The following is a 55182-nucleotide window of genomic DNA, read 5'->3' as shown; positions in this document are numbered from 1 at the left end:
ATCTTTTTATGCTAAATATTTAATTTAACTGGAATGTGTTTTGACCTTACATGTAGGCCTGTACCATGTATACATATCTATTTCCTGAAGCTTCTTAAAGCGATGGTGGCAGGTGCTCATATGGGAACTTCCCTGCCTTGTACAACAAATATATAAATGATTTAGTCCTTTGGGCAGTGATATTTGGATGACACTTATATGTTTGGTTTTTGGTATGTCACATCAAATTGTTGACACATTCAAACATATAAAAATAAGAAAGTAGTTTATTTCAATATATACACATTTGTACAGATAATTTGTTATGTACATGCTGTTAATACATATATACTACTCAAAAGAAGTTAAAGAACACCTGATTTTTTTCATATGGCCCCTGATTATTTACATACATGTGCTCGTGGTAAACATCTGAGATGTGCAGCACTTTCCTCCCACATTAAACTAAAACGCAGGGATATAACTGGAATACTGTTCAGAGCGACATTAACCCCATCTCACTCACTCATATAACTAGTTAATCTGTCATGGCTGGGAGGTATTGCAACACACAGCCTTCCAATTGTAGTCGGTCTTAACTTGTTTTGAGTAGCACACATCCAATTTACACAATGTTCTACACCATAACATTTTCACATGTGATGGTGTTAGGGTTGTTAGATATGATACACAGGTCAGAGGTCAGGATCCCTGAATGGAAAACAGGAAGCCTCTTAGATGCTGTACAATACCTCAGCGTTGAAAACTGGCACTAGTCACATAGTCCTTGCCAAACTGCCCAATAGTAAGGTATCCTAAGGACCAGTAGAAATTTGGTCTTTTTAAGGGTTTTGCTGTATGTTATCATCAAGGACTACTGGTAGTGGGCTACAACTGTTAGTCTCCGGGGTGTACCTATACATGATAACACCAAATGCATGACATGGACAAGTGGAACATGGTTCAAAGTACAATCAGCTCATGTTGAACAAAGAGGGATACATATGGCAAGAAGGAACCGACGTTAGACCTTTGGACAATCAAACTTTACATCTTCCATGTCAGAAGAATTAAAATGTAAGGCTTAAAAAAAATAAAAGAATTGGTTCTCAGGCAATGCCTTTGGAAAATATAGTGTGGGCGGGCAGTGTTTTTTTTGTTTTTTAACAACATAAACAGCTTTGTACAATCAACCTTGGAAAGGGCCTCCCTACATAAATGTATTTCTTCGTGATTATATACTGGAATACAGTATTTGACTTCAGTTAGACTTGGAATATTTATGGATTTTTTTTTTCTTTCTTAAAATGGAAATAAAAAGGAAACGTGTGGCTAACTTTATGATGATGCGGGCGGTGCCTAAGAACCAAGACTATAATTTTGCTTTAGCCGAACAAAACATCTATGTTGCCTTTGCTGTTCTTTAATCCAGGGTATTTTAATTGTAAGACCAGAGATATTGTGGAAGATCTGGTACTTGTAAGTTTCACATGGCACTAGTAATTCAATCTCTCCTGTGTTAGATGAGACAGCCAAGATGTTTCTCAGTGAACATCTCAATGTGATTATTTACACAATGTGCCAGCGTGAAAGTCTAGATAAACATCCAGTACAGTTAGTTGCCAGGAAAGCATCATCCTAACACTGTCAGACATTACGAGAACATCCTTCACTGATGCCATCCCCTCACTTCTTCTTGCTTCCCTTCTTAGCTGGTGATGGGGAACTGTCTTCAGCTTCTGTCTCTGTGGCGACCGGTGGAGGGGGTAGTTCTATACGAGGGTACAGATGAGCATCATGATATCCCAGGATGCCTTGCTCCTCTAGCTCTGCCTCTATCTGCAGCAGACGGTTCAACTTGGATATCCTCTCCCCTCGACATGGTGCTCCAAGCTTGAGAAAACGTGCATTCAGACCCACAGCCTGAAGAAATGAAATTATAGAGAAAATAGTCATCATCATATTCATCCTTCACATACAAGACAAAACTTACTCTCCAGTGAAGAAGGCGACTAGTTTATTTACAAATGATCAACATTGATAGTATACAACCTAACCTCCCAACAGTTCTTAAGACTATAATGTATATGAATGTGTAGAATTTTATGCCACCAGGTTCTCGCTGCCGCTAAACAAAGATCTGAGGACACCCCATTTCGGGTCACGTCAGAACGACCTTGTGCAAACTTTGACCAACCAATGGAACGACTGACAAGAAGTCGACATTAGCCAATCATGAGGCAGCTTTCTCGTGCTCTACGGCACTAATTTCAAAATGGCGACTACGCTTTGAAACATATTTTGACAAATTCTCGATTAAAAATTTGAATCATGAACAAAAGAACATTCTGGAATGGCTAATAGATGGTCTAGATTGTATGGATTCAGTCATTAACCCCGTAACTATCGTTAGGAATACCCAGTGTTAAAGGCTTCGAGGTTGCATGATTAGAAATCACATTCCGACTGTCACTTTCATGATCTGGTAAGCGACGCTTTGATGGGTCGAATGAAAGGTCGTTCTGACGTGACCCGTAATGGGATGTCCTCAGATCTTTGTTTAGCGGTAGCGAGAACTAAGATCTGATTTTAATGAGATTGGCATGTTCAGCAATATTCCAGCAATTTCACACCAGGGGACACCAGAAGTTGGCTTCACACATTGTACCCATGTGGGGAAATTGAACATGAACCTTGGCATGATGTGTCAAAGTTTTATCCACTAGGCTGCCCCACTCAAGATAAATGGTAGCAAAAACACAGAACAACTTTGAAGAATATAGTGCTTAATTATATTAACTTGATAAACAAGATCAGTGAATAAAGCGTTAATGTATATTGTGTATTACCAAAGCATCTCTGGTTAATTTCAGGCTATATATGAAATGGCATAACGAAATTCAGGTTTGTAGAGACAAAAGTTCTTGGAACAGACTAGCATTCCCTTACAAACAAGTATTAAAGAAAAAACTAAAACGGGAATTTCCACTTGATTGCATGTTTCTTGTTTAGTGCTACACTAGGCAATATTCCAGCTATGACAGTGGTTTGTATAAAGTCGAGTTTGGACCAGACAAACGAATTGTGAGCAATGTCCTACGCTGTCGAGGTACGATGACGTGCAATCAACCAAGTCACAGACAAGCATAACTTGGAATCCTAACAGAGCCGCACTTACCCCCAGGACAGGCTGAACCTAATCAAACAGGGCAAACTGTCATGGGCCATTTAGCCCAGATCCATTACCCTGATTGACTACCACATGGTCATATTGACTACCATGTGGTCTGATTGACTACCACATGGTCTGATTGACTGCCATGTCATCTGACTGATTGACTGCCATGTGGTCTGACTGACTGGATGCCATGTGACCTGATTGACTGTCAAGTGACATGATTTACTGCCATGTGGTCTGACTGACTGCCATGTAACCTGATTGACTGCCTGGAGGTCTGATTGACTGCCATGTGGTCTGACTGTCTGCCATGTGGTCTGATTGACTGCCATGTGGTCTGACTGACTGCCATGTAACCTGATCTACTGCCTGCTGGCCTGATTGACTGCCATGTGGTCTGACTGACTGAATGCCATGTGACCTGATTGACTGTCAAGTGACATGATTTACTGCCATGTGGTCTGACTGACTGCCATGTAACCTGATTGACTGCCTGGAGGTCTGATTGACTGCCATGTGGTCTGATTGACTGCCATGTGGTCTGACTGACTGCCATGTGGTCTGACTGACTGCCATGTGGTCTGACTGACTGCCATGTGGTCTGACTGACTGAATGCCATGTGGCCTGATTTGCTGTCATGTTACATGATTGACTGCCATGAGGGCTGGTTGACTGCAACATGGCTTGATTTACAGCCATGTGGCCTGACTGACTGCCATGTAGCCTGATTGACAGCCTGGTGTTGCACACAACATTTGCGTACCAAGTCAGCAAGGATGTCCTGGCTTGTCTCCCCAGGACCAGCTGTCACAAAGATCTCATTCTGGGCTTCTGAAAAACAAAACAATACAGCTAAGAGAATAATGATAATAATAATGATAAATGTACACTTATATTGCCCTGTATCCACGCCCTAATGCATGCTCGTGACATTACACAACTATTACCCTGGTCAACAGATCAGTGTGCACTCAAACTGTCTGATAGGTGCAAGAAGGTTGCAGCCACATAGACATCTCATCCTACTTGAAAGTCATTCTCTGCTTGAAGAACAGAGGCATTTGCCAAAGGTGATACCACATAGGACCATGTGCCAAACAGGCATATCCTGCGCAAAATATACAGAACATATGATATAAGTTGTCCACCGATCTCAAGGGGGACCGGTAGACAACACTAATTATATTGCAGGTATGTCTTATTCATGCATGCTTTGGTGCAAATGGGTAAGAATACCACAGTTAGGCATATATCTATTTTGTTCAATAGCAGACAAGAACAAAAACAAACTTAAACTATTATTCTCCCGCGATCTATTTCAATCGGAAAATATCATAAATATCCGGCAAATGGCATCTTACATACTTAATTTGAGATACAAGATTGCAAATATAATGCCAACAGTTCGGCAACGTAGAAAATGTCCCTTGCATGCGGGGTACAATGAAAATAATAGAATCGGTCTCAGCTAATTAGAATCCACCATTTATGTGTAAGGTAAGATATGTGGTTGTATTCAATGATGCCTGTAAGGAATTATTTCCAGTTGAATCTACCCATAAATATGCAAAGAAACTTGCGGAAAATGAATGCAAAATGCATGTTAGTTGTTGGTTGGTTGTTTTCAGCAATGTTCCAGCTATATGACAGCAGTCTTTAAATAATCGAGTCTGGACCAGGCAATCCAGTGATTGACTTCATGAGCATTGATCCACACAATTGGGATCGATGACATGCTTCAACCAAGTCAGCGAGTTTCATTTGTCAGTGATTTGTCAACATCCCGTCATGTCCAGTGCTGCATGAGTGTCAACTCACCCTCCATCTTGTTGGCCACAGCGATAATGTCTGACAGCGTGTTCATCTGCTCCCATCTGAGGAGGATTCCACTGGTCTGATAGTCCTCATCCAGCTCCTCATGCTTCAGCAGACCTGGGCGGTGGTAGCCGTAGTCACCGACGATGTAACCAGCCACTGAGATACGGTCACACAGTCGTATCCACTGCTCACGATCCTGGACATAGGCAAGGAATAACATCAGATGTTGATGGCCAAAGAAATAGGCCAACAATATGTTGGAAATCACTTTTTAACCATCCTGTCTCCATGAATATAGTTGCTGACAGGGCATTTCATGATGTGTAGGCGTCCCTATGTCTGTCAACTTTCGAAATAAACTACCACAAAGAAATAAACGACTCGTGGTCGTTGTTAATCGTACAATAAAACACTGCAGGGAGAATAAACCACTTCTTATATGATAAGTGCCCTTGGCAGCCAAACTAGAAAGAAATCATTATTGTGTTCAAATTAGGGAGTTTTTTTTAAGTTCTTATTTTCTTCAATTAAGAGGTATTTTACAATGTATTTTAACAGTGCATTCAAGAATGTGAAACAAGGCATTAAATCATATTCCACTTTACTGGTCCTGTCATCAGTGAAATACATATCGTCTGAACAGCACGTACAAAGCCATAACATTATTAACATGAATTTGCAAACTTAGAGCTCAATACTCATAGCCTCTGGGGGGCACGGGTGGCCCAGTTGTCTAAGGCGCCGCGATTTGCTGTGCAGAGTTGCGTCCCTTGGGCAAGCCAGAAACCTATGATTGTGGATTCGAATTCGATTATGGTTCTAGGTTTGTCAGCACCATACCCGTATCACTTTGGGCTTTCCTCCCACATTAAGCTGACATGCCGCGATATAACTGGAATACTGTTAAAAGCGGCATTATACCCAACTCACTCACTCACTCACTCATAGCCTCTGACTAGGTCCAGATAAAGTCCTAGCAAGATATATACAAACAAGGACGGTGTGTATTGTGATAAGTTGCCATATTCAAATGTTTGCAGCAGATATTTATTTCTTACTGGCCTGTGAAGAGATCAACATTGTGTAATACCAAAGTATGTGCTTATGTAATGAGGGAACAAGTTTCACGAACAAATATTGTAAACTCCCAACATCTCTTGGCCTATTCAACATCATTGCATGCAGAGATGATAGATTACTGAGAGAAGCATATGCACACTCGATGACCCCAGCAACCTGGTTCTTTCGCAGGTAGATCTTGCAACAAAATTCCACAAATCACATCATTGGGTATTGTGACGTGATTGTAAACTTTGTTTTGTAGAACCCTGTTCCACAAAGCGATTTTAGCGCAATGACAGTGGTAAGTCTATGTTAAAGTATGGGAGTTACGATAACGTTAGAGCTACGATAGCTTTGAGGAACAGACCCTAAATTCTAAAGGCAGGCCGTTGTATGGTATTAATTAATACGTGTAAACTTAATTGGATTAAGCTGTGGATCGCGTAATTGTCTAGCTATATACACACAACAGTGAAAATTTTAAAATTTATAAACAGCAAGTAATAAATAAAATACTAAACTCTCTACCGTGTAATACCAATTTTATGAAACTCGTGAATCGTTCTAGTTTACGACAAGCAAAAGCAAGTCAGATACCAGAACTATTCACACATTTCATAAAATTGGTATTACACGGGTGCTTGTTTAGTATTCTATAACACAAGATATGGCTACGAGTAATATACCTATAGGGCCAGTAATGCTAACTATTAACATTCTGCACAAATTGAACTGTATGGTGTCTTCACAAGGAATAAACAGTAGGTGATGTGTATAGTGCTAGGGTTGCAGGGCTCTTTTCAGTTTAATAAACAGGAAAACTTGACCTGCAAAATATGCAGGTATATTTACATTTTCCTTGTGTGATATATGCTTTACACATGTCACATGAACTATTTTCATCCCTTTTTATAGAAAATCCTCTGCAGCTATCACATTAGTTTACAAATGATTTGGACAAGGAAAGTGATTTGCAAATGTCACTGTATAAATATTGGATCAGTGACAAACTGTCTGTATTTAGTGTCACTTCTGTTTTCGGTGATGTTTATGTTATGCATTAGTTGACAATGACGCTACCTGTTTCCTGAGTGGGTCGATGACAGCGTTGATGGCAGGGTAGCGGCCGATTAGTTCCACCAGGAACTCAACGTAATCCTCGGTGGTCTTCAGCTGACCGGTCACCACCTCGTACTTGCCCTTGTCCTGGACAGTTACCATACACACTCAAATAAACACACACATACAGGGTAACGGACTATCGCTCACCCAAATAGTGATATCATATAGGCAAACTTTCCACAACAAGTGACTTCTACTTACCCCAAGAATTATCTTAACATGGGGTTGAGTCAGTTTACTTTTTGAGGTTGTACATAGACATAGAGAGGAGGGGAAGCAGGGAGTAACACCCACTTTTTTAAAAACATTTTTACATTTTGAAATATAGGTGATTAGTTGGACCAAAAGTAAACTTATACCAAGACTATAACTATCTCATTTGTTGAAGATATTCAACAAAATTACATGATTACAGAATGTAAAATGCAAATCACAAAATGCAGTACCCATTTATAAAAAAAGCTGTATCCACCTTGATGTTTAATGCCCTTCCTGCATCAATTCAGGTTGTTAGCACATTTCCACATTTAGTTATGTTAAGGCCATTATAGATTCATTATTAGATTTCATCCACGCTAATCACATCCGTCTGCTGTTTATCTTTCCATATGATTTAGACACTTTGTTTGATAAAATATTACATATTATATAATGTCCCCCGCTTCACAGTTTTAAAACTCTTCGATGGTACTCTCTATATTATTTTATTATGCCATAATATAGAGATTACAACCCAAGTCGTCTAATTTTTAGAGCTTCACTATGCCTGGGTTGTCTAACCATGCATGAGTGGTTTCTCCATGGCTCAGCGTGATCTGTGCAGTCACTGACTCATATAATCTGTTTGGGAGAGACTATCAATGGGCATCGGGGTGTTTGGGTTGGGACAACATAAGATAGTGCTACAATATAGAGAGTAGTAGCAGTGTATTTATCCAAATACTTAGTTATGGCATAAGATTAATTTAAGTTCTTTATTTTTAAAATAAGAAATGTATGTGAAATTATTGATTGTGATTGATGATTGATTGGCAACCCTACATATAAGCAATCATAAACTGTAAGTTACATCCATTAGGGTAAGAGAAAAGTGTTACCAGATATATAATATCAAATGTTCCTACAAAACAACAGTCCATTCACCAACCCCATGCCCAGTAATTTCATGTAGTTCTTATTACAGAGGGGGCACGAGTGGCCCAGTCGTCTAAGGCGCCGCGATTCGCTGTGCAGAGTTGCGTCCCTTGGGCACGCCAGAAACCTATGATTGTGGGTTCGAATCCCAGTTCGCCCCGATTATGTTTCTAGGTTTGTCAGCACCATACCCGTGCTCGTGGGTTTCACCGAAGAGAGACTCGCATCACTTCGGGCTTTCCTCCCACATTAAGCTGACATGCTGTGATATAACTGTAATAATGTTAAAAGCAGCGTTAAACCCAACTCACTCACTCACTCTTATTACCGAACATTAACTTTGTATCATTTCATTAGAAACAGACCATCATGATGCAGCTACTGTAAATCAATGTTTACCCCAATATTTACCCCCTATTGACGAGTAGGTGTGCATTACAACTAATGTGCACATGATGCTGCACTGCCTGTCTACCTGCACATGCACACATGTACTTACACCATCACATGATTTGATCAACTTTTTAACAAGATTTCTATAAGGAAGAGAATTTATGAATGTCAACTTCTTCATTATGAGGAACACAACGTTAAGGAGTATATGCTTACTCCTTCATCATGTACATATATATGTTTCACGTTTCAGTTTTCCACTTAAAGTAAAATAAGCGATTTCAATAAATTTTCTTTCAAACAAATTACACTGAAATACTAGAAGATTAGAAGATTGAAAGTTTTGCAAAAACAGTATCATTTCAGCAATACTGAAAACAATTATGTACAATATGGCACATGAAACAATCCAATTACTGCATAAGAATTTGACACATGGAGTCCACCCTTTGTTTTTTTACATATGATGTGTAAATAATATATCGTATTGACGTAATAAGCACCCACGGTGCTCTCAAAATTAGGAATAGTGGGCTCTTATTAGAATATTATTTTGCTGAAAAAAATAGAGAGTTTATGCTGACAGCCTGAAATGTTTATATACACCAGACATATTCTTCCAGAACTTAATTGCCCATAATTAAGGGTGCATATAACACACGAGTGCGTATTATACACCAATAAATAAGTCTTGTGTACATTGATCTATCGGAAGGGGTGCTAATTAGGATTGTTCACTAGCCAATATATTAGCAAATATCGCTGTGGGCGCTTATAAGAGCGGGGCGCTTATTACGTCGAATACGGTACACTGAAAAAACTAGCTCAGGCTGTTCAGACTTGTTATGTCTGCATTTGTGTGAATGAAGATCACTAATCACTATCCCCAGTGACAGATCATTCAGAGTGAAACAGGGTACTACTACGATCTCCCTGATAACATACATGTACATATATGCTAGATATAATCTATTCTACCACACACTAGTGTATACATATGTACTGGCATACCTTTATCCCTGTGCACTAGTTGGTTACATGCTTCAGACGATGTGGACAACAAGCATACAGGACTAACATTACCCAACTTACACAGTCCTCAGCTTCAGTCTGTGTCCATAGAAGACACACATTATCCTTTGTACCAACAATTTCCCAAACAACTGAGTACATGACAAGACAGTAACAAAGGCATGATGACCCTATGTGAGTGTTGTTGTTCATTGTTTAACGCTGCACTCAGCAATTATTCCAGCCATATGACAGCAATCTGGAAATAATCAAGTTTGGGCCAGACAATCCAGTGATTGACATCATGAGCATCAATCAATGTGACTGGGATACACTGACATGCATCAACCAAGTGACGCAGCATGACAGCACATTGATGCTTTTCGTCACCTCTTACAGCCAGAATAGGTTGCTAGTGACCTACCGGTATATGTTTGACTGATATCCCCATGGTGTTATGTGAGCGACACTGACCTTCATTATCACATGACAACACAGTGCACAGCTTGACACATAATTACTGTTGTCCTTATTGAACTGACACATGGTTACACCCATCTTTTCCTTCCTATAAGAGTCCAGTTTTCACCTAGGCAGAACTAGCCTGGATTTTCCAGGCTTGATTGTAGCACAACCAGTGGCTATTATGAGTTATGTCCCTTCTATGTACCTCCTATTGACCAATCAGATTCCATCTCTCATCATATGACTTGCATTTATTTGCAACAAAATGGCGACACCCAGTCAAGACAATCTGATCAATAATCAAGATCTATATTGTAATAAAACAGGTCTTACCCAGCAAAATTAATGCATCAAATCACTTGCACACCTTGATTAAAAACATGAAAAGATTTGCAAAATATCTGTCGACGCCCAGATGACAGTACACATGCTTTGCAAATCCTGCAGTCGACCAAACTCTGCACATTAAAATCCATGTTGTTTACAAATCTGATGGCTAGTTCTTTATGTAAATTTGATTGGACTATACATAGATTTGTTAGTCTAGCAAACATGTAACTCTGGAATACCAGCCTAGTTCGGCAAGGATGGAAACTAGACTTTTATAGTCAGATACTGCCCTTGCCTAGGGAAGATGGGTTACCTCATATACTTGTGTCTTGAAAATATTTTTGATATTTCTCTTGAATATATCATTATAAGTTCATGGCTTAACACAGGTTTTGGTTTGATGATATCTGTCAAAGCATAATTGAAAGGAGGCAATAAGTATGTGAACAAAATTTTAAGTGAAAAAGTTGATAATCATACCATCTTCTCATTGACAATTGACAACTGTCAACTCATAGTTAAGACATGTTTTTTCACTCGTGTATTTGAATGACTCCTTAAACTTCTCCCTAACTTCCCAGAAACAAACACGGGAAGCTAGTGCAATCCTTGAGTAACTGGGTGTGTAATCTGTAGGGCCGTTACAATTCACTCGCATATTCAGTGAATCGAACCGTATCCATTCATGAATTGAATTCGTTATTTGTGGCCACTAGAATCGAATATTTATGAATATGCAGTCATGTGCATTTACATACCCTGTACCTAAAAACATCCATAAGAACATATGATATGCATAGATTTCTTTAAAGACAACACTCTTATAATATTTAATTTGACAGGAATTTGGTCACTGGCCATTGTAGCATTTGAGCAGATACTAAGACTAAGTACCTGGACAAGTGCAGTATATAAATGTATAACATAGATAATTAACAAACCATGTCAAATAATTTATGTTGTTAATGTTTCACTGAATGTAACAAATAATACATCAACTACTGACTTATTATTGTATTCGTGAATAAATATCCGTAAGTATTACCCTATATTCGTGATACGAATCGTATTCACCTCATAGGTTATTCGTTGCAGCCCTAGTAATCTACTCATCACAGCACAATCTAATCACTCATGTTACCTCCTTACTATACTGCTTCCCTGGCTACAACAGAAGCACTCTGCATGAAATATGGACATGTCCATCTTAAACACAACCTGAACTGACGCAAACCCTGAACAATATTCTTTTTCAATTTCCATGGCAACGACTTTGAGTTACACCGAAAATGGTGGTAGTGCTTGTTTCCAGAGCAGATCTTGAAAACCTTCAATGTTTCTTCACCAAACATGGCACATAGATAGGTCTAGTGATAAACTGGTGTCTTTTGATAGTTTGGGATTTTTGAAAAATCTATTTCTTAGTTTCTTTACCTGGCTGTGACCAGTTGTGCCACACTTACAGAACTTCTGCAGATCGGATGAAGATTCCAAACAATATATCTCAACATTCATTGAGAGCCCCACTAAGTCCAAAATTCATGAACATAAAAAAAGATAATAAGTTAGTAGATATTCTATCAAAAAAATGTCAGTTAGAAGATATGAGGACATGACAGTCTACTCACAAAGTCGAACATCTCGTGTGCTGCTATGTTGAGGGCGATGCTGACATCCTCGCCGGGGGTGAGAGACAGAGCAGTCATGGCTTCCTGGATCAGGTCCAGGCCCTGCTCAGGCTTGTCGAACACAGGGCACAGGGCACCCAGGTCATTGACATTCCTTGCATTCCCCTGCAACAAACACAGGCATTACCAGACGCTGCTCATAGTTCTATGAATACTATCATAAATAAACTGCAAGTGATTCCAGGACTGGCTAAACAACATGGATAATATTGACACTGTGCGCACCCCGGTTTAAATTCTTATTCCTCCATAAACCTAAAAATATTAAACTCAATATTTTAATAACCAACATCTGTTTATGACATGCATGAATGATAGCATTGATCACTTTCTCTGGTGACATATTTTTGGCCTTGTGCTCATATTGACCATCTTGTTGCTGCATCTACATGTAACTTTATTATTATACCCCGGAATCCCCACAGGGTGGGAGAGTTGTTGATATGGCAGTAGAAAAACTCACCCCTCCCTTAACAGACACGGCTTTACTGACATGGTTGGAGAAAAGTTCACACCTCCTTTAACAGACAATGCTTTTCTGACATGGTTGGAGAAAAACTCACCCATCCTTTAATGGACAGTGCTTTACTGATGTGGTTGTAGAAAAACTCACTCTTTCCTTAACAGACAGAGCTTAACTGATATGGTGTAGAAAAACTCACCCTTCCTTTAACACAGTGCTTTACTGATATGGTTGTAGAAAAACTCACACTTCCTTTCACATAGTGCCTTACTGACATGGTTGTAGAAAAACTCACCCTTCCTTTCAAACACAGTGCTTTACTGACGTGGTTGTAGAAATACTCACCCCTCCTTTCACACACAGTGCTTTACTGACGTGGTTGTAGATTCCTAGGATGTTCTTCATACTCTGTCAACACAAAAAGGAGGATTCTTTTTTGGTTATTAACTTGAAAACAATTTGTGAAACAAGTTGAAGATGTTCAGTCACATTATCTTTCCCTTTCTTAAGGACTAGCAGTCACTGTGCATCCGACTGTCAAGGCTGACACTAAAAATCAATCCTTTTCAAGGCTGACACTAAAATTCAAGACCTTTCAAGTCTGTGTGAACCTTGTAACACAGTATGATCTTCCTGTGACAACAGAAGCTGCATGTGATTGCAATATGATGATGATGATGATGATGATGATGATGATGATGTCAATTTTGGCAGGATGGCAGGTCAGTACCTTTCCATCTAATCTGCCCATACTGACCTCTCGGAGGGGGACACCAGGTTTGGGGATGACCATGTACTCCTTGATACAGTTCATCTTCCCTGCAGCTCCCTTCCCACCCTGTATGATGGTGACCATGGGCAGAGGAAGCTGTAGTGTGCTGGGCATCTGTAAAACAATTTCACATTACTTATAAAACAGCTAGCTACTGTTTGGCCAGTCACCATCTTGTAAAACCCATACACTTTGTCTGGCCAGTCTGTACTGACATCATGATGTTTAATGACTATTCTACCAAGATTTTGGAAATTACTTGATTCTGATTGATCAATCAGAGGCTATTCAATCACAATAAACCCCCTCTGATTGAAACAGCTGGTTTGAAGGCCGCATCACCACAGAAGGTAATATTCACAGCATAGTACTTTTTTTCAGTCATTGTCGGTAGACATATTTAAATAATTATATTTACAATTACAGGTTACAAAATGAAAAGTTGCGGTTACTACAATATTCAAAGGATGTGTGGCAATACACAAAATAGATCCTTTTGTCACACAAAATTATTTCACTGATGTATTTCGAAAAAAATTGTTTTTGCATTAGTGGAGGTATAAACTATAATACAGTGATCCCTCGCTACAACGCTACCTTCGGGGTCCAAATAATTGATGAGTGTTATAGATGATCAGTGGTTTAACAAATTTCAGGTTGTAGGTGGTAGATGCTCTACCAACCTAGCACGATCTAAGTTGCACGTTTCAGAGTTTAAAAAAAGATTAGAATAGAAGTTGTTTATGATTCAATGTGTAAAAAAGGAATTATTGAGTACCAATATGAGCTTTCAAAAAAACACATCATATCACTTTAGCAAATTCAGGTGAATAAACAGGTATAACAAACTTGGTCAATAAAACTATGAAATTTGATAGAAATCATCACTACATATGACGATTTACAATTTGAGTGTGTATTTCCTGCTCTCCAAAGCATTGTTTTATATGCAGATAATAAGATTAACGTGTGTATTTTCTCATAAACTAAGCCAGAAATAGTAAACGTAAAACACATATTGAAGTCAAATCTCATAAATATCTTTGTCAACAGAGTGCTTATTCAGTCATTAACAGTTAAACACACACAAAAATGTAGACATCAGTATGATATCAGTGACATCGTTCTCCACAGTTATGGAACACAAGCCAATAGGGAAACAGTGGTCTGTTACTTGGTACGTCCTACCGTATTCGACGTAATAAGCGCCTGGCTATAATAAGTGCCCACGGCGATATTTGCCAGTATATTGTCTTGTGAACAATCCCAATTAGCACCCCTTCCAATTGATAATACATACCCGGTACTCAAATGTTATAACACCCTTAATCATGTGCAATGAAATTCTGGTAAAAAAATATCTGTCGTATATAAACATTTCAGGCTGTCAGCATAAATCTTTCAACGCAAAAAATAATATTCTAATAACAGCCCCCTATTTCTACTTTCGAGAGCGCCCTGGGCGCTTATTAATACAGAATTCATATTTTGTTATTTTAAACATAATCTTCCCCGTGGGAATTCTAGGTTAGAATTAGTACCCAACAACCTATGCTGGTCATAAGAGGTGACCAAATGGATCGGATGGTCAGACTCAGTGACTTGGTTGATTGCATGTCATCATACCCTGACAATATGGACTGTTGCTCACAATATCGATCACTGGATTGCCTGGTCCAGACTTGTTTATTTCCTTTATATAGCTAGAATATTTTTGAGTGTATCATTAAACAACAAACAAACAAACAAAATCTGGAAATGATATCTACGCTTACTTCTTTGTGTTTGAGAGCGGCAATATAGTGGTAGAGTGGGACGTCCTTGATGGCGGCTCCAGCTGTACACACAGCCTGACTGAGAGCGCTCACGAGACAGCTGCCGTCAAGGAACTCTTCCCGTGCTTCATCAGGGATGATAATGATCTGACTGGCTTTGCCCTTGCTGCCTCTGAAGAAATATGATTGATACATGTGGGACCTATGTAAGAGTTATGTAGATTTGTGGGAATACTTCATAAACATTACAGTCATCATCCACCCAAGTGGTTACTGCAGACATGAATTCTTCATCAAGTAAAATAACATCACACAATCATCTCATTTCAGGGGTATTTCACATTTACCGTATTTGCCGTATTAAACGCCCTGCTCCAATAAGTGCCCCCCAACCAATTTCTGTAAATAATCTCTAAAAGCCTGTCCTACTTATGTAATTATGTGACAGTCCATATTTTCATGTCCATATTACAGATTTCTTTTACAGAAAACAGAAGCTTAGAAGGGTATATAATTGCCTAGTAACTGTAATCAAAAGGACTTAGTTTCATCTTTGTTTGAACTGTTTGTTCATGTACCGCTTGATCTCTAAAATACATTTAACTCGTTTCTTTATGGTTTCAATAAATTCCCCCTTACGTCAGTTGTCTAAGAACCGTCTGCCCGGAGAGCGGAAGGTCTGGGGCTCGATCCCCGACCGCGTCATACCAAAAAACGTTGAAAGATGGTACTTGTTGTTACCCTGTCTGGCGCTCGGCATTGAAGGTCCATAACAAGGACTGGTCGGCTCGGAGTCAGTATACTGTGTCTGACTTGGGTATTCATGTTAAACTGCGGCATGGTATCTCAGTGAGCTAGCACTATAAATCGGCATCAGTCCAGACTTGTACAAGCAGCCACACACATACATACACGTGCATGCACGTCGCTATTTTAGTGCAATAATCTTGGACGTGATGTTAAACCCCATTTCACCTCACCTCACCAGTTGTCTAAGAGCCCAGAGTGCTTATTACGGCGATTATGGTACATTTTTTTGCAAGCAAATTTATCACTGACAAACATGACTTAAGAAACTCTTCATAATCATATCTTGCAGTTATACTCATGACCTTTTCAGGATACATATGGATATTTTTTCTAGTTCAAACAAGATTAATATTTGAAAATGAATATAAACAATTTCAAGTAGTTGTTCTAACAATGAAAAAATATATTTTTAACATTAACAATACATAGAGTACAGTAAAGCACATAACAGATCTGTAATAGCATGTCAGTCATGGAAAACATTTACCAAAGAGCTCTGCAACAGAGTTCATCTGTATTTATCCACTAAATATATAACTGCTTACACACTGCAGCTAGGTCCTGATCTGGTGACCTGCTGCTTTTGACCAGTACTACTATGGGTGACCACTAATAACACATGCCACACACCATCTACAGGATCTCTTCATGCTCATCATCTATGCATATAGCAAATCCTTACAACCGTCCATCTCTTGTAAATATCATTTTAAACTTCTCACCATTCATATCCATATGTAAACCTCACAATGCTTATACATATACTCAACAACAAAAGTTCCTGTGACACCAATATTTTAGTGTATTTTTCAAACTGTAAAACAAATAAAGTTTGGTTTTCGATAGTGTGGTACATGTATGGAATCAAGTCACAAAAACGCAACTGCTACAGAAAAGCATGCATTCCATGCAAAAGTTGACTTTCATGCAAGCCCCATTCACTTCACTACCCAAGAATGGGTGTAATAACATGTGTGTTAACGGGATTCCATATGCATTGTTTAGCGTCATGCTGACAATGAGATCATCGGCCCGCTTGTTCAACCGTTTTTGCGTCGTCATGGCCCAGGCATTACCTCTCAACATGACAACGCCCGGCCTCATATTGCTCGACTTGTTCAGGATTCTCTTCAACAAAACAACGTGAATGTCATCTCATGGCCGGCTCGCTCCCCTGATCTCTCACCAATTGAGCACATGTGGGATGATGAGATGGATCGGCGCCTTCGACGTCAACCATGTGTTCCACAGACACAGACATGCTCCAGCAGATATGGACAGATATCAAATAGGACTGTGTGCGATGCCTGGTCCATTCCATGAGACGAAGATGTAATGCTTGCATTGCAACCAGAGGTGGACACACATGCTATTGATTTGTAAATTGACATTTTGGCATGTTCATGGTTTTTTGTGAAATCACGCTTATTCTGAAGTCAGTATGGCAAATTAAACCATTTAAACACTTACAGGAGTCTTTTACCTGTTGCAAACCGAAATTGTTTCCGATTTGGTAAAAAACATAACTTTGCATTAAATCTTATTCAATGTCACAGGAACTTTTGTGGTTCAGTATATGTAAACCTCACCATCCATATCCATCTCTAAACCTCACCATTCATATCCATCTGTAAACCTCACGATCCATATCCACATGTAAACCTAACCATGCTTATACATATGTAAACCTCACCATCCATTTAATCTGTAAACATCACCATTCATATCCATCTCTAAACCTCACCCTCCAAATCCATCTCTACACATCACCATCCATATGTAAACCTCACTATCCATATCCATCGCTAAACCTCACCCTCCAAATCCATCTCTAAACCTCACCCTCCAAATCCATCTCTAAACCTCACCCTCCAAATCCATCTCTAAACCTCACCCTCCAAATCCATCTGTAAACCTCACCATCCATATCCATCTGTAAACCTCACCATCCATATCCATCTGTAAACCTCACCATCCAAATCGATCTGGAAACCTCACCCTCCAAATCCATTTGGAAACCTCAGCATCTGTATCGATCTGGAAACCTCAGCATCCATATCCATCTGGAAAACCTCACCATCCAAATCGATCTGGAAACCTCACCTTCCAAAACGATTTGGAAACCTCAGGATCCATATCCATCTGGAAACCTCAGCATCCATATCCATGTGAAAACCTCACCATCCATACCTATCCAAATATTTTTTCAGCCTTAAATCCCATTACCAATAATCATTTGTCCCTGTAAATCTCATTCATTTCCAACTTCAAAATCAGATCATGCCTTTTTCCATCCAAAATCTTAGTTCATTTCCATCCTTGAACTCCTGCATCATCCCCACACATCACTGCCCATTTCCTTCTTTAATTCTCACTGTGGCTGGTTGATGAAGGCATAACATGTTTCCATCTACTCCTAACATTCCATTAACGACACAATGCTAAAAAAATGTTATGCTGTCTACTGTGCACTGACTGAAAGGACATATCATACGTTTCAGTCAGCCATTCATATATAACATTGTCAAACACAAGAAACTATTATGGTGCTTAAGTATTAGGCCAACATTCAAATCTAACACTAGACACAATCTATGATTGTTGTATGAGCAATGTCAGATGTAGAGAGTGTGTCATGTCAGATGTACAGAGAGTGCATCAATGTAAAGACTGTTAATTCAGGATGTTATATCCAAGCACACCACACAAGCAAGGTTAATGCAACATAACTTAGAGGAGGTGATATATACACTGACAAAAGAACTAAAGTGCATTGACAGTTGTCACAGCAACAAGACCACTTACTTCTGGTCCCCCTCAACCTCACTAAAACAATCATAATCTTTGTAAAACATGTTTCTTAAAACCAATTGATGATTGTAAAATTTCACAACATAGAATCTTGAAATACATAAGTATAAGTTCAGAGATATGGAAGATTGTCAATTCATTATCACTGTTGTCTATAATATGTAAGAAATTTTACATCTATTCCGACAGAATTTTAAAGGCAAATAATAATTATTTGCAGTCCTTGCAACATTATATACTATTATTCAATCAATCATCTCTTCATTAGTACTCCTTCCTAAAGCCACATATAGATTTAGTTAATTGCAGTCAAGGCTATAAACTATCATCGGCAAAGCTTATCTTGCTATCTAGACTGAAAGAATATGACTAAACTTTGTCTATAGTTAAAGATGACAGCTGCATTTGTATGAGCAGTTAACTAAAAATGTAAAAGCTCTTATGACATTCATAAAAGTTTCATGGATCACACTTGTTTCTTTGTTGTTTAACCCCACATTCAGCAATATTCCAGCTATATGACGGTGGTCTGTGAATAATCGGGTCTGGACCAGACAATCCAGTGATTGGACAAGCATGGGTTGCTAAAGACCAATTCGAACAAAGATTTTCACAGGGTTGGATTATAAGTCAACTCGTATTCCATTTGACAGCTGTGTCAGATATTTCTTCTGGATTCTTTTGACAATTAAGTTTTGAACTTTTCTCCTGGTGTACAGTACTTTTAAACGATACCCAGTAGTAAGAAACACATTAATTGTATGCTATTGTATCAAGCATTTTATGCACTATCGAGCTGTAGTTAGTCTGCCTTGGTTCTAACATTCCAAGACTAATATTCTCTACTGTTAAGACTATCAACATATCAACCTGGCAATTATCACATCTGTTCCCATTTACCAATGCAAAATGTCACCAGGGGTCATTCTTACAAAAGACTATGTACAACATATTTTACCAAGATATTACTATACCATATTGCAATACAGGTATTGTCATCTCATACACAATTCTTGTGCAGATGTCTGGCAGACTAAACTTACTTTCCAGTAGGAGATTTGGCCTTCTTAGCGTTATTAGACTCGTTGATCTCCTGAGTGGGTGCCTCTTCTGCATTTTCTGCAGCTGCTGCTGCTGCCTCCGCAGCCTTCTGGGCTTCCATTTCATCTTTCATCTGCTGGATGAAGTTGCTGAAACATGACGAGTTAGTGTTGGACATGGTCATTAATTTTGATGCATCCCTTATGTGTTTTATGTGTCCAACTGACAAATCACTGATATTCACTACATATCATTATGTGCATTCCACGGAAACTCATAATGTTTATTTTATGTTTGTGAGAGATGAAAACAGGTTTTTCAACTACAGAATGACATCATATGATAAAGAGGTTATCATGCTCACCAAGGCTTGTTAAATACAATGTTTATTCCTAATCCAGGATATTTACCATCCCAAAACACACTCACAGGATAACCTCTATGGACCCATTCGCTACATTAGCTTTGTTTAGGAAGTGTCATCACCATCTCCATCTGTCCCACCATCAGTAACTTCCAACATAATTCTTCTCACACATGAGCTCACATGAGCTATTTCTACAACTGTGTCATACCAATCACTTAAAATGAGGATACTGTAATGGACTGGTCCAGATTATAGTCGAGCTTGGTCAAACTGATGACAATACAAATTTCAAATACTCTGAAGACAAAATCTACTAACTACACAACATCGTCTGCCTCCGTCTGTTGTGTTGGGTCTAGACCCTCCAGTTTGTTACAGATGTCGGTGTTGATGTAGTTGATGGCTGCTGTTACAGACGCCTGTCTCTCTGAATCCTCAGTGTCTTTCTCTTCTGGCTTTGCAGTGTCCAGCAGCATTGAAGTCACACTTGGGGCAACACAGGAACTGATGAGCTAAATTAACAGTAGTATTAAAGATGAGCACTAACAAAAGTCCCAATTTCTAAATGTTTACATCTTTTAAGGTTTTCATGATTGTAGTTGAAACAAATTAGGTATAAAGATTCAGATCAGGTTATTTTCTAGGATACTGACTGATTCTCATCCAAAATGAACTAATCATATTTTTAAAAGTTGGTAATGATATCCTATAAATTTGTGAAAATGTGCCCAAGTCATTTGTCTCCAGCAAAATCACTGCAGGTACATTCAAACATGATATTCCAATTAATAGCAACCCTATATATGCTTAAGAAATTGAAAACAACCAAACAAAAACTAAATCAAAAGTATATCTTACTTTTTCATGGTTCTTTACCATGCAGTAAACTTCAGTTTGCACAGTTGACTGTCCTTTGCTGTCATACCCTTGTCGACCTTTTACCTGCATCATGTTTTTCAGTGTTTGAATCATTTATTAATAGAAATCAATCAGAGACAAAAACATTTATCCCCAACATGTGTTTCAGCAATCATTAGAGTTGATTTAGTGAACTTGATGGATCAACAGAAATTTTAGATGATTTGGACTTTGAAATGGTGACCAAAGTCACAGGCACCTTGAAATTCATGGCATATGCTTAGCAGCTACTGCTATGTGAATCATTAAAGGCAGCATGTGATATCATTTTGCTGTCCATTTTGCAACATTTTGTTTAGAAATATTTATTACCATTAACAGATTTGCCTGGTCCAAATTGCATTTGATAATATTTACAAATTGCTAACTGTGGCATCAAATAACATGCACTCACTGACTACATTTGGCATGATGATGAACATGAAGTATGTAAAGTTTTACCTTTGTGATTACTGGGACTTTGGCAAATTCAGCAAAATAATTTGCCTGTGAGAATGAAGTATGAAATATTGATTAGATTCAGCAATATCTGGTTCATACATTGTAAAAATATATATAACATACAAGACCTATTAATGAAATTTTATTTAACAATTGATTATTGATCCAACATGATGAGTGAGGCGAATGGCTATAACTTAGTATGAGGGATCAATTGTAGGTGCGAATTATGGAGTTATTCATGTGTAAAAAGTAAAACATTAGTGTCATTGATAATCATGGTTCAGATGTTCCGTAGAACACAAGTACCGTATTCGACGTAATAAGCGCCCCGCTCTAATAAGCGTCCACGGCAATATTTGCTAATATATTGGCACGTGAACAATCCCAATTAGCACCCCTTCCGATTGATCAATGTAAACAAGACTTATTCATTTGTGTATAATACGAACTCCTGTGTTATATGCATCATTAATTATGGGCAAATAATTCTGGAAAAATATATCTGCCGTACATAAACATTTCAGGCTGTCAGCATAAACCACAAAATTTATCTTTCAACTCTGTTTTTCACCAAAATAATATTTTAATAGGAGCCTCCTATTTCTAATTTTGAGAGCGCCCTGGGCGCTTATTACGTCGAATACGGTAATTAATGGGGATATATAACTTAGGAAGATGTGTAGCTCACACAGCCAATAAACCAATTTAGTGTCAAGAATCTTAAAGTGACACTGTTTTCCTCCATTCAATCGAAATAATGCATTGTCGTGTAGCTTATGTAGGTTGATGGAACAAATTTAAAACTTGTCAGTAAAATATTTGTTGTAATTACTTACAACATGGCCATACACATCTGCTGGGTTGTCATGAAACATTGAGTTCAGGATCTCCTCCATCTTCTTAGGGACGCCATTATCTGTGTAAAATCGTATTGCCCTTTCCTTCATTTCGTACAGCTCTCGAGCATCTTTTGCACTTGATTTAACGCCAGCTGCTGCAGCCATCTTGTCACTTTGATCTGGCTACGTGCCTTTGCAAGTATCCAATAAGTAGGCCTATCAGTCAAGATGCGTCGTCTGCTACAAAACAGATATGTCCGAAATAATATTAATTCAGGTACAGATTAGTGATCTATACCTAATGATTGATTCCTAAGAACTAGGGTAAGGTAGAGATGGAATCATAAACAAGATGCAAGTGGAATAAGAGACAAAATCTCGTGGAAAGTAGTGGAAACGTTCTCAATGTGATGGTTTAGGCGTCCATATTGGTATGTTGTTAGGGAAGTGGAATTGTGGGAACGAATTCGCATTTCGACATTCAATATTCAACTTCTTTTGTATTATAATAGATTATTTCTTTTCCCCAATGCATCTGTAACACTATTTTCATGACAAATAACCAAATTTATATTTCTTCTTCCCATTAATTTACTAAATATATTTTTACGACAGCCGGAAGTCATATGACAGGTGCGCGATTTACGACCGCTTCATTGGTAAGATCTAACGTTAGGCCTAGGGTAACGAAAGTGCGAGGATTATCTGGGGAGTACTTTTATTTTACTTTTGGGGCCATTGGCCGCGATTAAATAATGTAGATAGGTATACTACTTGATGACAATATGGCGAGTTCTGAGGGCGGAGGAACGTCAAAAACGATCACTGCTGGGTCTCAAACAGCAGGGTCGGGATCGGCTAAAGGAGCACCAGCTCTCCGGAGAAGACGCACCCGCATCGCCAGCGAGAAGAAGATTGCCGACGATGAATACATGGCCGCAGCGATTGGAGATGTGGAATGGTTGAAACAAAGTCTCAGAGAGATTGGTGGACATATCAATTACGATAAGAATGTAAGATTTGTTTTGGAAAGTTTCAGGATGCGACAGCCGCCATGATAGGAAGTTGACATCGTTGCTAGGTTACAGCGAGGGCGTCCATCTTTGTGGCAAATTCTCACAATTATATTCATCTGAATAATGTCTAAAGGTTTGGTATAGCATGCACATGTTTGTTTTGTTTTAAACTGAATTACTGCAAAGACGAAATATTCCTGAAAAACAAAATTGTGCCAATAACTTTGATTTTTGGAGAAAATAGAACATTTTTAATAGATCTAGATCTAGGGGTATTTCTGTCTGGAAGAAGTTTCAGTCGATTTCTGTTATAACGCGACGATAGGGACTCAAAACAGTGGACACGGTCTAAAAAGCATGTGCTATGTGATTACATACACCACTTCAGGTATACAAATTACATTTTTGTATTCTCTCTGGTATCTCTCTCTCTCTTTGTTTATATTCATTAATTTTAATAAGGAATGTGTTTTTTTATCAATTTGTTGTCTGCAAACTGACATAAACCAATATTCCCCACAATTCTATTTACACATGCTTATCCATAACCCTCTGTACTAAGGATTTCGCGATGTATACAGGTAGCGGAATGCATTTTTGGAAAAATTACTCTATCAGGTCTTTTGGGGAAGAAATGACATTAGTCATGTGACACCGCTCACATGTCTTTTCTGAAGTTGTATTTGAGCAAAGTATTATGTGGTGTTTCTTTCAATATTTCACCACAAGAGTCAGTTTTGGTCACCATCTTTGCATAGACCTAAGCATTTCTCTCTTCTAATGAAAACGAGAAAAGCTGGTAAAACGAGATGCGATCATGTTTGCGTTATCACAAGGAGTTAGCGATAAATGGTCCTTGGCGATAACTGGTCGCTAGCGGGTAGAGCTTTTTGAGCAGATAATATGGAGAAAAACAGTTATTCATGATATCACACAAATCAGTATTTATTAGAAAATCGAATATATCACACTCGTGATGGCCAAATTTTATATTTTTAGGATGTCAGTATCCATAAACTTTTGCAAGACAAGAGGTCATCATGACCCTATGTGTAACTTTCTACAGAGAGTCATGTCTTTGCCATGTATTCACACATTAATGCCCGGGAGTATGCACGCTCGTGTGCATGCCAAACACAACAGAACATGGAAGGAAGCCATCATAGTTTACTCAGACATCGCATCCCTACATGATGTCATCATATGACGTAACGAGATAATGTGTACTTTGGATATTGCGGGAAACTGTATCACACAAGATGTAAACAACTATAAGGAGAATACACTACATTGTTCCTTTTGGAAAGGGCAGAAAATAGCTTAAACTTAATTGTTTTTAAGCATTAAAGAGAGTATTTATTATGAGGATAACCTTGTTATAAATCATTCATGTACATATCTCAACCTTTTTCAACTGTTGACCATGAAATGAATAAAAGACATTACTAAGAGAATACTTCTTCCAGACATGTAGACATTACTAAGAGAATCATTTATGAGTTTGATTAACAGAATATTTGATTATCTGTCACAATCATATAAATTGTGTTACAAGCCTTGTTCAATATCTTCAAAATGAAATTCCTAAGGGATAAAAAAATCTGTAATCCTAAATCAGGGAAAAATATTCTACATATTACTCATAATCTGTGTTTTAAAAGAAATATTGAAATTAACAAGTCTGCTGTTAGCATTGATGGACATTTGTTCAAACATGACCAAACAAGCCTGCTCGGATCACAAATTGAATGTAATGTTGTGTTACAGGGTCTCACAGCTCTCCATCTTGCTGCGATTCATGGTCGCCTGGAGTGTCTGAAGCTCTGCATTGACAAGTTCAAGTTCGACCTGAACCTACCGAGCACAACTGGATGGCGAGCAGTCCACCTGGCCATCAGCAATCAGACAGGGAAGCGCTCCTTGATCTGCCTCACGTACCTGCTTGACAAGGGAGCCGACTCCTCCATGTATGTACGGTTTGTTTGTTTGTTTGTTTGTTTGTTGTTAAATGCAGCACCCAGCTACATGACAGTGGCCTATAAATAATTGTATCAGAAATTCCATTGACTGAACCCGTGAAGATTCCTGGGTAGAGTAGGTCTTCAGCAACCCATGCTTGCAGTAAAAGGCGACTATGCTTGTCGTAAAAGGCGACTAACGGGATCGGATGGTGAGGCTCGCTGACTTGGTTTGATGCATGTCATCGATCCCAATTGCGTGGATCGATGCTCATGACATTTATCACTGGATTGTCTGGTCCAGACTCGATTATTTACAGACCGCCGTCATATAGCTGGAATATTGCAGAGTGCGGCGTAAAACAACAAACCAACCAAAAAAACAACCACTGACTGATATGAGTAACGATTCATGCTGTCGGGGTGCGATGACGTGCAAGCAGCCGAGTCACAGAGTTTGACCATCCAACCCATAAAGTCACCACTTACAACTGGCATAGGTTGCTGAGGACCTCTGTATGATAAATGTGATGCTTATTGCTGTCATACATCCTCTATATGAAACTTTTGAAATTATTAGATAATAATTGTTTTGCCACTTATATACCAGACATTACACTTGTTTTCTCAAATTACATGATATATTATTACCCTCTTCAATGAAATCAAGTGCATCACTATTGCGATTTCAATGTTAGATTGAAGAAAATCATTCACAGACACGCGGAATATTGAGTGTATTTCTTACTAGAAGAGAAATGTCGGTTATGATTTCTACAATTTTAATGAATTTGATGATTCAAACAGCCATAATGATACTTTTTTGTGTGTCCCATATAACTCGCTATGTGAATTGTTTACATCCATTCTCAATTTGTATGGGGTGGTCGGGTAGCCTAGTGGTTAAAGAGTTCGCTCGTCATGCCGAAGACCCGGGTTTGATTCCCGACATGGGTACAATGTGTGAAGCCCATTTCTGGTGTCCCCTGCCGTGATGTTGCTGGAATATTGCTTAAAGCGGCGTAAAACCATACTCACTCACTCAATTTGTATGGCACTCAGCATTCAGTGTCCAGTAAAACCTGGAATACTGACAAAACAAGGAATTAATTCTCTGTCTGTTTCCATGGCAGCTGCAATGATGATGGTATCAGCCCTGTCCACCAGGCGGCCAGTGAGGGACATGTACAATGTCTTAAGCTGCTCATTGAGAGGGGAGCAAAGGTTGATGGGAAGGATTGCCGTGGCAACACACCACTTGACCTTGCTAAACTCTGGGGACACAGGAAGTGTGCAAGGTGAGCCTATATTATGACAGATTAAATTTGACCTTATTTATGGGTCTTAAAGCAATTTTCCTTCTTTGTTGGATCTCAGAATTTGTCTGCTAAAGTCTGAAATTTGAGGGGGGAAGAAACATATGAAATTAACATTGGCCTCAACCTAAGTACCATTGATTTCTTAATTCTATTCAACTTTTCTTGTTAGATTAATGGAGTTAATTTAGGCAAAGTATGTTTATCAAGGACAAGGGACACAACTCTAGATTTGTCATGCACAGAATCAGCAAAATATAAATGTCAGTGGGAGTATAGTGTGTGTGTTGTTGATATTTCATAAACACAGAGTACCAGTCACAAACGTTTTTGCATGTGTAATGTGTCAAGAGGAAAGTAGAGGTATGTCCCTTGTAAGGCAAAAACTAGTTGGTAGACCCAACACAGGCACAACATGGGCAGTGTAGGTGGATGTCAGATTTGTTATTTAAATGAAGACAAGCCAAGGCATAGGGACATACTTAGTCTGGACCTGACAACCTAGTGGTTGATAGCATGAGCAAATATACATGCTGTGATGGTGACAATTGAAGATGTCATATCACACATTGTAACAATCCCAATTTTTGTCTCATCTCAGTGACTTGGTGGATGATGTGTCCTTGTTCTTTCCCCTTAATGCTGAGTGCCAGGCAGTGTAACTACAAGTTCCATCCCAATTTTTGTCTCATCTTATGTCAAGTGTGAAATCTGTGCAAAGACGACTACAGTGTGCAAAATGAACGTTAGACCTTTGGCCCATGGCTGTCAAAATTCTGATCAGTCTATGATGTGAGAAACTAAGCTGGACTGATTGTCTCTGACGATTAAATTGATGGATCAGGTAGGGCCACGAAGTGATAAGTTTGCTTTCACATTTTATCATCTTTCAGACTTTGTTCATCTTGTCGATGTGACAACATCTATTCATTTATCCAGCTTAAAATCAACAAGATATGTTTGAAAAAGGTCTTTATTGTTTAAATGTTTAACGCTGCACCCAGCAATATTGATACTTGCTCCAAATTGCACCATTTGCAGTCTAGAATTTGAAATTTTCAAGGGATGCATGCCCCTGTACTCTTCTTGTCAGGGTCGAATTGCTTAGCAATATGGGTAAGTCTACCTTCAAAGGTTCTGGGGCTACCAGAATATTTTGTGACAACATAATGGGCTACATGTGTTATTTCTTGGCGCCATACACTGCCACTAACCAAATACTTTATTCTGAACATGTCATCATCTGAGCTTACAAGATCAAAGTGAAATGCAAATTAGTCCCTTGAATGACAGGTCCCCGTGCATCACACTGCTTGTCATGTAAAGAGGCGGCTAAACTGGGAACCTAAGTTAGATTTTGTCCCTAGCAACATATGCTGGTTGTAAGAAGTGATGTAATCGATCAGGTTGTCAAACTTTAATGCTGAGCACAAGGCAGGGCAACAACAAGTACCATCTTTAAACATCTTTTGGTATGACGCACCCAGTGATTGAACCACCGACCTTCCATTCTCCAGGAAGAGGCTCTATCCACGAGACCACGGAGGCGGTGTCCAAAGTGTAGTTATGTTTAGTTGGGGTTAGGATGGACTATTTGTATTGAACTCTGTGCCTTCCTCATCATGTTACCTGCTGTTTGTTTCAGGATTCTGGCAGCGGAGGTGTGGCACCAGGACAAGGACCATGTGGCACGGGAGATGACCCAGCTGAAGAAAGTCCGCATGCAGCAGATCCTGCAGGAACTGGAGGAGGAGGAAGAAGTCAAGGCTGCCCAGGAGTTCTATGGAGATCAGGCATTCCGGCAGTGGCTGGGCTCAAGGCACCTGGAGGAGAAGCCTACGGGGCCAGATTCTCAAAGACCACCTCAGCATGGACTCTACCGCCCCAACAGTCAGACACTGCAGAGACAGACAGGCAAGATGAAGGTATCAATGGTCAATAAGACACCATCCTCACTCGACAAACGCGCAGACACAGACACCAGTCTGTTCACAGAGGAGACGACCGAGGACCAGGTGCATTTTGATGACAGCATGTCCAAGATGGATGACTTCAGCGGAGTGAGGGAGCACACAATGTCCAGGTCTATCTCAAGGTCAAGGTCACGCTCCAAAAGTCCAGGATACATTAACCCCAATCAGTGGATTTTCTCAGCAAAGTTGTCGGAGAAGGATTATGTTCCGAACTTGAAGGATGAGTATCCGCGAAACGAGTACACAATGATGCCTGAAACTGGCAGTGGGCCCAAGTATTATGAGGGGAAGCACATCAAGTACGTGGAGATTTCTGAGGTTGATCCACAGATGAAGGAACTGAAAAAAAAGAAACTACGAAAACCCGATCTCCCAAAAGAAATCGTAGATCGAGTACTTAACAAAAATCTAACACCTCATGATCGTCCTTTCCAGTTTAAACCAAAACATATTCATGACATTCACACGAAAAAGAAATATGAGGATGATGTCAAACCAAAGAGTGAAATGCCACTGCATATGTCACATGACCTGAGGTCACACCTGGTTAAGAGGTGTCTTAGTGTCCCGCTATCCCTATCGGCGAAGTCACGGCCACTGTCTGGCGTCAGTGACTGGATGCTGGATACGTTTCCACGAGAGATGGTCGTCCACACCATGAAACAGATGAGTCGGCGCCAATACTTCCCCAATGTAAAAGGAGCAGAGTATGTCCTTAATATGGGCGACCTTAAGGGTGTGTGAGGTCAAGGCCATATAACAGGGTTAGAAATTAAGTCTCATTTTCACTAGTCAACAAAAGTTATCTGCTTCTAAGATGCCCTCTACCTAATGGTAGAAGTGTCAGGCCACAATCTCTGAACTTAACGTCTCAGACGAGCAGACTTAATTTTGAACCCTGTTTTGGCTTTCATATTTCCTTTTCATGAAACAGGGACTCGATGGAATGTGAGGTCAAGCTCACACAGACAAGGTCAAGGTCAAGGTCAGCTTATCTATTGCCAATGCTAGTCTGTAGCAACTAGGCCAGGAAACAGAATTACATATAACACAGAGACGTCAAAAGTATTAAACAAACTGCCAACACAAAACGTAATGGAGTTTCAAGTCAACATTTTTGGATTACGATGTAAGATCAACCATAGAAGGTCCCAGCCTTCTTGACAGCATTTACTTAGCAATTTGACTATTGTTTGTTTATTTACATTACTATATGATACTATACAGTTGTTTGAATGGTCTTGTGTGCAGTTTCATAGAAATAGTGCCTCTTGCTTAGACTACTTTCTGTACAACTACCTCCTATCAAATATTGTCCTTTGCTGGTCCATAGGTCAGGAGCTCATTCCCAAAAGGGATCTTAGCGCTAAGATGATACTTTAACATAGGCTTATGATCATCGTAGCTCTATGGTCGTTTTGTGGAACGGGGCCTTAGAGGGACAATCGGTATCCCCTGTGTCATTTCTAATTGTATAGTACTCCTCCCCTATAAACATGATGAAGATACAGCATTCATTTCTGTGGATGTACCAATCATAGCTTCAAAGTATTTTGTGATGCACTTACACTAATCAAGACTGCAGCATGACCAGGGGTTCGTTTTCGCTGTAGTTGACTTTTCGCTGTATCAGCCTGTTACGTCCAAGGTTTACCATGGATAGCTTCCATATTATGCTTATATTTATACATGCTTTTACACCCGAGATTATCCAATATTTAAGAAAATGGGCTAATCGTAGCATTTTGCCTGTTAAAATGATTTAAACTGTTGTCTTCCATGTTTGAACAAAGCTGCTGTGTGACTTTCCCTCTATAGCTGTGATACTGAAGCAGACAAGTTGTTTTGTCTTACATTTGTGACTGTTTGTGCTGGTTTTCTTGTCTCTTCTACCAAGACATATAGCAATAAATTCTGCCTTACCATTGTGTATGTGTGTGTGTAGCAGGTGTGGAGTCATCCCACTGATGACATCTTCGCCTTGTCTTCCTTCGCCAGCATATAATGCAGTGGGATATAACGATCAGCCAGTCTGTCTCTCTGTCCGTCTGTAATCATTTCCTTTTCCGGGGCAGAATTCGAAAACCATTCAGTTTATTTGATTGAAACTTGGCAAATCTATCAGGCTTAGTTGGACGTAGACTCAATTGGGGATGGGGTTCGTTTCAGGGGCAGAATTAAAAAAAACATTCAGTGTATTTGATCAAAACTTGGAAAAGCTATCAGGCACATACTGAAGTGGTGCCTTTTAATATTTCTTTTTTTTACGAATTTTTATGTTTTACAATTTTTATGGAAAGAAGTTGGACCGAGACTCCATTGGGGAACGGGCTTATTTCCAGGCCAGAATTCGAAAACCATTCAGTGTGTAAACAATGTATGCTTCTCAAAGAACATTCAACTGTTGATTCATTACATACAGAATTGCACATTTACTAATGGTTACTTTACAGACAGCTGCTGGGGGGATATGTCATCTTTCTGATGACTCGTTTTGTTTTTGTTGAACGCTGCACTCAGCAATATTCCATCTATATGACGGTGGTCTGTAAATAATCGTGTCTGGACCAGACAATCCAGTAACTGACGTGAGCATCGATCCATGCAATTGGAATTCGGAACAGGCATCAACCAAGTCAGCGAGCCTGACCACCTGATCCCCTTAGTTGCCTCTTATTACGGCAAGCATGGGTTGCTGAAGACCCATTCTACCCCGGATCTTCGTCTTGTCAGCAGGGTGTGAAGTCATCCCAAAGTTGACATCCTTCTCACAGCTTACCACAGGCGGCAAAGATTGGGGTGGGCTAGGGATGGGGTGGGCTAGGGATGGGCTGTGCACCAATGGCATTACACCATGTTTACATACGAATCAAGGATTTTGCCTCTGATTCACAGATGGCACAACACCTGAAAACAGATTCTTATGGTTTCCACTATGGAAGACATTTTGATGGTCAGCATCATTGAGTCCTCTTTTGTTTGTTTTTTGTTTTTTGTTAAACCTGCTGACTTGGTTGATGCATGTCAAGGGTCCCAACTGGTGGATCGATGCTCATGATGTCAATCACTGGATTGTCTGGTCCAGATTCAATCATTTACAGACCGCCGTCATATAGCTGGAATATTGCAGAGTGCTGCGTTAAATAACAAACACACAGTTAAACCCAAGTCTGGACAATCGTCGGTCTGTAAATAATCGACACCATGAGCATCGATCCACGCAATCGGGATACGATGACATGCATCAACCAAGTCAGCGAGCTTGACCACCCGATCGCCTCTTATGACAAGCATGGTTGCTTATTACAGCAAGCGGGGCGGTCGGGTAGCCTAGTGGTTAAAGCGTTCACTCGTCACGCCGAAGACCCGGGTTCTATTCCCGACATGGGTACAATGTGTGAAGCCCATTTCTGGTGTCCCCCGCTGTGATATTGCTGGAATATTGCTAAAAGCGGCGTAAAACCATACTCACTCACTATTACAGCAAGCATGCGTTGCTGAAGACCTGTTCTACCCCGGATCTAAATGGGTCAGGATCACTGTGTCCTCTAATTAGTCAAGAAAACAGACACATAACAAATACATTGATTTATTTCCTCCAAAACATTCTGTAGGAAGCACAAGCTTATCACATAAGAAAAGGTCAGAAACACTTCCACACATCATTCAGTAACAGAAGTAACGTTCAGTTGACCCTGGGTGTAGTCGAGTAGCCCCTGCAGGTGTCGGCGCCTCAAGGTGATAACATGGTACAAGAAGCTCAACTTTCCTCCCACACTGGACACGTGTGAGGAGCTACAATACTGATGAGATAAACATGTCCAAACAATTTCCATCTCATTAAAATCAGATCCTAGTTCTCGTTATCGCTGAACAAAGATCTGAGGACATCCTATTATGGGTCACGTCAGAACGACCTTTCATCCGACCAGTCAGAGCGTCGCTTACCAAATCATGAAAATGACAGTCGGAATGATTTTTAGACGATAATTATGACGAAATCGGTCGTAACTGTCGTTTCGAAGTTTCATGATTAGAAAACACATTTCGACTGTCACTTTCATGATTTGGTAAGCGACGCTCTGGTCGGATGAAAGGTCGTTCTGACGTGACCCGTAATGGGATGTCCTCAGATCTTTGTTTAGCGGCAGGGAGAACTCAGATCTGATTATAATGAGATTGAAACAATTTCACCATGGATCTTACTGATGCATCACAACACACACACTTCACCTATACATTCAAGAGTACATAGAAACACACGCACTATATTGTTGGCTCCAGCTGTGGATGTACATAGTATCACACTATTCCACTGTTGGGAGGAATTGGAATGGAAAAGGCACATTGTGTCTTTTTTTCTACAATGCAAGGCATATGTTTTTTCACTAAACCTGGAACTTGATTATTTTATTAGAACATCCCCTCCCTGAAATCCTTAAAGCTTCTCCCCTGCTGTTCTCAAAACCCAGGTGTTTCAGATCACTTCATCATAACACCTAGGACAGGTACAGGTAACCCTTTGTAGCGGTTCACCTTTAATAAATTAATGCGTAAATTATCCCCCTTTGTTCATTGTAATGAGCAAATCCTAAGAATCAGCTATCCACATGGAGAAAAATGTTCACGTCAACAAATATACATTTCGACAAAGCAGAAATTAGTTAAAAAAAAAGTTGGATTGGTGAACTGAATCACCATGATCTTTGTGATATCTTCAGATAGAGAATGATGTTCTATGTATTCTGAGAGGCTGGATCAAAGATTATTGGAAGTGCCTGGATCCATGGTGGAGTTGAGACCTACTCTGTTCAAGTCTGTTCACAGCACTGTCAGGCAATCATTTAAATCAGATCTTAAAGTACTCAAGGAAATGAAAAAAAACTTTTTTCGACCTCAGATCTTAAATAAATGCAGTTAATATTCAAAATATGTAAATATTCAAACAACTGCATTAGTACTAATTGGGAGGTGGCACAAATACAGCGTAGCAAATGTTTTTATGCCTTTTTACACGTAAAAGTGTGTAGAAATGTGATTAAAACAGACTATTGTGAAACAGGGCATAATCAGCATGATCAGGTGTAAGTAGATCAAGGTGACCTATGACACCTTGACGACAGGTGAGAACAGGTGCATAATGCCTATAGTCTGTTTCTGCTATGTCAATTTGGACTTAGTTTTATTTTTGAATGTTGAAAGTGCCGACAAATTACCTCCTGTAAAGTACATTTTGTATTGTTCACTGAGATCAAACTAGCAAATCCAGACTAGTACTTTTCGAGTTGTTTTGTTATTTCGTATTTACAGCTACGTAACACTTTGTGTCGATTTTTAAATTGAGAAAAACAGGTTTTTTTCATTTCCGTGAGTACTTTAGTGCTCGCTATCATTACAGTGTAATGATTACACAAAGATCTGAGATATGCCAGAATGTTGTTTGTTTGCTTGTTGTTAAATGCTGCAAACAGATTCTCATGATATTTTCATTACGGAAGGTCAGCATCACTGAGCCCTTTTTTGTTTACTTGCTTGTTGTTTGATGCCGTACTTAGCAATATTATAGCTATATGACGGTAGTCTGTAAATAATCGAGTCTGGACCAGACAATCCAGTAATTGACAACATCAGCATCGATCCATACAATTGGGATACGATGACATGCATCAACCAAGTCAGTGAGCCTGGCCACCCAATCCCGTTAGTCGCCTCTTACGACAAGCATAGTCACCTTTTATGGCAAGCATGGGTTGCTGAAGACCTATTCTACCCCGGATCTTCACGGGTCACATGCCAGAATGACCTTCCTCAAACTATGACCAACCAATGAAATGACTAATAAGAAGTCTACATTAGCCATTCAAAAGCAGCTTTCTCTAGCAAATGGCACTTCAATTCCAGACACTTTGAAAAATATTTTGTAAAATTTTTATAATTGCAACTGTCACTTTCCCGACTGGTCGATTAAAGGTCATTCTGACGTGACCTATAATGGGATGTGCCCAGGCCTTTGAGTAGCGGTAGCCAGAACTTAAAATTGATTTGAATGAGATTGTGTGACAGACTTGGGAGAAACATGAACTCAGGAAAAGCAAAAAATCCATACAAGAGCAACAGCGTGGCAACAGTGACAGAAGCTTCTTTTTTTATCAGTCTGTTTGTCACTATGGGCCAAGAAGAATACATACTGACCAGGGACAAAGCACTGGATGTAGAGAAACATTGGGAGAACCGACGACAGTGACCTGTGACAATTCACTACGTCTGTATGGGCGGAGACATGGAGAAGGTAAAGTTTGTCTTCATACAGAATTAAGGACATCAAGTCCAGGAATAAGAAGGGGCAAACAGCGGGGGACTGGGCAAGATTCAATGGAAATCAACGAGAGTTTCAAATGTTTATCCCACTGTAGCTAGAGACAGACAATGTTTCAGGTGGAATCAGTTGTACAGCCTTTAACTGTTGTTTGGAATACCCAGAGTTAACCCTGTCAATGTTGCGTGATTAGAAAACACATTCCAACTGTCACTTTCCTGATTGGTTAGATTAAAGGTCATTCTGACAAGACCCATAGCGGGATGTGCTCAGACCTTTGATTAGCGGTAGCCAGAACTAAAACTGATTTGAATGAGATTGTGTTACAGACTTGGGAGAAACATGAACTCAGGAACGGCAAAAAATCCATACAAGGGCAACAGTGTGGCAAAAATTGCAACAGTCGCAGAAGCTTTTTTTTTTTATCAGTTTGTTTGTCACTATGGGCCAAGAAGAATACATACTGACCAGGGACAAAGCACTGGATGTAGAGAAACATTGGGAGAACCGACCACAGTGACCTATGACAATTCACTACGTCTGTATGGGAGGACACTTGGAGAAGGTAAAGTTTGTCTTCATACAGAATTAAGGACATCAAGTCCAGGAATAAGCAGGGGAAAACAGCGGCGGACTGGGCAAGATTCAGGGGAAATCAGCGAGTGGTGGATCTGCTGGAATCACATGGTGGTTCAGACATTAAAGAAGGAGGGTGTTATTGACAATGACAGGGTCAGAAATCAATGAAATGACTAACAAGAAGTCTACATTAGCCAATCAAAAGCAACTTTCTCGAGAAAAGTGATCAAAAGAAATCTCTGGAATGTCCAATAAATGTATGTCAGTACTTTCTACAGGCAAGGAAAAGTCTCTTATGTTTCTATTGTTTATCCCATTGAGTGAGTGAGTTTGGTTTAACGCCGCTTTTAATAGTATTCCTGTCATATTGCGGTGTGTCAGCTTAATGTGGGAGGATTATCCCATTGAAGCGAGAGGTAGATGATGATTGAGGTGGAATCAGTTGTCCAGCCTTTAACTGTCATTTGGAATACCCAGTGTTAACCCTGTCAATGTTGCATGATTAGAAAACACATTTCAACCGTCACTTTCTAGGTTGGTTGGATTATAGGGTCATTCTGACATGACCCATATGGGATGTTCTCAGACCTTTGATTAGCAACAGGAACTAAAAATGTAATATAATGATATTGTGTGACAGGGGGCACACTTGGGAGAAACGAAAACTCAGGAAAAGCAAAATCCATAAAAGAGCAATGATGTGGCAACTGTTCGCAAGTCCAGTTTGATGCACCACTTGACTTTTGAATTCCTGGGTGCAGTTGTACAAAACCTTAGCACTACGACTGTTGTAAGTCTATGTTAAGGTATGGAAGTTACGATCACCGTAGGGCTAAGATCGCTTTGTACAACAGTTCCCAGATGCGTATTCCTGATCACATGTTTGCAACAGGTTGTTTTTTTTATCAGTTTGTTTGTCACTATGGCCCAAGAAGAATACATACTGACCAGGGACAAAGCACTGGATGTGGGGAAACATTGGGAGAACTGACGACGGTGACCTGTGACAATTCACTACGTCTGTATGGGCGGAGACTTGGAGAAGGTAAAGTTTGTCTTCATACAGAATTGTGGACATCAAGTTCAGGAATAAACAGAGGCAACCAGCGGCCGACCGGGCAAGATTCAGTGGAAATCAGCAACTGGCGGATCTGCTGGAATCCCATGGTGGTCAGCAGTAGTGTCTGTTCAGACATTAAAGGAGGACGTTGTTACTGACAGTGATGGGGTGTTTGCCAATCAAAAGCAGCTTTCTCGAGCTTTATGTCACTTCCATTCCAGACTACACTTTGAAAAATATTTGTCAAAACTTGAAAGGTGATCAAAGATAATTCTGAAAATGTCTAATAACTGTGCGAGATTGTACTTACAGTACTTTCCATGGGGTATGGAAAGTCTTTTCTGTTTCAAATGTTTATCTCACTGAAGCGAGAGACAGACAGGATTTGGAACACCCAATGTTAACCTTGTCAATGTTGCGTGATTAGAAAACACATTCCAACTCTCACTTTCCTGATTGGTTGGATTAAAGGTCATTCTGAGGTGACCTATAATGGGATGTGCTAAGGGCTTTGATTAGCGGGAGCCAGAACTAAAACTGATTTGAATCAGATTGTGTGACAGACTTGGGAGAAACATGAACTCAGAAATAGCTAAAAATCCATACAAGAGCCACAGTGTGACAAAAGTTGCAACAGCGGTAGAAGCTTTTTTTTCATAATCAGTTTGTTTGTCACTATGGGCCAAGAAGAATACATACTGACCAGGGACAAAGCACTGGATGTAGAGAAACATTGGGAGAACCGACGACGGTGACCTGTGACAATTCACTACGTCTGTATGGGCGGAGACTTGGAGAAGGTAAAGTTTGTCTTCATACAGAATTAAGGACATCAAGTCCAGGAATAAACAGAGGCAACCAGCGGCCGACCCGGCAAGATTCAGGGGAAATCAGTGAGTGGTGGATCTGCTGGTCGTCAGCGGTAGTGTCTGTTCAGACGGTAAAGGAGGACGTTGTTACTGACAGTGACAGGATGTGCGCCACTCAAAAGCAGCTTTCTCGAGCTTTATGTCACTTCCATTCCAGACAACACTTTGAAAAATATTTTGTCAAACTTTCACGATTCAAAATTTGAAAGGTGATCAAAAGAAAATTCTGAAAATGTCTAATAATGGCCAGGATTGTATGGCAGTACTTTCCAAGGATTATGGAAAGTCTCTTTGATTTCAAATGTATATCTACTGAAGCGAGAGACAGACGACAGTGACCTGTGACAAGTCACTACTTCTGTATGGGCGGAGACATGGAGAAGGTAAAGTTTGTCTTCATACAGAATTAAGGACATCAAGTCCAGGAATAAGAAGCAGCAAACTGTGGCAGACTGGGCAAGATTCAGTGGAAATCAATGAGAGTTTCAAATGTTTATCCCATTGAAGCGAGAGACCGACAATTCACTACGTCTGTATGGGCGGAGACATGGAGCAGGTAAAGTTTGTCTTTATACAGAATTAAGGACATCAAGTCCAGGAATAAGAAGGGGCAAACAGCGGCAGACTGGGCAAGATTCAGTGGAAATCAACGACAGTTTCAAATGTTTATCCCATTGGAACGAGAGACAGATGATGTTTCATGCGGAATCTGTTGTACAGCCTTTAACTGTTGTTTAGAATACCCAGAGTTAACCCTATCAATGTTGCGTAATTAGAAAACACATTCCAACTCTCACTTTCCTAATTGGTTGGATTAAAGGTCATTCTGACGTGACCCATAATGGGATGCGCTCAGGCCTTTGATTAGCGGTAGCCAGAACTAAAACTGATTTGAATGAGATTGTGTGACAGACTTGGGAGAAACATGAACTCAGGAACAGCAAAAAAATCCATACAAGAGCAACAGTGGCAGAAGCTTTTTTTTTTATATCAGTTTGTCACTATGGGCCAAGAAGAATACATACTGACCAGGGACAAAGCACTGGATGTAGAGAAACATTGGGAGAACTGATGACGGTGACCTGTGACAATTCACTACGTCTGTATGGGAGGACACTTGGAGAAGGTAAAGTTTGTCTTCATACAGAATTAAGGACATCAAGTCCAGGCACAACAAGGGGCAAACAGCGGCGGACTGGGCAAGATTCAGGGGAAATCAGCGAGTGGTGGATCTGCTGGAATCACATGATAGTCAGTGATAGTGTCTGTTCAGACATTAAAGAAGGAGGGTGTTATTGACAGTGACAGGGTCAGAAATCAATGAAATGACTAACAAGAAGTCTACATTAGCCAATCAACAGCATCTTTCTCGAGAAAAGTGATCAAAAGAAATCTCTGGAATGTCCAATAAATGTATGTCAGTACTTTCTACAGGCAAGGAAATGTCTCTTCTGTTTCTATTGTTTATCCCATTGAGTGAGTGAGTTTGATTTAACGCCGCTTTTAATAGTATTCCAGTCATATTGCGGTGTGTCAGCTTAATGTAGGAGGATTATCCCATTGAAGCGAGAGATAGATGATGATTGAGGTGGAATCAGTTGTACAGCCTTTAACTGTCATTTGGAATACCCAGTGTTAACCCTGTCAATGTTGCATGATTAGAAAACACATTTCAACTGTCACTTTCCAGGTTGGTTGGATTATAGGGTCATTCTGACATGACCCATATGGGATGTTCTCAGACCTTTGATTAGCAACAGGAACTAAAAATGTAATATAATGATATTGTGTGACAGGGGGCACACTTGGGAGAAACGAAAACTCAGGAAAAGCAAAATCCATAAAAGAGCAATGATGTGGCAACTGTTCGCAAGTCCAGTTTGATGCACCACTTGACTTTTGAATTCCTGGGTGCAGTTGTACAAAACCTTAGCACTACGACTGTTGTAAGTCTATGTTAAGGTATGGAAGTTACGATCACCGCAGGGCTAAGATCGCTTTGTACAACAGTTCCCAGATGCGTATTACTGATCACATGTTTGCAACAGGGTTTGTTTTTTTATCAGTTTGTTTGTCACTATGGCCCAAGAAGAATACATACTGACCAGGGACAAAGCACTGGATGTGGGGAAACATTGGGAGAACTGTGACAATTCACTACGTCTGTTTTGGAGGAGACATGGAGAAGGTAAAGTTTGTCTTCAAACAGAATTAAGGACATCAAGTTCAGGAATAAACAGAGGCACACAGCGGCCGACCAGGCAAGATTCAGTGGAAATCAGCAACTGGCGGATCTGCTGGAATCCCATGGTGGTCAGCAGTAGTGTCTGTTCAGACATTAAAGGAGGACGTTGTTACTGACAGTGATGGGGTGTTTGCCAATCAAAAGCAGCTTTCTCCAGCTTTATGTCACTTCCATTCCAGACTACACTTTGAAAAATATTTGTCAAAATTTGAAAAGTGATCAAAGATAATTCTGAAAATGTCTAATAACTGTCCGAGATTGTACTTATAGTACTTTCCACAGGTTATGGAAAGTCTTTTCTGTTTCAAATGTTTATCTCACTGAAGCAAGAGACAGACAGGATTTGGAACACCCAATGTTAACCTTGTCAATGTTGCGTGATTAGAAAACACATTCCAACTCTCACTTTCCTGATTGGTTGGATTAAAGGTCATTCTGAGGTGACCTATAATGGGATGTGCTAAGGGCTTTGATTAGCGGGAGCCAGAACTAAAACTGATTTGAATCAGATTGTGTGACAGACTTGGGAGAAACATGAACTCAGAAATAGCTAAAAATCCATACAAGAGCCACAGTGTGACAAAAGTTGCAACAGCGGTAGAAGCTTTTTTTTCATAATCAGTTTGTTTGTCACTATGGGCCAAGAAGAATACATACTGACCAGGGACAAAGCACTGGATGTAGAGAAACATTGGGAGAACCGACGACGGTGACCTGTGACAATTCACTATGTCTGTATGGGCGGAGACTTGGAGAAGGTAAAGTTTGTCTTCATACAGAATTAAGGACATTAAGTCCAGGAATAAACAGAGGCAACCAGCGGCCGACCCGGCAAGATTCAGGGGAAATCAGTGAGTGGTGGATCTGCTGGTCGTCAGCGGTAGTGTCTGTTCAGACGGTAAAGGAGGACGTTGTTACTGACAGTGACAGGATGTGCGCCACTCAAAAGCAGCTTTCTCGAGCTTTATGTCACTTCCATTCCAGACAACACTTTGAAAAATATTTTGTCAAAATTTCACGATTCAAAATTTGAAAGGTGATCAAAAGAAAATTCTGAAAATATCTAATAATGGCCAGGATTGTATGGCAGTACTTTCCACGGATTATGGAAAGTCTCTTTCATTTCAAATGTATATCTACTGAAGCGAGAGACCGACGACAGTGACCTGTGACAAGTCACTACTTCTGTATGGGCGGAGACATGGAGAAGGTAAAGTTTGTCTTCATACAGAATTAAGGACATCAAGTCCAGGAATAAGAAGCAGCAAACTGTGGCAGACTGGGCAAGATTCAGTGGAAATCAATGAGAGTTTCAAATGTTTATCCCATTGAAGCGAGAGACCGACAATTCACTACGTCTGTATGGGCGGAGACATGGAGCAGGTAAAGTTTGTCTTTATACAGAATTAAGGACATCAAGTCCAGGAATAAGAAGGGGCAAACAGCGGCAGACTGGGCTAGATTCAGTGGAAATCAACGACAGTTTCAAATGTTTATCCCATTGGAACGAGAGACAGATGATGTTTCATGCGGAATCTGTTGTACAGCCTTTAACTGTTGTTTAGAATACCCAGAGTTAACCCTATCAATGTTGCGTAATTAGAAAACACATTCCAACTCTCACTTTCCTAATTGGTTGGATTAAAGGTCATTCTGACGTGACCCATAATGGGATGCGCTCAGGCCTTTGATTAGCGGTAGCCAGAACTAAAACTGATTTGAATGAGATTGTGTGACAGACTTGGGAGAAACATGAACTCAGGAACAGCAAAAAAATCCATACAAGAGCAACAGTGGCAGAAGCTTTTTTTTTTATATCAGTTTGTCACTATGGGCCAAGAAGAATACATACTGACCAGGGACAAAGCACTGGATGTAGAGAAACATTGGGAGAACTGATGACGGTGACCTGTGACAATTCACTACGTCTGTATGGGAGGACACTTGGAGAAGGTAAAGTTTGTCTTCATACAGAATTAAGGACATCAAGTCCAGGAACAAGGGGCAAACAGCGGCGGACTGGGCAAGATTCAGGGGAAATCAGCGAGTGGTGGATCTGCTGGAATCACATGATAGTCAGTGATAGTGTCTGTTCAGACATTAAAGAAGGAGGGTGTTATTGACAGTGACAGGGTCAGAAATCAATGAAATGACTAACAAGAAGTCTACATTAGCCAATCAACAGCATCTTTCTCGAGAAAAGTGATCAAAAGAAATCTCTGGAATGTCCAATAAATGTATGTCAGTACTTTCTACAGGCAAGGAAAAGTCTCTTCTGTTTCTATTGTTTATCCCATTGAGTGAGTGAGTTTGGTTTAACGCTGCTTTTAATAGTATTCCAGTCATATTGCGGTGTGTCAGCTTAATGTGGGAGGATTATCCCATTGGAGCGAGAGATAGATGATGATTTAGGTGGAATCAGTTGTACAGCCTTTAACTGTCATTTGGAATACCCAGTGTTAACCCTGTCAATGTTGCATGATTAGAAAACACATTCCAACTGTCACTTTCCAGGTTGGTTGGATTATAGGGTCATTCTGACATGACCCATATGGGATGTTCTCAGACCTTTGATTAGCTGAAACAGGAACTAAAAATGTAATATATTGCTATTGTGTGACAGGGGGCACACTTGGGAGAAACGAAAACTCAGGAAAAGCAAAATCCATTAAAGAGCAATAATGTGGCAACTGTTCGCAAGTCCAGTTTGATGCACCACTTGACTTTTGAATTCCTGGGTGCAGTTGTACAAAACCTTAGCACTACGACTGTTGTAAGTCTATGTTAAGGTATGGAAGTTACGATCACTTTAGGGCTAAGATCGCTTTGTACAACAGCTCCCAGATCAGTATTCCTGATCACATGATTGCAACAGCGGCAGAAGGTTGTTTTTTTGCTGCCTTTTTTTATCAGTTTGTTTGTCACTATGGGCCAAGAAGAATACATGCTGACCAGGGACAAAGCACTGGATGTAGAGAAACACTGGGAGAAACGACGACGGTGACCTGTGACAATTCACTACGTCTGTATCGGCGGAGACATGGAGAAGGTAAAGTTTGTCTTCATACAGAATTGTGGACATCAAGTTCAGGAATAAACAGAGGCAAACAACGGCCGACCGGGCAAGATTCAGTGGAAATCAGCAACTGGCGGATCTGCTGGAATCCCATGGTCAGCGGTAGAGTCTGATCAGACATTAAAGGAGGACGTTGTTATTGACAGTGATGGGGTGTTTGCCAATCAAAAGCTGCTTTCTCGAGCTTTACGTCACTTCCATCCCAGATTATGCTTTCAAAAATATTTGTCAAAATTTGAAAAGTGATCAAAGATAATTCTGAAAATGTCTAATAACTGTGCGAGATTGTACTTACAGTACTTTCCATGGGGTATGGAAAGTCTTTTCTGTTTCAAATGTTTATCTCACTGAAGCAAGAGACAGACGATGATTCAGGCAGGATTTGGAACACCTAAAGTTAACCTTGTCAATGTTCCGTGATTAGAAAACACATTCCAACTTTCACTTTCCTGATTGGTTGGAAAAAAGGTCACTCTGACGTGACCTATAATGGGATGCGCTCAGACCTTTGTTTAGCGGGAGCCAGAACTAAAAATTTATTTGAATGAGATTGTGTGACAGACTTGGGAGAAACATGAACTCAGGAAAAGCAAAAAGTCCATACAAGAGCAACAGTGTCAGAAGCTTCTTTTTTTTTATCAGTTTGTTTGTCACTATGGGCCAAGAAGAATACATACTGACCAGGGACAAAGCACTGGATGTAGAGAAACATTGGGAGAACCGACAACAGTGACCTGTGACAATTCACTACGTCTGTTTGGGAGGAGATGTGGAGAAGGTAAAGTTTGTCTTCATACAGAATTAAGGACATCAAGTCCAGGAATAAGCAGTGGCAAACAGCGGCAAGACTGGGCAAGATTCAGGGGAAATCAGCCAGTGGTGGAACTGCTGGAATCCCATGGTGGTCAGCGGTCAGACTTGGGAGAAACAAATCCCCCAAAAAATCCATACAAGAGCAACAGTGGTAGAAGCTTTTTTTTATCAGTTTGTTTGTCACTATGGACCATGAAAAATACATACTTACCAGGGACAAAGAACTGGATGTAGAGAAACATGGTAAGAAAACGACGACGGTGACCTGTGACCCTTCACTAGGCCTGTGTAGGAGGACATGTGGAGATAGTGAAGTCAGGCCCAGGAACAACGACGGGCAAACGGCGGCCGACTGGGCAAGATCCAGGGGAAATCCGCGAGTGTTGGAACTCCTGGTATCCATGTCATATCACTCATATTTACAGTAGACAATCAATTCTGTTTACTAATAATTGATTGTGTCATGAGTTGATACTCACGAAGGACATAAGTCCAGGAACAACGAGGGGCAAACGGCTGCCGACTGGGCAAGATCCAGGGGAAATCTGCGAGTGTTGGAACTCCTGGTATCCATGTCATATCACTCATATTTACAGTAGACAATCAATTCTGTTTACTAATAATTGATTGTGTCATGAGTTGATACCAACGAAGGACATAAGTCCAGGAACAACTAGGGGCAAAAGGCGGCTGACTGGGCAAGATCCAGGGGAAATCAGCGAGTGGTGGAACTCCTGGTATCCGTGTCATATTTACAGTAGACAATCAATTCTGTTTACTAATAATTGATTGTGTCATGAGTTGATACCCACGAAGGACATAAGTCCAGGAACAACTAGGGGCAAACGGCGGCCGACTGGGCAAGATCCAGGGGAAATCAGCGAGTGCTGGAACTCCTGGAATCACATGGTGGTCAGCAGCAGTAACTGTTCAGACAGTAAAGGAAGACGTTGACAGTGACAATGTGCGTCTTTCATGATATGCACCAGTTTGTCAACTCCAAGAGAAAACAATCTTTCAGTTCCACCCTACAAGACTCAAAACATACGTCCACAGAATATGTTTCTTGTTATATCATTGTACATTATCAGTATTATTATAGTATTGTTAGTTATTATTGTTATTGTTATGATAAGGCCAGGCATTTTATATTTTCCGACTCTAATTTTTGAGAAAACGTAAAAATAAAATAAAATCAGATTTCCATTTCCCCCCCCCCCCCCCCCCCCCGTCAATAGCCACGTAGTAAGTTATTTTATTTGTTATCTGCATCTTTTAATAAACAAAACATATGAATTTACCGTTGTAAATTAGTAAAGAGATACATATCTACAGTAAACGATCAATTCGAGAATATGTTTACTCATAATAAATTGTGTTATAAGTTGATTTCCAAATGGAGCCAAAAGGTTAATTTAAATCACAAGATATAATACAATGGGTCTTCGGAAACATGGAGGACATAAGTCCAGGAACAACAACGGGCAAACGGCGGCCGACAGGGCAAGATTCAGTGGAAATCAGCGAGTGCTGGATCTGCTGGAATCCCATGGTGGTCAGCGGTTGTGACTGGTCAGACAGTGAAGGGGGATGTTGTTACAGACAGTGACGGTGTGTGTTGTTCATGATATGCACAAATTTGTCAACAGATTGTGAAAACAATCTTTCAGTTCCACCCTAAAAGACTCAAAATATTTGGCTTCAGAACATTTTTCTAGTTATATTATATTATTGAACATTATTACTATTATTATGATTATTATAAGTTATAATATTGTTACCAGTAGTTATTATTGTTGTTGTTTTGAGAAAATGAAATAAAACTGTTGTTATGTGCTAGTAGGTGTATTAAGCTTATACCTGATGATTTGTTGGTGGCAGCAACTTGAAGCCCTCGTAAAATGTCAAGTTCTGTTCTGTCTAGATTATTTCATATTCAAGCAGAGACCACTTTGGTATATGGTCTCTGATTGAATGTATGCAACACCCAGAGTACTTGAAAGTTAGCCACCATTTGTACGGACACTGGGATTGGCCACATTGTTCAAGAAATTACATGAAGTAACATTTTCTAGAAGGCAGGCTGTACCTATATAAGAGGAAGACGAGGGTGATTTGAGGCCTTCTACGACTTGACCAGTGTGGACGTGATACCTATCAGAAAGCACCAACTTTTCTGCCTGTTTCCAACACTGTTCCATGGATTCAAGAATGGAGGATGTGCTTCAACTAAGACATTCAACAGTGACAAATTCTGGACCTTCGTGAGTGTACTGTCTATTGAAATAGGGCCTATTATTTAGTGGTGCTGCCACATATTTGACCCATTGTATTTCTCTTTTGATTGTAAATTAACCTTCATGGTTCAATTTGGGATTCAACTCTGAACAGTATCTATTAACAGTAAATATATTCCAGAATTGATCGTCAACTGTAGATATGACTGACATATTTGAATGAAGCTTATTATCTTAAAGGTTTCAAGTCTTAATATGAGTAAATGATGTAGTGGTCAACATTTCTTAGCTTAATGTTTGAGTTACCTCACTTTGTTCTTACAACCATGTTATATATCAGTCATATCTACAGTAAATGATCAATTCTAGAATATGTTTACTCATAATAAATTGTGTTCTAAGTTGATTTCCAAATGGAGCCACAAAGGTTAATTAAAATCACAAGAGATAATACAATGGGTCTTTGGAAACATGGAGGACATAAGTCCAGGAATAACAACGGGCAAACGGCGGCCGACAGGGCAAGATTCCGGGGAAATCAGCGAGTGGTGGATCTGCTGAAATCCCATGGTGGTCAGTGGTTGTGACTGGTCAGACAGTGTAGGGGGATGTTGTTACAGACAGTGACGGTGTGTGTCGTTCACGACATGCACCAATTTGTCAACACCATGAGAAAACAATCTTTCAGTTCCACCCTACAAGACTCAAATCATTTGGCTTCAGATCATTTTTCTAGTTATATCATATCATTGAACATTATTACTACTATTATGATTCCCAAATGGAGCCACAAAGGTTAATTTAAATCACAAGATGTAATACAATGGGTCTTTGGAAACATGGAGGACATAAGTCCAGGAACAACAACGGGCAAACGGCGGCCGACTGGGCAAGATTCAGTAGAAATCAGCTAGTGGTGGATCTGCTGGAATCCCATGGTGGTCAGCGGTTGTGACTGGTTAGACAGTGTAGGGGGATGTTGTTACAGACAGTGACGGTGTGTGTTGTTCACGACATGCACCAATTTGTCAACACCATGTGAAAACAATCTCAAAACATTTGGCTTCAGAACATTTTTCTAGTTATATCATATCATTGAACATTATTACTACTATTATGATTCCCAAATGGAGCCACAGAGGTTAATTTAAATCACAAGAGATAATACAATGGGTCTTTGGAAACATGGAGGACATAAGTCCAGGAACAACAACGGGCAAACGGCGGCCGACTGGGCAAGATTCAGTAGAAATCAGCGAGTGGTGGATCTGCTGAAACCCCATGGTGGTCAGTGGTTGTGACTGGTCAGACAGTGTAGGGGGATGTTGTTACAGACAGTGACGGTGTGTGTCGTTCACGACATGCACCAATTTGTCAATACCATGTGAAAACAATCTTTCAGTTCCACCCTACAAGACTCAAACCATTGGGCTTCAGAACATTTTTCTAGCTATATCATATCATTGAACATTATTACTACTATTATGATTCCCAAATGGAGCCACAAAGGTTAATTTAAATCACAAGAGATAATACAATGGGTCTTTGGAAACATGGAGGACATAAGTCCAGGAACAACAACGGGCAAACGGCGGCCGACTGGGCAAGATTCAGTGGAAATCAGCTAGTGGTGGATCTGCTGGAATCCCATGGTGATCAGCAATGGTGACTGTTCAGACAGTGAAGGGTGGGGGGAGGGGGGGAGATGTTGTTACTGACAGTGACGGTGTGTGTCGTTCATGATATGCACCAATTTGTCAATACCATGTCAAAACAATCTTTCAGTTCCACCCTACAAGACTCAAACCATTTGGCTTCACAACATTTTTCTAGTTATATTATATTATTGAACATTATTACTATTATTATGATTATTATTATTTATAGTATTGTTAGTTATTATTGTTATAGTTTTGATAATTTGTTATGTGCCATTAGGTGTCTTAAGTTTATATCTGATGATTTGTTGATGGCAGCAAATTGAAGCATTCGTAAAATGTCAAGTTCTGTTGTTTCTAGATTATTTTATATTGAAGGTATGCAACACCCAGAGTACTTGAAAGTTAGCCACCTTCTGTACTGACACTGGGATTGGCCACATTGTTCAAGAAGTTACATGAAGAAACAGTTTCTAGAAGGCAGGCTGTACCTTTATAAGAGGAAGACGAGGGTGATTTGAGGCCTCCTACGACTTGACCAGTGTGGACGGGAGTGTACTGTATATTGCAATAGGGCCTATTATTCAGTGGTGCTGCCACATATTTGACCCATTGTATTTCTCTTTGATTGTAAATCAACCTTCATGGTTCAATTAGGGATTCAACTCTGAACAGTATCTATTAACAGTAAATATATTCCAGAATTGATCGTCAACTGCAGATATGACTGACATATTTGAATGGAGCTTATTATCTTAAAGGTTTCAAGTCTTAATATGAGTAAATGATGTAGTGGTCAACATTTCTTAGCTTAATGTTTGAGTTACCTCACTTTGTTCTTACAACCATGTTATATATCAGTCATATCTACAGTAAACGATCAATTCTAGAATATGTTTACTCATAATAAATTGTGTTCTAAGTTGATTTCCAAATGGAGCCACAAAGATTAATTAAAATCACAAGAGATAATACAATGGGTCTTCAGAATATGGAGGACATAAGTTCAGGAACAACAACGGGCAAACGGCGGCCGACTGGGCAAGATTCCGGGGAAATCAGCGAGTGCTGGATCTGCTGAAATCCCATGGTGGTCAGCGGTTGTGACTGGTTAGACAGTGTAGGGGGATGTTGTTACAGACAGTGACAGTGTGTGTCGTTCACGACATGCACCAATTTGTCAACACCATGTGAAAACAATCTCAAAACATTTGGCTTCAGAACATTTTCTAGTTATATCATATCATTGAACATTATTACTACTATTATGATTCCCAAATGGAGCCACAAAGGTTAATTTAAATCACAAGAGATAATACAATGGGTCTTTGGAAACATGGAGGACATAAGTCCAGGAACAACAACGGGCAAACGGCGGCCGACTGGGCAAGATTCAGTGGAAATCAGCGAGTGGTGGATCTGCTGAAATCCCATGGAGGTCAGCGGTTGTGACTGGTCAGACAGTGTAGGGGAATGTTGTTACAGACAGTGACGGTGTGTGTCGTTCACGACATGCACCAATTTGTCAACACCATGAGAAAACAATCTTTCAGTTCCACCCTACAAGACTCAAATCATTTGGCTTCAGATCATTTTTCTAGTTATATCATATCATTGAACATTATTACTACTATTATGATTCCCAAATGGAGCCACAAAGGTTAATTTAAATCACAAGATATAATACAATGGGTCTTTGGAAACATGGAGGACATAAGTCCAGGAACAACAACGGGCAAACGGCGGCCGACTGGGCAAGATTCAGTAGAAATCAGCTAGTGGTGGATCTGCTGGAATCCCATGGTGGTCAGCGGTTGTGACTGGTTAGACAGTGTAGGGGGATGTTGTTACAGACAGTGACGGTGTGTGTTGTTCACGACATGCACCAATTTGTCAACACCATGTGAAAACAATCTCAAAACATTTGGCTTCAGAACATTTTTCTAGTTATATCATATCATTGAACATTATTACTACTATTATGATTCCCAAATGGAGCCACAGAGGTTAATTTAAATCACAAGAGATAATACAATGGGTCTTTGGAAACTTGGAGGACATAAGTCCAGGAACAACAACGGGCAAACGGCGGCCGACTGGGCAAGATTCAGTAGAAATCAGCGAGTGGTGGATCTGCTGAAACCCCATGGTGGTCAGTGGTTGTGACTGGTCAGACAGTGTAGGGGGATGTTGTTACAGACAGTGACGGTGTGTGTCGTTCACGACATGCACCAATTTGTCAATACCATGTGAAAACAATCTTTCAGTTCCACCCTACAAGACTCAAACCATTGGGCTTCAGAACATTTTTCTAGCTATATCATATCATTGAACATTATTACTACTATTATGATTCCCAAATGGAGCCACAAAGGTTAATTTAAATCACAAGAGATAATACAATGGGTCTTTGGAAACATGGAGGACATAAGTCCAGGAACAACAACGGGCAAACGGCGGCCGACTGGGCAAGATTCAGTGGAAATCAGCTAGTGGTGGATCTGCTGGAATCCCATGGTGATCAGCAATGGTGACTGTTCAGACAGTGAAGGGTGGGGGGAGGGGGGGAGATGTTGTTACTGACAGTGACGGTGTGTGTCGTTCATGATATGCACCAATTTGTCAATACCATGTCAAAACAATCTTTCAGTTCCACCCTACAAGACTCAAACCATTTGGCTTCACAACATTTTTCTAGTTATATTATATTATTGAACATTATTACTATTATTATGATTATTATTATTTATAGTATTGTTAGTTATTATTGTTATAGTTTTGATAATTTGTTATGTGCCATTAGGTGTCTTAAGTTTATATCTGATGATTTGTTGATGGCAGCAAATTGAAGCATTCGTAAAATGTCAAGTTCTGTTGTTTCTAGATTATTTTATATTGAAGGTATGCAACACCCAGAGTACTTGAAAGTTAGCCACCTTCTGTACTGACACTGGGATTGGCCACATTGTTCAAGAAGTTACATGAAGAAACAGTTTCTAGAAGGCAGGCTGTACCTTTATAAGAGGAAGACGAGGGTGATTTGAGGCCTCCTACGACTTGACCAGTGTGGACGGGAGTGTACTGTATATTGCAATAGGGCCTATTATTCAGTGGTGCTGCCACATATTTGACCCATTGTATTTCTCTTTGATTGTAAATCAACCTTCATGGTTCAATTAGGGATTCAACTCTGAACAGTATCTATTAACAGTAAATATATTCCAGAATTGATCGTCAACTGCAGATATGACTGACATATTTGAATGGAGCTTATTATCTTAAAGGTTTCAAGTCTTAATATGAGTAAATGATGTAGTGGTCAACATTTCTTAGCTTAATGTTTGAGTTACCTCACTTTGTTCTTACAACCATGTTATATATCAGTCATATCTACAGTAAACGATCAATTCTAGAATATGTTTACTCATAATAAATTGTGTTCTAAGTTGATTTCCAAATGGAGCCACAAAGATTAATTAAAATCACAAGAGATAATACAATGGGTCTTCAGAATATGGAGGACATAAGTTCAGGAACAACAACGGGCAAACGGCGGCCGACTGGGCAAGATTCCGGGGAAATCAGCGAGTGCTGGATCTGCTGAAATCCCATGGTGGTCAGCGGTTGTGACTGGTCAGACAGTGTAGGGGGATGTTGTTACAGACAGTGACGGTGTGTGTCGTTCACGACATGCACCAATTTGTCAACACCATGTGAAAACAATCTCAAACCATTTGGCTTCATAACATTTTTCTAGTTACATCATATCATTGAACATTATTACTACTATTATGATTCCCAAATGGAGCCACAAAAGTTAATTTAAATCACAAGAGATAATACAATGGGTCTTTGGAAACATGGAGGACATAAGTCCAGGAACAACAACGGGCAAACGGCGGCCGACTGGGCAAGATTCAGTGGAAATCAGCGAGTGGTGGATCTGCTGGAATCCCATGGTGATCAGCAATGGTGAATGGTCAGACAGTGAAGGGTGGGGGGAGGGGGGGAGATGTTGTTACTGACAGTGACGGTGTGTGTCGTTCATGATATGCACCAATTTGTCAACACCATGTGAAAACAATCTTTCAGTTCCACCTTACAAGACTCAAACCATTTGGCTTCAGAACATTTTTCTAGTTATATTATATCATTGAACATTATTACTATTATTATGATTATTATTATTTATAGTATTGTTAGTTATTATTGTTATAGTTTTGATAATTTGTTATGTGCCATTAGGTGTCTTAAGTTTATATCTGATGATTTGTTGATGGCAGCAAATTGAAGCATTCGTAAAATGTCAAGTTCTGTTGTTTCTAGATTATTTTATATTGAAGGTATGCAACACCCAGAGCACTTGAAAGTTAGCCACCTTCTGTACTTACACTGGGATTGGCCACATTGTTCAAGAAGTTACATGAAGAAACAGTTTCTAGAAGGCAGGCTGTACCTTTATAAAAAAGACGAGGTGATTTGAGGCCTCCTACGACTTGACCAGTGTGGACGGGAGTGTACTGTATATTGCAATAGGGCCTATTATTCAGTGGTGCTGCCACATATTTGACCCATTGTATTTCTCTTTGATTGTAAATCAACCTTCATGGTTCAATTTGGGATTCAACTCTGAACAGCATCTTTTAACAGTAAATATATTCCAGAATTGATCGTCAACTGCAGATATGACTGACATATTTGAATGAAGCTTATTATCTTAAAGGTTTCAAGTCTTAATATGAGTAAATGATGTAGTGGTCAACATTTCTTAGCTTAATGTTTGAGTTACCTCACTTTGTTCTTACAACCATGTTATATATCAGTCATATCTACAGTAAACGATCAATTCTAGAATATGTTTACTCATAATAAATTGTGTTCTAAGTTGATTTCCAAATGGAGCCACAAAGATTAATTAAAATCACAAGAGATAATACAATGGGTCTCCAGAAACATGGAGGACATAAGTTCAGGAACAACAACGGGCAAACGGCGGCCGACTGGGCAAGATTCCGGGGAAATCAGCGAGTGGTGGATCTGCTGAAATCCCATGGTGGTCAGCGGTTGTGACTGGTTAGACAGTGTAGGGGGATGTTGTTACAGACAGTGACAGTGTGTGTCGTTCACGACATGCACCAATTTGTCAACACCATGTGAAAACAATCTCAAAACATTTGGCTTCAGAACATTTTCTAGTTATATCATATCATTGAACATTATTACTACTATTATGATTCCCAAATGGAGCCACAAAGGTTAATTTAAATCACAAGAGATAATACAATGGGTCTTTGGAAACATGGAGGACATAAGTCCAGGAACAACAACGGGCAAACGGCGGCCGACTGGGCAAGATTCAGTGGAAATCAGCGAGTGGTGGATCTGCTGAAATCCCATGGAGGTCAGCGGTTGTGACTGGTCAGACAGTGTAGGGGAATGTTGTTACAGACAGTGACGGTGTGTGTCGTTCACGACATGCACCAATTTGTCAATACCACGTGAAAACAATCTTTCAGTTCCACCCTACAAGACTCAAACCATTTGGCTTCAGAACATTTTTCTAGTTATATCATATCATTGAACATTATTACTACTATTATGATTCCCAAATGGAGCCACAAAGGTTAATTTAAATCACAAGAGATAATACAATGGGTCTTTGGAAACATGGAGGACATAAGTCCAGGAACAACAACGGGCAAACTGCGGCCGACTGGGCAAGATTCAGTGGAAATCAGCGAGTGGTGGATCTGCTGGAATCCCATGGTGATCAGCAATGGTGACTGGTCAGACAGTGAAGGGTGGGGGGAGGGGGGGAGATGTTGTTACTGACAGTGACGGTGTGTGTCGTTCATGACATGCACCAATTTGTCAACACCATGTGAAAACAATCTTTCAGTTCCACCCAACAAGACTCAAAACATTTGGCTTCACAACATTTTTCTAGTTATATTATATTATTGAACATTATTACTATTATTATTATTATTATTATTTATAGTATTGTTAGTTATTATTGTTATTGTTTTGATAATTTGTTATGTGCCATTAGGTGTCTTAAGTTTATATCTGATGATTTGTTGATGGCAGCAAATTGAAGCATTCGTAAAATGTCAAGTTCTGTTGTTTCTAGATTATTTTATATTGAAGGTATGCAACACCCAGAGCACTTGAAAGTTAGCCACCTTCTGTACTGACACTGGGATTGGCCACACTGTTCAAGAAGTTACATGAAGAAACAGTTTCTAGAAGGCAGGCTGTACCTTTATAAGAGGAAGACGAGGGCGATTTGAGGCTTCCTACAACTTGACCAGTGTGGACGGGAGTGTACTGTATATTGCAATAGGGCCTATTATTCAGTGGTGCTGCCACATATTTGACCCATTGTATTTCTCTTTGATTGTAAATCAACCTTCATGGTTCAATTTGGGATTCAACTCTGAACAGTATCTATTAACAGTAAATATATTCCAGAATTGATCGTCAACTGTAGATATGACTGACATATTTGAATGAAGCTTATTATCTTAAAGGTTTCAAGTCTTAATATGAGTAAATGATGTAGTGGTCAACATTTCTTAGCTTAATGTTTGAGTTACCTCCCTTTGTTCTTACAACCATGTTATATATAGTCATATCTACAGTAAACGATCAATTCTAGAATATGTTTACTCATAATAAATTGTGTTCTAAGTTGATTTCCAAATGGAGCCACAAAGGTTAATTAAAATCACAAGAGATAATACAATGGGTCTTCAGAACATGGAGGACATAAGTCCAGGAATAACAACGGGCAAACGGCGGCCGACTGGGCAAGATTCCGGGAAAATCAGCGAGTGGTGGATCTGCTGAAATCCCATGGTGGTCAGCGGTTGTGACTGGTCAGACAGTGTAGGGGGATGTTGTTACAGACAGTGACGGTGTGTGTCGTTCACGACATGCACCAATTTGTCAACACCATGTGAAAACAATCTCAAAACATTTGGCTTCAGAACATTTTTCTAGTTATATCATATCATTGAACATTATTACTACTATTATGATTCCCAAATGGAGCCACAAAGGTTAATTTAAATCACAAGAGATAATACAATGGGTCTTTGGAAACATGGAGGACATAAGTCCAGGAACAACAACGGGCAAACGGCGGCCGACTGGGCAAGATTCAGTGGAAATCAGCGAGTGGTGGATCTGCTGAAATCCCATTGTGGTCAGCGGTTGTGACTGGTCAGACAGTGTAGGGGGATGTTGTTACAGACAGTGACAGTGTGTGTCGTTCACGACATGCACCAATTTGTCAACACCATGTGAAAACAATCTTTCAGTTCCACCCTACAAGACTCAAAACATTTGGCTTCAGAACATTTTTACTATTATTATTATGATTATTATTATTTATAGTATTGTTAGTTATTATTTATAATGTTTTGATAATATGAAATAAAACTGTTGTTATGTGCTAGTAGGTGTATTAAGTTTATACCTGATGATTTGTTAGTGGCGGCAAATTGAAGCATTCGTAAAATGTCAAGTTCTGTTGTTTCTAGATTATTTTATATTGAAGCCGAGACCACTTTGGTATATGGTCTCTGATTGAAGGTATGCAACACCCATAGTACTTGAAAGTTAGCCACCATTTGTATGG

At 39.8% G+C, this 55182-nt stretch overlaps 2 protein-coding genes across 2 annotated transcripts; one reads left to right on the top strand and one right to left on the bottom strand.

The window, feature by feature from the left end:
• Positions 1-870: 870 nt before the first annotated feature.
• LOC139452462 (enolase 4-like) lies at positions 871-22845 on the bottom strand. The gene is made up of 13 exons (XM_071233952.1): positions 22419-22845; positions 21580-21624; positions 21079-21162; positions 20539-20732; positions 19856-20002; positions 15192-15363; positions 13402-13530; positions 12990-13052; positions 12122-12286; positions 7119-7244; positions 4977-5172; positions 3922-3989; positions 871-1902 (listed from the first exon to the last, which is right to left on the bottom strand). Exons 1-13 carry the CDS (start codon positions 22584-22586, stop codon positions 1666-1668), a joined length of 1794 nt encoding a protein of 597 aa, XP_071090053.1. The 5' UTR covers positions 22587-22845; the 3' UTR covers positions 871-1665.
• A 248-nt stretch (positions 22846-23093) lies between these two features.
• On the top strand, positions 23094-30609 carry LOC139452460 (uncharacterized). The gene is made up of 4 exons (XM_071233948.1): positions 23094-23434; positions 25205-25404; positions 26529-26693; positions 28357-30609. The coding sequence occupies exons 1-4, from the start codon at positions 23207-23209 to the stop codon at positions 29426-29428; spliced, it is 1665 nt and encodes a 554-aa protein (XP_071090049.1). The 5' UTR covers positions 23094-23206; the 3' UTR covers positions 29429-30609.
• Positions 30610-55182: the final 24573 nt, after the last annotated feature.

The sequence above is a fragment of the Haliotis cracherodii genome, unplaced genomic scaffold (assembly GCF_022045235.1).
Source record: "Haliotis cracherodii isolate W230 unplaced genomic scaffold, xgHalCrac1.p SCAF_9, whole genome shotgun sequence".
NCBI lineage: Eukaryota > Metazoa > Mollusca > Gastropoda > Lepetellida > Haliotidae > Haliotis > Haliotis cracherodii.
Note: the sequence above shows the minus strand (reverse complement) of the source record. Positions and strands in the feature narration are given on the sequence as shown.

What these genes read in the sequence shown, in the direction of transcription:
- LOC139452462 (XM_071233952.1), bottom strand. Translation starts at nt 22,586, where the DNA reads ATGGCTGCAGCAGCTGGCGTTAAATCAAGTGCAAAAGATGCTCGAGAG. An exon ending in CACTGTGTGTGAAAGGAGGG is followed by an intron (nt 12,287 to 12,989) that starts GTGAGTATTTCT and finishes TGTTTGTTGCAG; the next exon opens with GGGAATGCAAGGAATGTCAA. An exon ending in AGGACATCCTTGCTGACTTG is followed by an intron (nt 1,903 to 3,921) that starts GTACGCAAATGT and finishes TCATTTCTTCAG; the next exon opens with GCTGTGGGTCTGAATGCACG.
- LOC139452460 (XM_071233948.1), top strand. Translation starts at nt 23,207, where the DNA reads ATGGCGAGTTCTGAGGGCGGAGGAACGTCAAAAACGATCACTGCTGGG. An exon ending in AAGGGAGCCGACTCCTCCAT is followed by an intron (nt 25,405 to 26,528) that starts GTATGTACGGTT and finishes TTTCCATGGCAG; the next exon opens with CTGCAATGATGATGGTATCA. An exon ending in GGACACAGGAAGTGTGCAAG is followed by an intron (nt 26,694 to 28,356) that starts GTGAGCCTATAT and finishes TGTTTGTTTCAG; the next exon opens with GATTCTGGCAGCGGAGGTGT.